This window comes from Hydra vulgaris, chromosome 13 (genome assembly GCF_038396675.1).
Source record: "Hydra vulgaris chromosome 13, alternate assembly HydraT2T_AEP".
NCBI lineage: Eukaryota > Metazoa > Cnidaria > Hydrozoa > Anthoathecata > Hydridae > Hydra > Hydra vulgaris.
The window spans coordinates 18,264,208-18,336,296 of record NC_088932.1 but is presented as its reverse complement, the minus strand read 5'-3'; the positions used below and the strand labels follow the sequence as shown (position 1 = coordinate 18,336,296).

Sequence of the window (72,089 nt, the reverse complement as noted above, 5' to 3'; positions counted from 1 at the left end):
CCAAAGATAAAGCTTTTTCATTGATTGGTTTAGATCTGATCAATGCTGGGTTATTAAGTTCACTGGGCTTAGCTCCGCAAACAATACATGATTGCGAGGACAGAGTGTTAGTGAGAGCATTAACCACTTTACCATCAAACATGGTTAAATCTAGTTTGAACTTAAATGTGATAGTCGTATCCGGTTTGCCTTCCTCAACTTCTAACTTTACTTCAAACTTGACTAGTCTGCTTATTTCTGCTTTTACAAGTTCATATTCATTTCTTATCAATTCTTCCGTTTCTTTTTGATATTGGAGATGGAGGGGTCTACAGTAATGTGTACTAGAGGGCTTTTTATTTAACCATACATTTTTGTTCATGATGGTTAATTTAAGTGGAACAACAGCTGTCTGGAAAAGACTTTGTTCATTAACTTGGGCTTCACCAATATTTGTATCAGTGTATTTTTGTTTATAGACACTTTGACTGGAGGCACCATCAAAACCACCTTTAAAAATGAAGTAGACCTTTAAACCTCCCCCCAATTTCAGCAAACATTCTCATAGAGTCTTGGCATTCCGTAAAAGTTAATATCCTTGTCAGAGTATGATTAAACATACCCTGTAGAGAAGTTGAAGCAGATGTTTCTGTCACAATTAAACCCTCAGTATAACATTTGTGTCTCTCATTCTTAATTTCATGAAGTGAAGGATAAATATCTGCATTATGTATTTTTGATGAATTTCTAATAATTTGATACTGTTCATCAGAAAGGTCGCACTGAATTTTTAAGCTCAAGGCATCTTCGGTTTTCATTTTTATCGGAAAATTTATCTTTTTGATTTTATCTTTTTCAGAGTTTGTAGCACTTTTCACAAGATCAACGAAGTCTTTTTTGCTAGGATCTCTAGTGGCTTTTTTTATTGAAGCTAATGCCAATGCTTCAGCAGGATGTTCAGCCAATTTGGCAACCTTAAACAAGATAATATTTAATATTTAAGCTTGTAAACTATTCTGCTTCTATCACCTAAACCTTCCCAGTTCTTGCACTTTCTACCTGAACCTGATGCAACATTTTTTTTGTTAACAGCAATATCTTTGTTCAACCAAGTTCGCTCGTGTTCTAAAAGTCTAGAGAAGGTTCTTGCATACTTCCGCAACTTTGATCGGAATTTACATTTAAATATTATTAGAGTTTTCTTTAGATTTATCATTTCAGGTTTTTCAATACTTTCATAGTATAGACCCTCCAGTCTACAAAACTCACGTAGAAGAGCCTCGAGTAAGTTATCATGATTAATTCCTAACTCTTGAATTATAGGAACTAAATGTATTCTTTTCATGTTGAATGTAAGCAATGAACTTTTTTAAGTTATTTTATACACAAGTTTTAATTTTAAAACGTGCACTATGCCATCAAACGTTGCGTATATTGGTTTTTGAGGTTTGATAATTAGCACCATCTGCATGATCATGAGTTTTTTTACTAATAGGAACTAAATGTATAATTTGTGTAATGAATGAAAGCAATGAACTAATATTCGCTACTTTATACGGCAAGTTTTAATTAAAAACGAAAAAAAAACAAAAAAAAACGAAGTATTTCAAAGGTCTTATTTTAATTGGGGCAAGTTTGGGCAAATGATTTTTATTTTTTCTGCTTTCATATATACCTATTAATGGGAAAATATTAAAATTACCATGGAATCTAGTGGAATCGTTTAGTTTTTAAACTAAACTCATAATTAAACTAATTTAAAAAAATCAATTTATGACACATTTTTGAGATCTCAGTAATGAAAAACTAAAAACAAAATTTATTGTCAAAAATGTTGTTAGTAGTTGCCAAACATCTTAAACATATGACTTATCATTTCAGGTTTTTCAATACTTTTTACATTTCAGGTTTTTTAATACAATTTAAATTTTGAACTGTTTTTACCCATGTCAATCTTAAAAGGGTGACACAAAAGCTAGATTTTTTTGAACGAGTTTTCCGGTAAATAAAATAAATAAATAAGTCTCGGAAAAAGGCGTATAAATTGGTGAAATCTTCAAAGTTGTTCACAAAAAAGTTAGTTATTGACTTTTAGTGGTATTTAGTAACATTATAACTAAATTAATTAATTTCCAGCAATACTTTTTTTATGGGGGTTTTTTTGCCGTTTTTTATGGATTTTGACTCACTGTGCGGCCCTGTCTTACAGTTAAATTACCTTTTAAAAGTTCAGAGTTTTTTCGAAAAATTTGTATGGCCTCCGCGGATATGAAGGGCAAAGGTGGAAAAATATACTTAGAAACACTTATTTATATGGCTTTGTAAATGGAATACCTTTATAACTTGTAACACTTGTTTTCAAGTTTGCCTTTTTTGATTTTTTTAAATATATTTTTTTTATTTACAGCTTCTTCTATTGTATTCAATGGAGCAAAAGAAACCTCGGTTAATGGAATATTGTTTGACTTTCTAAAATACGCTCCATTTCAAAAAGGTGATGGAAAAGAGAAGAAATTTGTGTAGATTTTTTTCAATTATATGTAGATTATATTCAGTTATTCGTAGATCTTTTTCAATTATATGTAAATATATGTTATATTTAAATATATTTTTCAATAAAACAACTGTTATCTCCTGCTTTAGTAATACTATTCTAACTAAACTAAATTGAAAAATTCTAAATAGTCTAAGTATAGACTATGAGTAGGTTTAATAGCCATAATATACCTTGATAATGTAATAGAGAAGTGCAGCAGCACTCTTGGACATGCATACTACGTTTTGATGGTGATCTCAGTTTTTATCAACAGTTTCTGTGATTACAAAACGTTATTAACAGCCGGTTTAATGTTAATAAATCAACGTTAAAAAAGCTGTCATTCTTAACGTTGTTTCAACGTAAATTCAACGTTATTGTAACGTTTTTTTTGCATCAAATCAACTTTGATATAACGTTTGAACCTAACGTTAATTTACCGTTGATAAATCAACGTTGAAAAAAACTTTCATTCTAAACGTTAAATAAACATAAGTTCAACGTTAGGTTTCAACGTAAGTTCAACGTTATTTCAACGTTGTTTGCCGGCTGGGGGATGCCGTCAGCCTATGTCAAAACGCACGGGTTGAAACTACTATTTACGCCATTGAGATTCGCATTATAAATATAGATTTGGAAGCACTTGTTTATATTTTATAATTGTTTTTGTTTACATTTAGAAAATAATTTTAATTTTGAGTTGATTTGCGCAGCTTTGTGCAGACCTTTGTCTCAACAAAGTTCCGCAAGTCAACTAAAACTATTTATAAAGCAAAATTAAGTTTTTTTGATAGCTCAGTATAAATAATAAAGTAACATTTTACAAACTTTTAATTATTTAAAACAATTTTAAGTAACTGTTTAGAATACATTTAAATGACTCCAACTTTAATTGTGATAGTTACAGTTAGTTTTACAACTATTGTTAAATTGTATTTTTAAAATTAAGTTTTAACTTTATAACTATCATTTAATTTTTGTTATTGATTCACCCTACGATTAGTTATATAATTAATTTTTATGATTGAACCCTTCGGCTAGTTATATAATTGATTTTTGTTGTTGAAGCTTCCACAAAACTTACAACTGACCATTTTTGTATTGCTGAAATATTAATATATAGCTTTATGAATAACATTATTACAGTCTTTAGATAGAAGAGGCTTCGTATAAAATAAAGATTTGTAGCATGATTGATAATATACATATACACACAATATTTTATCTTCAATCTTTCATTTTTCGTCTACTGTTTGATTTTAATATGACGTTTTTTCAGTTGAATCCATCCTTTAACAAGATGTTTGTGGTTAACTCCTTTACAAAGTTCTTTTTCGCAAACTTCAGTAGAATAAGACTATCAAATCTCTTACCATTTATTTTTGTCCTCAGATGTGGTTATACAATATTGAGTTGACTGAAAGAACGCTCGTTTGATGCTACACCATAAGCAGCTGTGATTACAAAAGTGCATTATTTATGGGCCTGTCACAGAATGTTTATTTTCACAAATAAAGTAAAAAATGTCATGGAGCATTTTAGCTGGTTTTCTTGATGATTTAAAATCTTTATCACCTTCTTCTAAACAGATATCTAACAAAATTTCCATCTGACTTTTCAGCACATGAACGTCTAGAATTTCATCCTTGTATCCGGAAAAAGGTTGTTTGTTTTTGTTAAGGTTTCAAAACTCAAGTTGTACTTATTTAAAGAAAAAATAAAGATTAAGTTGATGGGGGCAAATATTTCCTTTAAAGCTCTCGATTTTTTGGTTAAACCCATGGCTAAAGAGTCTTTATCTCTTTGAATTCTTTCCGGCAAAAAGTTTCCATCTCCATTGCTGTTAATCTATAGTGTCGTCCGTAATCGGTTTCTGAATCAATTTGCAATATCCTGGAAAATATCATTGCACTTTCAATTAAATCATTCATAGCATATGTGTCGTTACTTATATTTTGTAGATTCTTATAGCAGTGTTTTCAATTACATTAATACTTTCAATGACATTGAAGTTTTGACATTCTAAAATTCCTGTTAATACTTTTATCTTCTCAATGTTATTTTTCATGAAGAAAAGAGTAACAATGAAATAAGAAGTTTTTTTTTATTTAGAAGTACCATTGCCTTAGGTCTCGTGTTAGTATCAAAACTCTTGATATTTGACATGCTTGGGAGAATGTTAATAACCTTCTCTAAGCACTAATTTATAGCATTGATACACTTTGCTTGTACGGTCAATTTTGTTCAAGACAGGTTTAAAAGCTGTACCGCATTGTCAATGACTTTTAGCTTTTCCTTTAAATGACCTTGAGTATGTAGAGCACATTATGACCTTCCTCTGTTATAAACTTTTGTACTTCCATAACTTGTCCAGATGTTAAAGTGGCGTATTCATAAGACTGAAAGGTCGTCATTAATATGTCAATGCTTTATTTATGTAAAGAAGATAAAGTTTGCTCAGTTTTCACTTTTCCAGTCTCATCAGTGCATTCGACTGATTTCAAAACCCTTTTCCTGAATCTTACCGTTTTCACTGTGGCCGTTCTTACAACTATACTCAATGTGTCCTTGTGTAACATATTAGAAGTAGTGTTGACCATCACAGAAAAAAAATTGGAGCTGTTTAATTCGTGTTGAAATTCATAGTTCAATTATTATTAGGTTTTCTAACTTTGTGTCTTAACTAATTTGTATTTCATCGACCATTGGAATGCTCGTTACGACATCGTTACAAGCATTCCAATAATTGAATTTTTGTTTTTTTGAAGCTAAGGAGACAACAAAAGAATTCTCTGGGGCTCCAACTGTTTGTATATGAACCTTTTTACCACCATAAACGGATCTTTCATGACTGTTTTATAGTCGTTATTAAAACTGTTTTGCATATGAAACTACTTTATATTTATAGCTTTTTATAGTTAGTGCTCTGCAAAACAAACGCAGATTCTACAATTTACCGTAATTTTTATAAAAGTTATCACTCTTAACATAATAGAATAAGTATAACAACCTTATTATATATCCGTATTTATATCAGACCTATTCCTACAAACCTTATTGAAACCATTTTTCCAATTGGGAAATTTTCATTTCATACTCGTGGCAAGGAAACTCCGAATTTTTTTCTTTCCCAAGAAACTTTACGCTGATTTAAATATGTCACCTCAAGAACGATACAAAACTTTTTGAAAAATGTGTCTTTTATTGTACGGACCAATCTCTGCTGCAAACTAAAGTTTGTTCTTTCAGAAAATTAAATAATTTTAGTTTTATTGTACGAGTTGGTATTAAAGAAAACAGTGATCTTTAAAGATCTTTATGAAAGTGTCCAACCCATCAGCATTGTATTAACAAACAATGAACTAGATGTACACTGGTGTCAACAAAGTGATCATATTAAGCATAGTTTGAAATATAGAGGAACATAGTTCCACAACCTGATTACTTTTTTATAAGCATCATTTTGAAAAAATTATTGATCTCCTCTTCACTCATAACATCTGGAATGTATTGAAACCCTAGGGTTTAATGAAGATTCATTGCTCTTTAAATTGTTTTTAACACTTTTAAAACGTTTTTAATTCACTAGTACGGGTAGGGGAAGAATGACCAGATTACCAGTCTGCATATTATTAAGAGACAAGATTTAGTTAATACTTTTATTTTTAGCAAGTTAATACTTGGTTAACTTTTGTGTGGTTTAGTTGCTGAATGCTGTTTTGCGATAAGACTTGATATAGCCTAGAAAAAGAAAATAAGATGAATTTGGTTAATAGATAATTATATGCATCACATAAAATTAAATGTCCATAATTTATTCGCAAAGAAGATTTCATTTGGATGGAAGTTTCACAATAGGTTTCATCTCATATGTTGATAGAGTTCCATCTCGTACCTTGATTGTAAGAAGATCCCAAGAAAATGAATATTTTAGACCTTGAGATAGTTTGTCAAAATAAAGTTTAATACGTTTTATTATAACTAGTGGTCTAAAAGCTCCACTTGTAAATCTATCTTGAGTAAATCTATCTCAAGTCGATCTATTTTGAGTAAATCTATCTTGAGTAAATCTATAACCAAATTGTTTGCTCTTATAACTCCATCTTTAAGACCACATTTTCTGTAGTTCTCTAAAAATGATTTCTTTTACTTAAAAACCTATTGTCATGAGTTCCAAATGTTTTAGTCAAATGGCTTCATTTATTGAACCCATCAGAGACTAATTTTGATTTATCATCAAAAGGTTGACGACAATAACAAAATAAGGAGTTTTTAGTAGCTAAAAAAAATCCGCGGCAAAATATTTACTTTTTGGCAAATTTTCTATTTAAATAAATGCAAGAAAGCTGTCGGCATTGCTATCTTCAGAGTAATTTTTTTTAGTAATTTGAACAGGATCAAGTTTTTTTTCTATTTCTTTTTCAATATACGTTTTATTGCTAATGTTTTAAAAAAAAAAAAAAAAGTTCTGAACAAACTCCGATCGAAAAAACTTCCTATATACATAAATAAACCTGTTATTTCTTCTTTATGCATATATAAACCTGTTGATTAGAAAACATGAAAGTTGAAGTTTTTTATATACTACCAAAAAGTAAACGTAAAAAAAAGTTAGTTACTAATCATGTTTATTATGTTTTATTAGAAATAAAAAAGTTTGCAGAAGTCTAGCAAATGATCAGAAATGCCTATTGCCTAGATTTCAGATTTCTCTGAATTTGAAGTAGTGGACTTCAACTTGGCTTAAATAAGTCCTTTTACGAAGCAGAAATATTGAATAATTGGAAAATTAGAGGGGATACTTTTATTAAGTCCTTTCATTGTGTTTCTAATCATTAATTTACTAAACAATTTTTGAGTAGTAATTATATCGTTTATCATATAACTTTTATTATTATATTGTTATTAAATATCTGCAAATTATATCTTTTATAAGATGAGGGCTCCAGACTGGGGTGCAAGATTTCAATACAGACCGCACATAAACTTTGTAAGCTTTTAAAAAAAGTTGAGAATCGTTAGAAATGAAGGATTTTAAAAGTAAGTAAATACAAGAGTATTCTATGCTTGAAATACGAGAGCAGTGATTAGAGAACTTCGTATCAAAGGACATGGTGATTCCGATATCCTGAATTAAATAAACAATTTCAATGTTGATAACGGACTTTATTGAATAAGGATGAGTAGGTATATTATATCTCCCGTAGCATAAATAAAAACATTTGTTGGTTGCTGTTTTTAATTGCCAACCATTAGACCATGGCAAGATTTTTTTTTAAAGTGTTTTACGAGATCAATATTGTTGCAAACATTTCTCGATTGATACAACTTAATATCATCTGCAAACAGCTTTATGTCACAATCTCCATCAATGAAATAAAATACTTTGTTAATAAATATTAAGAATAATATAGGTCTTAGTAAAGTTCCTTGTGGTATACTACTCTTAACTGGAGTGTATTCAGAATATAAGGTAACAACACACATATTGAAAATAAATAGTTACAAAATTTTTAATCCAATTAAATAGTTCGTATTTAATTCCGTAGTATTGCAATTTGAACATTAGTTCAGGGTTAGTTACCGAGTCAAAAGCTTTTTCAAAATCAATATAGATGATGTCAACTAAATTTATACTTTATTTGTCAACTAACTTATACTATATAATCTTGAATATCTATTATGCTTTGTAATATGTTTAATTTTTATCTTAAAATTGTTTATGTAATTAATTTATTATCTAGTTTCAGAAATTTAATTTATTTAGGAGCTTTAGTTTAAAAATGAACTCAAAAATATTTTATTTGATCTTAAAAGAAAATCATCAAATACCATATTAGAATCAGGCAAATTCCTGAAACTGTAAAAGTGACCCCTCTAAATTGTTTGATCTTATTATATATTGATCAGAATATAGAAAAATCCTGTAAGGAAAAAAAAATCTGAACATTTTTCGTTCACTTGGAATCCGGGCTCAAAGTTTTAAGGCTTATGAGAATTTTGGATAAAAATATTTGAGATTATTTTAAAATTTTTTCAAAAATCGAAGAATTTCAATTTTCGTCACCTTTAAATCCCTTTTTTTAACGTGGAAAGAACATGCACAAAACTTTTGTAGTTGACGTAAAAGCTCTCTCTAAAAAATATAAAAAAATTGCTTGACTCTGTTTAGTGGGCTAGATATCATAGTTCAAAAGTACAAAAACATTCAGCTTTGTCAATTTTTAATGACAGTTATTTCTAATGACAAAGAGTTGGTGAAAATTATTTTTGCAAAATTTTTAGTATTTAAAAGTAGAGTTTAAATATATGATACCTTAAGCCAATCTATATATTAAAACTTGAAACTGAAAAAATATCGTATTCTAATAAAATAGCTCATTGCGGTAGACACCCTAAAATGAACAATAAGTAAAACAAGAAAATTGTAATACTATTTCAATGATGTAATAAATGAAACATTTAAATGAATTTTGATTTAGAAAGTAGTTGTTCATTAAGAAATATTGTCATTTATACACATTAAACAGATTATCTAACACATCACATATATATTTTATTCTGTTGAAGTAAGTTTCTCTAAAAATAGTGAAATGACTGTGTTATTGCGTTTTTTAGATAATGAATAATTCTTATTACAATTGATTAAAAAAGGAGCATCAACTAGGTTAGGTAGTTTAACTCGGGAGTAACTGACCAGTGTAGAGAAAGGAATCAGAAATAAGAAAATGTTTAACAAAATATAGGGAAATTTTTGCTGGTAAATTTTAATTCAAACAAAATTCAGTTTTTGTCTGCTCTTAATTATAATTTACTAAACCAGATCTTAACTTTGGAACGAACTGTATATAAGGTTTCCATTATTGTTCAATACTCGAATAGAATCTGAGAAGACTAGGTATAAGTCTTGCACTTCATCAATAGAAAAATATCAATGACCTTGCGGTGTTGCGATAATTTTTACAACTTGGTTTTGTTTGGATTAAAATTCACCAGTAACTTCAAGCCCCAAGTTGTCTTAGAAAAAAGATCACACTTAAGATCAGTTCAAAGCGATCAAAATTCACATTTTCAAAATTGTATTCATAAAAAATCTTTAATACCAGAGTCTTATACAAAAAGTTGTTTTATTTTGTTTCACCTGTTAAACTTGAATTTGTTTTTGCAGTATAAATGTTGTTCAGCATAAATAATAATAAAGTTTTATTCAGGCATTTTTGTAGAATCAAAACCTAAAAAATTACCTAAAGTTTTATAAAATAAAGGATTATTATACACAGTACAAACTCAATCTATTTGTGTTCATAGTGTTGATCAAATAAGGATCTTTTTCTGCATCTGAATAAAAAACTTAATTTAGTCAACACTATAAATACAATGATATTTAATGACTATAATTTTGTGAATAATATTTAACTTGTCAATAATATTTAATTTTGTCAATAGTATTTAATTTTGTCATTAATTTTTAATTTTGTCAATGATATTTAATTTTGTCAATAATATTCAATTTTGTCGATAATATTTAAATTTGTCAATAATATTTATTGACTGTAGTATCAATAATATTTTTAATTTCAATATTATTTAATGACTGTTTTCCAACTTTTATAGAATATAATATTATATACAGATACATTTTTAAAGGTTGAAATGAGTATAAAAAATCAGACTTTTTTAATTTTAACTTTTAACTTCGTCGGTTTTCACTCTCTCAGTCTAAACTTTTTTTTAAAAATGTATCTATTTAATTTTAAAAAAGACTACCTATTTAGTTTTTTAAGAAAAACATTTTGTTTAATGATATGAAAAAAAAAGTTGTAATGTAAACAATATTCGTCTTTATTTCTAATTCACAGCTCGCTTTATTTCTGCAATTAAATGTTTCTTTGACTTGCTAAAGTTGACTTGGGGAACAAAGTTATTGAAAATAGATCAGTGTAAAAGGTTCAAGGCAGAAAGGTTTGGCGACTGCGTGACGTACTTTATGGCGACCCCTAACCAAACATTAACTAGTTGTGGACAACTCTGTTTTTGTTTAAAGCTACCCTTCGTATCAGTTTCAGCACAATTTGAATCCCAGGCCTAAATTTTTTGACATTTATGCATGCCATTGAAGTTAAACATTTTATCTTCAAAGAGAATTTTAAAGATTGTTTTTTCGTAAAATTGTAACAAGGTAATATGGAAAGGTATTGCATTTAGCTTTTTGAGTATATATAAGGATTGGTTTGACTCTATTTTCATATGGTGTTTATCTAAAATTTTTTAAAGTTCTTTAAATGTTTTTTATGAAATTGTATGAAATTGATTTTAATTTTAAATGGGTACCTATTTGTTTTAAATGGGTGCAAAACCCTTTATTTGATATATCGGATTTTGCATCTAAATAAATGAGTATAATATTAATAAAAATAAATTTAAATGATATTTAATAAATAAATGCATAAAAAAAATCTTTTTTTTTTTGAATACTTTTGGAAATTTAGATTGCGTATGCATTAAATGTTTTGATTGAAAATCACGATTTTCATAAATGAATGTCATAGCTGCTTTCATAAATGTCGTGGTTGTTTTAAATGGATGTCATGTTTGATTTAAATGCTTGCAAAACCCGGCATATCTGTAATAAAATTTTATGTTTTTATTTTAAATCAAGAGTATATTAAGTTTTTAGATATTTTGTGTGGCCGATATCCTAACAACGAAAACAGTGAAATCATGGTATGTTGTAACAAATCTAAAATTCTTTCAACTTTTAGTCGTTTTGATGTTAAATGAATTAAACTTTAATTCATTATGCAATTCTAATAAAAAAATATTATATAAACTAGATGTCTAACTTTCGGGATTTTATTGGATGAAAAATGAAGCAGCTTTTTTTTGTTTATATATAAACAAAGTTTTTTTTTATCCAATAGTTAAATATACATTAGTAAACACCATTAACGGCTTTAGAACACTCTGGAGGGGAACAATGTAATAAAATTGTTGTTTAAAAATTAAGTTTTTGAAACCATAAAAATGTTTATAAATTTTTGACAAAAACCGTTAAAAATTTGCGAAACTGATAAATTGTGTTAACAATTGCAGCCTGTTTATATAAAATGTGTACTGCTTGTCTCACACAGTTTGATTAAAGTCATCTTAAACTAAATAAGACCAATACAACACTAAGATGGAAGATATGCACAATCAAGTTCTATGTTTTGGTTAATCTGGATTTGTACTTTTTTAATTTTTTATTATTACTTTCTTAAAAATATATTTCTGTTTCATTGATATACATACATTTTCTTAAATAAAAAAATAGAAATAAGAAAACTTAAGAGCTTATAATAACATGTATATGTTATTAAAAAAATCTTACAGTTTTCTTAAAGCATAAACTTAAATGTAAATTTAACTACATTAGTATATATATACAAATGTTTATTGATAAACATATATAATATAAATATGATAGAGACATTAAAGTATATGGTATATGTGTGTATATGTATGAAAATGTATTGTATAAGTTATACATTACACAAATATATACATACAATATACTTCAGTTTTTTTAATGTATTTCATACTTATCTGCACATTTAAGTGTGATAAGGTTATGAATAGACTAAAGCTAACATTACATTTTCAAAGCTATTGAACCACTGAAACTACTACTGAACCACTGAAACTACTACTGAACCACTGAAACTACTACTGAACCACTGAAACTACTACTGAACCACTGAAACTACACGATGTAAAGTATTATGTTTCATTTAATCTTAAATGCATAAGTGTTTAACCACTTCTCAAACAAAGACTATAAGCTGAGGAGTAGCACTGAAAGTTTACTTGCGAAACTATGCGTATGTTTATTGTTAAAAATTATTGCGTTCTATGTATGACTACTTATTCTGAACCCTGAACTTGTGCATTTATAATCAAAACATAAACTAGGTTTTAATAATAAGGCTTGATACTTTGCAATATCAGAGGCTCAATAAGCTTCCAAAAAATTCCGATAGCTTTAGTCTATTCATCCTATGTAATCTCATCACACTTAAATGTATAGATAAGTATGACATACATTAAAAACCTTAAGTATACTGTATATGAATATTCGTGTAATGTATAACTTATGCAATACATTTTCATACATGTACATACATAAACAATATACTTAAATCTCAGTCTATATCATACTGATAGTATAAGTATATGTTTATCAATAAACATTTGTATATAAATATATGTATATACAAATGTTTATTGATAAATATATACTTATTAAAAAGGACTTATAAGCCTAATATACTAATGCATAAACTTAATATACTAATGCAAGCATAAACTTAAATGTATATTCAAATACATTAGTATACTAATATATTTGAATATACATTTAAGTTTATGCTTGCAATGAGAAAACTGTAAGATTTTTTAATAACACATACATGATATTATGAAATCTTTTGTTTTCTTAATTCCATATTTTTAATTAGAGTTTAAATCGTTGTTGCAATTGGAGGAGTAATCTTTTGAGTTTTAGATTACCTTATTCAAACTGTGTGAGACAAACAGCGCACCTCGTATATATACAAGCCATAATTATTTACACAATTAATTAATTTTGCGGATTTTTAGTCGTTTTTGTCAATAATTTATTAATTGATTTGACAAATGCTTTGATACTGTTAATCAGCATATTCTATTGCAAAAGATGAAAATCAATTGTAAGACATGTACCAAAAAAAATCTGCGCTTGTTTCTGATGTACTGTTTACGGAAACCGCGCATCATTTTAAAAAGCTAATTGTTTTATAATGTCTTTGTAATAGTGCTATTCAAAATATCAATAATAATTACGAATGATATGATTCCGAGACAGCAGAGTAGAAAAACTTAAAAAAGAAGAAAGGCTATTACTATTTCTTACTGGACTAAAAAAGAAAATGATTCTGAAGTTGTTGATTATTATATGAAAAAATTCCAGCTAGTTGCTGACATTGTATCTGGTGAATTGATGTTTTTCTAATGTGAATATGTGGCCATTATTTTTTGATAATTGGAAATTCATTTTATTATCTTACTACTTGATTTTACTATATATATATATATATATATATATATATATATATATATATATATATATATATATATATATATATATATATATATATATATATATATATATATATATATATATATATATATATATATATATATATGATTATGTATATTAAATGTACAGCGAGTAGTGGAACGTCCAAAAAAAAATGTACAGCGAGTAGTGGAACTTGCAAAAATATAAAGCGAGTAGTGGAACTTGCAATTTTTTTAATAGACGGGTCTGACTTACGTTCATGTCGTGTCTATAGTTAACAATGATTAATATATAGTTTTATTAATGGAATTTAATATCTTAATCATTAACTAAAAGCCAAGACGCAAACTAATTAAAATAATAATGTAATAGGCACTTCAGTCCATTTTATGATCTCGTAATATAATTAAGCAAAAATGTTAGTTTTAATTTTATTGCATTCAAAATGTTAATCTTGTTTTAAAATGGGTTTAACCAATTTTGTAGCACTTCTGGTTGTCAAAGAATTTGCATTTTTTACTACCTAATTAGAAATTTTTTTAGACAAAAAAATGCGTTTTTTTAACTTTTGTTTTAGATTTAGTAACTCTTTCTGATGATCCAGCAATGGTGAAACTTAAAGTAGTTTAAAATTGTGTAGCAAAGAAAGAAAATTCTGTAAAATATCCACTCTCCGTTAATAAAACTTTTTTTAATAAAGTGGGTAGCAAACATTAAAGGAAGAGGTTTCATAAGTATAAAGACTAAATTAAATAGTACCGTCTGTTGGTTTATTTATTTAACCTATTATGAAAATAGCGAAATTTGTTTATGTTTATGAAAAATGGTGAAATGTGTTTATTGCTGTTCTACAAGTTATTTATCATTGAAGAAGTTAAACAATTTTAAAATGAGAAGAAAACACGTTGGATAGAAGGTTTACCTAATGCGAGTTTTAAAACGTCTAGCAACACTTTATTATATGATCTGATAGACATCAAAACTATAAAAAGGTTCAATTAAAATGCACAATTTTCCTCTCAGATCGATTTTTAGTTCATTCTAAAAATGCAAGGAACCTTCTACTACTTTTTTTAATTTGGAAATTTCTAATAGGAAATTACTACTATTATTCTCTGTGACAAGGTGCATGTTACAAAAATGTTATTGTATCAGGAAGTGACTGTTTTTGGAAAATTTAAAGAATCTGCATGAATATCATAAATCTTCCAAAGTTAATGACTCAGCTTTAATTAAAAATTATAATACAGTTTTATTAGGCGATTACCATAGGAATTGTCTAATAAAGTTGTATCAAAGGAACTTTCTACTGCTTTATTTTTTAGCTTCTACTAGGAACTATTGTTCCCTTTGACAAGGTGTATGTTACAAAAATGTTATTGTATCAGGAAGTTGCTGTTTTGGGAAAACCATTGATATAAATTCTCTTTCGAAAAGTATTTTAGATGCTATGATAGATTGTAATACAAGTTATATGTTTGATGGTCCTAAATTTCTTTTGAAAATGTTGTGAAAACCTGTAAACATATAAATTCCTAATTTTTATGTGATCAAATTCGTTTAACTTTAAAACCAGCAAAAAAGTCAAATAGCAAAGCGAAGGCAATTAAATGTGATAAAATCTAACTTTAACATTTAATGAAAAACCTTGGTTAACTACAGATAGAACTCTTTTGTAGTTTGACTTTTGTCCACGTTATCAAAAGCATACAAAATAATGGGCTCAAAAACCAAAACCTTTTTTTTTTGATAATACTTACAATGTTCTTCTTAATCAACGTAAAACTTCTACTATCTCAAGCGTTAACAAGACTGGTAATTTTATTAAACTTGCTTTCACATAATGGAAAACTTTTATTCTAAAAAGTGAGGGCATATATTTTAGGTTCAATAATAATCAAAAAGCTTTCTCAGAGATCTAAATGATAAACAAAAAAAATTTGTTTTGGATTTTGGCGATACAGCATTATGCATGAAAAAAATCAGAAAATAGGCATAAAATATCAACACATGTCACAAGGGATTTTGCAAATTATTCATGTGAAGAAATAATCTAGCTGATTAAAACGCTATTAAGAGAAACACTTTTGTTACAAATATGTTATGTTAGGAAAATTTGTTACAGAACTACTTGAAACAGAATTTAGAAATTTAAGAAAAGTATAGTAAGATATATTTTTTAAGTGTTATTCGAAACCAAAGAAGTCTCTTGTTTACATTAACATGTATTTTGAAATTATGATTTGCTTAACGAATATGAAATTTTGCCAGTATAACGTTTTATTTTTTTAAACTTTGGTAAATATCTAAAATCATTTGAAATAGGTGGATTAAAATGTCCTTTTGACAATACTGTTTAATGGTTTTTTTCAATTTGATTAAAGATAAAGTCTATTTGACTTCCATATTCAATACTTTTATGCTTTAATGCATTACTTAATTGAAATTGAGTATTATCGTCACAATATACTTTCCTATATTCATTTATAAAAAACTGAAATATTTCTACACCCAAATCAAACAAAGAACTATGTTGTTTTAAACAAAGAACGACCATATTAAGTTTGTCTTGTTAGGTTGACATTTATTCATTGACACTTTTGTTTTTATTATTTGTTGACATTTGTTGATTGTATCATTGTTCATAGTAATATGCCTGGAGTTTGCTATTTTGGGATTTTAAAAGCATTCCTTATTTATTTAAAGCAATATTTTTTATTGAAACATTTATTTACTATTTTTTATTTGATTTGAAACCTGTTTCTTTTTTTCATTAATTGACAAAAAGTTTATTGTAATGAAGTAATGAAGTATATTATTAAAAATATGAAAATATTTATAAATTATTTTTATAGATTTATATAAACCGTTAAAGTGTCTATTTTAATTTTCAGATATTTTATAAGGTAAGCCATTAAATAAAGTCTGTGTTTTAAAACAAATTTTGATTAAATAAAAAAATTGAATGTTAAACAAATTTTGATTAAATTTGTCGTTTTCATTTTCAAATATTGACCTCCAATTTTTTTGCAGACCAAAACATTTTAACAGCCACAAATATTTTGTTAATTTAAATATATAGACAAATTTAGATGATAATGTTTTGTGTATTATTTGGCATAAATACATTGACTGGCAATAGGAATACCAAGAACTAAATTTAAATACATCGACTGAGGATAAGGGGTCATTTAGGGTTTTAGTCATAATTAAGAATCATTAAAAAAAAGTAAACTATCATTTCGTTAAAAAGTATTCAGTTTAACAAGGTAGTTTTAACGTTCTTGCTAAAGCATGTCTTTTTTTAATCCCGTATATCGAAGTGTTGTTGGACCATTGATACCAAATTATTTTTTCTTTTCCTTTTTTTTTTCTTTTAATGAATACACTCGATAATTGTAATATGAAAATTCGTTTAAAAGTAAAAGTTGTTATTTTTTATTTGCTTAAAATTAAATGTTATTTACTTTCTCTCCTAGTAAACTGGCAAGCAATATGTTTTTTTTGGTAAGCAATATGTTTTTAAAATATCTTAACCAAAGGTCAACAGTCCAAAATAGGATATGATTCGAAAAAATCAAATCATTTTTTCGAATTAAAGCGATACTTGGCTCTACCATATATACCTATATATCGAAATTTGTTCAAATGCCCCCTATATATATATATATATATATATATATATATATATATATATATATATATATATATATATATATATATATATATATATATATATATATATATATATATATATATATATATATATATATATATATATATATATATATATATATATATATATATATACATATATATATATATATATATATATATATATATATATATATATATATATATATATATATATATATATATATATATATATATATATATATATATATAAACATATATATATAAATATTTATTCATTTTTTCATAATAACTTATCATTGGTTAGTTCGGACAGGTCTCGTCGATGGTCAGGGGTATTTGAACAAATTTCCAGAACTACACCGGAACTGCACCGGAACTTTTTTATTATTTTTTTAATGTGTGGTAAAAGTGTCAAAGATCATTGTTGTCTGTATATTAAAAGATGGATGAAAATAGTATTCTAAATTCGCTTATAAAATCTTACAATAATGCTCATCCGTTCGAGAAAAAAGCCGATAGTCAAAAAAAAGTCCATAAAATATGGAGCGAAATCAAGGAAAAGCAAGATTTGGAGGTTCAAGTAAAGACTTTGACCTAAAAGTATACCTCAATGGTCTTGAAACAAAAAGGTTCTTTAATGCCATTTTAGTGCCATCAAACAACCAAGCAATCTGTTCCTTCCCATGCCAGATCAAGAAATAATTGCTATGAAGAGCAGAAAAAGAAGTGGTTTATAAACCAATGCTGAAGAAGAAACCATTAAAAAGAAAAAGGCCAATGCCCATGAGCTTACGAGTAATCTAATCAAGTTGATTGGCAATAAGAAGTCAAAACGAAAATCAAGGGCTAAAAAATAAACTGTCATGAATCAGGTAATATTTATCGCATCATATAATAATAAGTTACAATATTAATATTGTAGAAAATAAACATTAACTTATTTGAATAGTTCTTTTGGTACTGTAGGTGTTCGCTAACCACTTGGAAGTGAAAAAAGCTCTTAAAGTACGTGACGGAATCAGTTGCCTTACTATTAAGGTAGAACAATCTGAAATATTGCGTGTCATCATTCAACTTGCTGAACATGGATGTGCTGCTCATGAGAAAAGACAATCTGAAGTGTATAGGTTAAGAGTACATATTTAGATAATAAATAATTCTAATGGACTAAATTAGGTCTCAATATAACTTTTCAACCTCTGAACTTATTCACTGATTATTTTTTAATTACTTTTAACGAGCCTCAAATTGTTGGATGGGCTTGGTGCCGAGCTCGAAAAGAGAGGTTACAATCTTAGCAGAAGTGCTTTATATACTTGTTTGCTGCCAAAACGGAGCAATTCCTTTGAAGGAAAGAGACACATCCACACGGTTCCAGTTAAGTTGATGCGGGCTTAAAATGACCTCCATTCAAGTCACGCGGATGGTCCATTTTGTAAAGCAACTAAAAAGAATGTGGAAGAAGTTTGCTCTTTTTTGGGCCCCAAAGATGTGTTATTATATCTGCATTATGACTTATATTTAAAGCACTATAAATTGTACTTTGCCTCCCAAGTCATGTCAACTTTGCTCATTCCAATGTTATTAACTGAATTACTCTTTTGCAAGTCAGGTCTGTTTGCATTGCCGCCAAGCACAAGAGAGTTAATGGCCGTAGTTGCAGTAGAAGAAAACGCAGCCTTTGCTGAATGGTTCGATGAGGACAAAATTGAAACGGAGGGCCTTCATATTCCGAATAGTTCAACTATTTCAAACAAACCGGACTGATCTTTTCCAATCATATCAATTGACGATTACTTAAAAAAGTCTTGGATAGATAATGAGTGAGGCAAGTTCCCATAATACACTTTGATTAAATTTAATATGTCAGATAAGACTAAAGTAATATCAAATAATTTTTTTTTTTAGAAAGGCAAAAGAACAAAACGTGGAAATACCTACTCAGATTCTGAATGATATTTATAAGGGAAGGGAGGCTCAATTTTATGACGTTCTTTTTATAGGGTATAAGGAAAAAGGATAATTGATGACAAAGGGGGAGGGGGTCAAAAAATGCTTAATAAAAGGTGACGTCCTTTATGGACGGCCTAGACCTCCTAGCCACGGTATTTTACTTTCATGGCTGGCTAAAAATAATTCTGACCGGCTTGCTAATGGCATGATAGGCTAGTCTACATTTTTGTGGCTGGCTAGCCGCCTGATTGTTTTATTTATATATATCTACATCTGCATACATAGGTAAACCAAACGTGAAAATTATCAAAATACCACAAAGCCTTCGGCATATGTCGAGGTTAATTTATAACAATGTATATATATATATATATATATATATATATATATATATATATATATATATATATATATATATATATATATATATATATATATATGTGTGTGTGTGCGGCCGTGGCGCAGTGGTTAGAGCGCTTGCTTTCAAAGTAGGAGATCCAGGTTCGAAACGAGCTCTGGACAAATTTTCGCGTCACGGTAAGGAAGGAGGCGTGAACTTCCTGGTTAAATGCACTTCCGCGGTGCTCTGTGATAAGACCGTTAGGACTTCTTTGGGCACCTAAAGAAACAAAATTTAGAAAAAAAAAAAAAAATATATATATATATATATATATATATACATTTAAGGTGCTCTAAGAAGCCCTAATAGTCTTGTCACAGACCAAAGCCACAAGAAGAACAGCATTTAATAAGTTGGTTCACAATTTTCAACCTTACCGATAACGTTTATGTGCTTCGAGCATGGATCATATAGCATAACAATAACATGTATAAACATATATATATATATATATATATATATATGGTACTGCAGACATTAGTCAGCGATATGACGTCACGCTGATTTAGGGATAGGCGAGGGCTTCAGTACATACATCGACTGATTTAGGAAGAACTCGCAAGGGAGTTGATAACACATCGAAGGGTTTGGGTTGGGGCAGGGATCATATTGATCAGGGATTTATTTTCATTATTCTTCCTTTTCCCTTTTCTTTTTCTACTAAATGTTACTAAAAGAAAGGTAGGCAATTTTGTCACGTTTTGCTAACCTATACATGCAGATGTAGATATTATTGTCAATGTATGACGCAGAGAAGTTAATATTTTTATCCGTTCCTGTTTGTGGTAAAATGTTTGAACCAAATAAAGAAGTTTTTATTTTGTCATAGCTTTTTTTAAACAAAATTTCACATTTTTCCTTTGACGAAACAACATCACGAATTGCTGGATCAAAACAACATGCTAGTTCAACTAAATTAGTAACAACTAACCGTTTCTGAATGCATTTTCTAACTAACTTTTTATATTGTTTTATCGCAGAAAAATCTGTGACTTGAACAATGCAACAATTTTTAATTTTAGTTACCATGAGTGGAAGGCAAGACAAATTTGGTGTTCCCTCGCTAACAAGTAGAGTCAGTTCTCAAAATGGAGATAAAAAAATGCGCAATTCTTGCAGAAGTTCTATATCTTCAGGAAGAAAACATAAATCATACTTTCCAATTTTTTTTAACACTGTATCAACATGAGTTTTTAGATCTAAGATAGGTTCAATCATTTCCAAGGTACTATTCTATTTTGTTGCGACACAATTTTTTAAAGAACTGTGCTCATGACTTTTACGTAACTTTGTTTTTGGATAAATTTTTTCATTTTTAGCTTGTATGTCAAAATCTAGAAGTGAATAGTCTTCAGAATACTCTTCAAGTGAACTCTCATCAGCTTGACTAACAGATTTAGTTAGCTGTGTTTGTGAAAGAATGCTTACATTTTCAGTTTCAATTTCAAAATCCAAATTGGATTCTCTTCATCAGCTATTAGCTCGATGGGTTGTAATTCTTTTGAACAACTCCTCGTCTTTCACAGTTTCAATTTCATTCGATAGCATATATCCCTTAAAATGTAAAGCTTTTATTACTTCTTTGCATTTGCTTACTAGTAAAGTTAATTCTGGAACTTTTTTTAAGCTATCCGAGGTTAAAGGCAGATGAATTCCATGTGCGGTGCATGTTACACGTTCATGGCTTAATAGCTTTGATAATTTTTTCATATTAGCTGCACCATCAGTTAGGTTAAAAAATAAAAAATTCTTATCTTGAGGTAAAAATTCTTTTAAAACAGTTTTAACAAATCAATAAAGTTGCTCAGAAGTGTGCGACTCCACTGGCTGAACAACCAATGTGAAAGTTTTAAATCTCCAATCATGCACAACACTTAAACGAATTCCAAAATAAGGTAAACGATTACGCTTGTCAGTCCAACCATCCATCATCAAAGTTCCACTTACACATGATTGTAGAACTTCTAAGACTCTTTGTTTAACTGAAGTATAAACATTTTTTAGGGCAGATCCAGATATACATTCAGATGATGGAGGCTGAAACGCTGTATTTTTTGAACAAAAACTTTTAAACCCAGATCTTTCAACTGAACTAAATGGCTTAAGATCTAATCATATTAACAGACGAAGATCTCTGTTGAATTCAAATTAACTTTGTGCTGGTTTATTATTTTGTACAGTACGTACCCAATTAGTAATTTTAGAACTAACTAATTGCTCAAAATTCTTTCCATGTTTAAAAACAGCATGGTTTAGATGGTTATCAGAAGATGTCATTGTTAAAGTATCATTTACTTTTGATAATCGACCTTCATTGACACGTGATTGCTCTTCCAAACAGTATCTGCAGTACAACTGATTATTAAATATTTAATTTTGATTAATTTGGTTTCTTGAATCTTTCAAGATTAGTTGACCCATGAAGTCCCATGCTTTGGATGTAGCAGCCCTAGATTTGCTGTTGGACACAGGAATCTATCTCAGATCCTTCAGCAATCAAATTGTTCCAGTTTTTTTTTCAATAGAAACAAATTTATTTACTCGTTCACAAACTATATATATATATATATATATATATATATATATATATATATATATATATATATATATATATATATATATATATATATATATATATATATATATATATATATATATATATATATATATATATATATACATATATATATATATTTTTTGTTATTCACCTCCTCAAGGCCGATAAAGCCACTACAGATGAGGAGGTTACTTAATAGTGGTTATAACCCTCTCTCAACTCTATAACTCCGAAACACGAATCTTGACAAACAAGGCTGCTGCACGGAGAAACAAGTATATATATATATATACATATATATATATATATATATATATATATATATATATATATATATATATATATATATATATATATATATACATATATATATATATATATATATTATACAAACAATAATAATTCGGACCTTTAGAATGATTGTTTCTTTTCTTTTTAAAATTTAAATTGCGCAGATGACAACTTTTCTTTTTTTTTACGATAAACAATGACTACTGTTTTCGGACTGCAAGAGACTTTTTTTTATAGCGCAAAAATTAAGGTATTCGAACATACGGTATATTAACACGAGACTCGCGGAATTCTATGGTTAAACCAAAAACTATATTACGAAGCGATTTGTGATAGGTAATATGATAAAATTAAAAGAAAAATTGGACATAAACTAATTTAAAGATTTAAATCAATTAACTAACTATGATTGTAACGGCTGACTATGGCTGCTTATTTTCATTGCTGGCGAAGGCATGTTTTACAACTGGCTAAAAATAAAGCAGTGCTTGGCGACGGCTAATGGCGGCAGCTTGCGGGTCTAGGACGGCCCCTTACTGTACTTAATACAATACAGTCCATCTCATACTGGGTATACTATGCCCACAAAAATAATGTAAATAATTTTGTAACCTGGTATTTTTTTCCAAATTTATAAAATCTTTTTTGATAATTTAGGTAATAACTAATATGGGTTTGTAGTCTGTTTTTCTACGAACAATAATATATACAGACTTTAGTGTCATTTTCAGACATGTCCAAAACAACACTGTCTTCTTTAAAATCAATTAAATTAAGGGCAAACAACATCATTATTGAAGGAAAAATTTGCAAAACATTAACCATCTAATGTAAACAAGATAATATCTAGTTTTTGCTTAGTAACTAGACAGTGCATTAACTTTTTTTAATTTTTATAAGTAATTTATTGTAAATTTGCATAATGATAACACTAAAAACCAAGTTCCAAAAAGATCCCATAAGTTGAATTGGAGTTCCTTAGGAAATGATTTTATTTTATGGATGCAAAAATATACAATAAACTTCCAACTTCAATTCAATCAGTTGAAAACTACTGTTAGTGCAAAAAACTCATTAAAACTTATTAGTAATTATAAACTTTAATTCATTTTTAATACTTTCTTTTTATAAAGTGCATTTCTAATATTGATTATTTTAGTACTTCTATCAAGGCTTTTAACTTTCTTAAATGAATTTTTTTTTCGATATTTTACTTTTTTGTTGTTTTTATTTTACATTGTTGATTTTACCAGGATGTTTATTGAGAGCAGTGTTTAATATTGATCAGTCTATCCTGTGTAAATATTCACGAACATAAATAATATTATTATGCACCTTCATAACTTGAATGATCAAACTGTACTGTTTTTCCAAAAACTCACTATCTAGTACATCAAACTCCACCTTTATTTATTACCATCTATTACATGCTTTTCGCAAAGTACTTTTATCCCTACCTTCATGTAACAAGATCAGTTACTTAGTATCAGCTACTACTAAATTATTCTACAATAACTCATTTCCATTGGATTTATATAATAAAGAGACTGTACATATATATATATATATATATATATATATATATATATATATATATATATATATATATATATATATATATATATATTTATATATAAACATATATATATACATATATATATATATATATATATATATATATATATATATATATATATATATACATATATATATATATATATATATATATATATATATATACATACATATATATATATATATATATGTATATATATATATACATATATATATATATATATATATATATATATATATATACATACATATATATATATATATATATATATATATATATATATACATATATATATATATATATATACATATATATATATATATATATATATATATATATATATATATATATACATATATATATATATATATATATATATATATATATATATATATATATATATATATATATATATATATATATATATATATATATATATATATATATGTATGTATGTATAAAATATGTTTTCAAGAAGTAAAAATTAAAATTAACTCCAAAAAACATAAGAAAATATTCAAAATACAATATATTAAATTCTAAAAAATAAATAAACGAATTCTGTAATTTTGCTGTTATCTAATTTAACAGCAACACAACAGAAAGATTGATGTTTTACAGTAACATTGTAAAAAGAACATAACATATATAACTACATAAATACTGTGTAACTTTAACAACGTAGTTTATTTTGTATCAAAACTTAAGAGAATTAGACTTTTAGTAAGAAAATCTGCAGATAAATTTAATATGTATATGATTTAAAGTTTATACACCCAAAGAACACAGATAGTTCAAAAGTATTGCTGGTGCAAACTGCAGATAGACTAAAATTGTTTTTCGCGGAGATTGCAGATAGACCAAAAATATTTTTTGCGGAGATAGTAGATAGACCGATTTAGCGCGGAGCCATCGATATTTTTATTATATGTAATTTTATAATCGTTTTTATTTAAAAACATGACGCTATATTGAGGAATTAATTTCTAATAATATTACAAATAAAGCACAAAACTGTTTAAATCTCCAATAAAAATGACGTATAGCCATATCCCCGGCTACTTACAAAAAAATTAAAACATATTATTTACAAATAAGTCATACATTTTTTTAATAAAAAATATTTGTTAAAAAAAAAGTACCCTTGCAGGAAAAGTTTTAACTTAAAGCAACAACAACAACAACAACAACAAAAAACTATCGACACCAACTTAACAAAAGTTGCATGTTTTAGGGCAATAGTGTTTCATAATGTCTTTTTTCGACTCGCACCATTTTAAGTCATCTTTCCAAAAAGTACAATAGAAAGATTGTTTGGCACTATCTTTACATTCTTCACCTAAAAACAAAACGATTGTTTTTGTTCGGGTTTTTTTATTTTTTATTATTCGGCTTTATATTACTTTCTACTTTTGTTCTTTTTTCAAAAAAAAATTTCAAAAACATTGAAACAAACCTTGAACTAAACAACTTCAATAGAAACAATAAATAAGAACAAAACTTACTACAAAGATTACAGGTTTTTGGACAATTTTTTCTCATAAACACACCAGGCTCGAGAAGACTGTTACATTCAGCTTTAAACATTTGGCAAGCACTACTGTAAGCGTTTTCACATTCTATAATTTGTTTAAATGAAAAAAGTAAAATGGATAACATTTATTGTAATATAAAGTTTATTAACAAACAAAAAACTTAGTGTTGGCAATATGATCATGAACTGCTGATAAGGTTCATATGATATTTGAAGATATGTCTCGAATTGATACAGAGATTTGAAAGATGCTTTAGATATATGACTTGTCAAAACAAACTTTCCGTAAGTTAAACAACGCCAAGCAAATTAATGGATTCGTCTAAAATATGTTTTAGTTTGTCAATATTGTTGTTTCTACTTCTCAATTTAATATCAATCGTGTGAAACTATTTTGAGTGGTCGTTATCGTAGATTTGAAAGTTTTTTTTTTTAATTTATCTTAAATTATTTCTTCTTAAAGTTTATTACTTCTTAAGTTCTTAAAATTTATTACAAAAAATTACTTCTTACAGTTAAGACTTTAAAAAGATTGATTTGTAAATCTTGCAATTTTCTTCCGTTTTTTTATGGTATTTAAATGCTTCAGTCATTTGATGACAAAAATTGATTGAACATATTTATTTTTTAACTTGTATTTCTGGACTTCGGGACAAACTTAAAAATGACAAAAATATCCTGAATTGCAAATATATTCGGGAAAAAATTATCTCTGCGAATCAGATGCAGGTAATGTTATGATCAATGACTTAATCTGGGAATATTTAGTTAGCAAAACAAAAACTTTATAAATTGTGAATCTCTCTTTAAACTACCTGAATTTGCTGCACATAATGACCAGAGCTGACTTAATTAAATTTCAAAAAACTTAACCATATTGTAAAAACTTTAAACAAAGACAAAAGCTGTTATTTACCAGGGCAGTTTTTTCCCTCGGCATCTAACTTTGTTGTTTCTTTATCCCAGCAGCAACCAAACTCACTTTGTGAACATTTTGGTGGTGCTTCTGCACGACACATTCCACATGTCTTGGGACAAAATTTTGGTACACGAGAATCCTTAAAACAATTCTTTTCTAAAGCTTTACACTGAGCTGAAGGATTATCTTTACATTCAATTTCTTCAACTAAATATTAAAGGGTAATTTAGTCAAAATTCTTAAGAATCTCTATCAAGTCAGTTCAACAATAATATTTGATTATTATATACTTACCAACTGTGGTACCTGCATGACAATAACCACAGAACTTTGGACATCTCTTATATAATATAGGTTTATACTCAGCAGTGTTACAAAACTTTTTATATTGAGTACAGTCAACAACATCTTCACATTTTTGAACTGTTTAACATTGAAAAAAAAAGAGCGTAAACATTATTATAAAATTGAACCATTTTTTAACAAGCTTAATTATTTATATATATAAAATAAATAATAAAAGTTCACAATTGTCTTTCAAACTAAGTACAATATAAGCAAATATTGTGATTAAATCTCAGATACATCAGAACCCTGTCATTATCATCATAATCAATAGTATCTTATTTCTGATAGGATTCAAAACTACTTTAATAATAATTCTGACATAAGCTTTTTTAGGGACTTTTTTTTTATAAAGCTTCAATTTATAACATTTGTATTTACAATATATATATATATATATATATATATATATATATATATATATATATATATATATATATATATATATATATATATATATATATATATATATATATATATATAACAAACCATCAACATTTCGTTTTAGTGTTGAGTCAGCCAATTCTTTGTCCATTAAGGATAAAGTATTTGCCCACATTGCATCTTTTAAAAAAGAGAAAAAGTAAAATCAGAAATATAAAACAAAATTATTAAAATAAAAAATAAAAAATACATAACATATATTTAAACATCAAACAAAAAATATTTAAACATCAAACAAAAATTTAAACATCACTAAAATTTTAAATACCAAAAAAAAAAAATGTTTTTTTTTGTATTGAAGAAGAAGGGGTAAATTATTATACAAACTTTATGTTTAGTATAATATATAATTATTTTACACATATTGCTTGTTTTACATTTTCTACTGCTAGCTGGAAAGCATCTGTAATTTCCATTAAGGAAAAGACTAGACACCAGTCTTCTATTTTATTTCTAATATAAAACTTTTAGTTTTTTAACTATTCTTATTTCTTGACATCATTAAATGTAAAACATTTAATGATGTCAAGAAATAAGAATTAAAAGTAATCTAAAATTTTCATCCCGATGAAATTAAATTTTATCTGTCAACTAATGTGAGCCATATAAGAGTGTGCAAAATGAGTTCAGTAAGAAATAGGCTCTTAACATTGCAAAGGCTTATGTTAAATCTGGCACATCTTCTAAAATCATTTTCACTAGAGATATTTAATAGAAGATAACTATTTAAGATTTTGTATCCAGTACATAAATCTCTCCAATTAATTCTTTAATTACAACTTCAGGACTACCATAATTTACTATCAAATGTTTCTAACTTGAAAAAATGAACACTATGTCAGTTTTTTCAGATTACTTCCATCAGAACAACTAAAACTGGAAAACTAATTACATTTTTATGCTTTTTTTTTTCTACGCAATTGATTTTAAAAGAATTTTTAAGGTTCCAGAGAGAAGCTCTTAGAGAAGAAACAAGCGATTTTTTCACTCAAGAAAACAAAGAACATTACATTAAATATATGAAAGAATTCTTGTTATATTCTATATATAAACAATTCTTGCTATATATACAAACAAGTTTCTTAGTTTTTGTAACAATCATCCAGAAAAAGAGTCACTTCTAGTAATTTAACAATCTTTTTTTTAAGCAAATCATGTTTCAAATCAAATTCACTATCAAGCATGTGTGCACGCACACACATGCATACAAAGAAAATACAATTTAACATGTAGCTTTGTAAATTTGAGATATGGAATGTTCAACTGCTTTATTGCAAAAAAAAAAAAAATGAAAAAATTATCAACTATAAAATAAAAAAATTTGTCACAAAAATACTTAACCCTTGCTCCTCTTTGGTGTTTGATATATGAATGACCCCTTAAATTTAACACCATTAATTGTAAAAAAAAAAATTAATTATAAAATAAAAACATAATAATTATAATATTATAATTATAATAAATATTTTAATTATATTATAATAATAATTATAATAAATTATAAATAAAAAATAAATTAAAATTAAAATAAAATAATGCAGTCCAAAAGAAAACATTTTGAATGCTATTTTTTAAAGTTAGTCAAGCTGATTTACTTAAAATTATAAAGTTTAAGCAACATATTTATGATCATTATTTTTTACTTTGCTTTATAAACATATTAAATCAAATCATTAATTCATAGAGCAAATTAAATTATTATTTCATGTAGCAAATTAAACCGTTTCATAAACACAGACTGTGTTTATGAAAAAGTGGTTTAATTTGCTTTTAATTTGGTTTAATTTAATTTACTGTGTCACAGTAAATCAAATCATTATTTCATAAAGCAATTTAAACTATTGTTTCACAAACAATTATGTAGTGGTGCAGTAGTAAAGTGCTTGCTTCATTAGCAAGAAGTTATAAGTTCAACTCCCCACTTATTGGGTGTGTGCTGAGTATAGAATGGGTTGAGAAAGAGTTAAAAACAAATAATACCATACAACTTGTGTGGTATTTTATTATATTAGTATACATACAACTTGTATGGTATTATATTATATTGTATTAGTATTACTTGTATGATACAAGTACTCTTTTTTTCTTTTCTTTTTTTTTTTAAACTAAATAGTTTACTTTTGATTGGAATGTTTATTGATAATGGGTGTTCAATAAAAATCTATGAAAAGTATTAAACTAAAAATATTTTAACATTGCAATATTTTGTTAAAAACTAGTATTTCTTTCTTTAAATATAACATCTTTTTAAAAAAGTTACACATCTCTAAGAAAATGACATCAATACAAGAAGCGAAACAAAAAACAACTTTACGAACTTTATTTAGTGCATCGATCTTAAAGAAAGAAGTTCACCTTGAACCACCTGGACAACACCAACATTAGTTACCATAAAATGAAAAAGTAAAATCAATATTAATCAAAAACTAATTTAAAATAAAAGCCAGCAAGAAAGAATTCACCAATATCCGATGTAATAGCCTAAATTACTACAAGCCAGCCTATCGAGGGGGCACAAGCAAAATACCTTTATATTATGAACCTATATATAATTATACATACATAACTATAAATAAACAAATATATACAAAATGTATATGTAAAAAAACAGCAATGTATAACTTTATAAATAAAAAAAATACCTTCCAAGCTCTCAGACTTTTTCAAGTCAATATCATCAACATTAATTTTAAAATTATCTTCAATACCTTAATCAAAAGTTTTAGTTAAACATAAAAATAAGTTAGGTAACTATTTCTACACTTATTATATAGTTTAAATTATCATATAATTTTTAAATATTTAACCTGATAATAACAATAACTATATAGCTATTTGTAGCTCAAAATAAAATTATTGCCAAGTATCTCGGAAAACAAGAAAAGTTATTTAGAAAATAAAAGGCGACTACCAGCCACCTGTAGTGATTTTGAAAGAGATCAAAATGTTCCAAAGTGTAAAAAAAAGAAAATAAAGAGTGAAATACTTTTTTTGGTGAACCCTATTTCTTTTTTAAGTTCTTCTACTAATTCGTCTGTGGTCATATCTGAAAAACAAAATATTAAAACTTGTTAAGTAATAACTAACTGTTATACCACTTCACTATCATCAGAAATGAGAAAACATTTTCAAAAGCTCTACTTTAAACAGTAATGAGTTTTAAATAAGTAATAAATAAATAATAATTTTTAAAATAAGCGATTAATAACAAAATTTTAAAATAATACTTTTATAATAATAAATAATTTTTTAAGTATATTTCAATCCTTTTGACTTAAACAAGATATGAAAAACTCAATAATATAACCAACATATAAAACCCTTGAGTATAAAGACATTATATTTAGTTACAATAACTAAACTTGGTATCATTTGTTGTTGAAGCAACTGCACAAACCCAAAAGAGGGTCTAAATAAATGTAGGGGAGACCGGGGCTCATTGGCTCGGTTTTTACTCTATGAGCTCTGTAGCCCTAACAGTACATTTTTTCGAAAATATTAAAGTGTAGTCTTAAAGAGTATGGATTAGGGTATCTTATAAAATTTGCATTCATTTACAAAAAAAAATTCTTGGGGCCTTTCCGGACCCTCAAAAAAAAAAAAAAATTTGCGCCAACTTACCCCACCACCGGGTAATTTGGCGCAAACTATAAAAATGATTATTAATGCACTATTAAGTGCAAAATTAATAGAAATTTTTTTAAAATTAATTTTTGCAACAATTTATCCCAAAATTTAATGTTACTTTTAGCTGGTACCAAATATTAGTCCGTATAAAAGCCAAACAGTAGCCCTCCTTTTATCTGTGGAAAAAAAAACTAAAAAAAAATTTTTTCTAATTTTTTTGTAAGAATAAATATTTTCAATATTGTTAAAAATTAAAAAAATAATAATAATTTTATAAAAATAAATGTTTTTTTCCATAGTAAATGCTATGAGCCAACTTACCCCGTGAAAAACTTGTCAACTTACCCCGAAAGCTTTTTTTTTAATAAACAGTCTATAGATCCTGAAAAACGGCAGCTTCGAAAAAAAAGTCTGACTGGATATAGTAAACCAATTGTGACTGGAACTTTTAAAATAATTTATTTTTCATCCGACTAAATATTTTCTTTGTAAAGTTAAAAGGAAGCGATGTTCTAAAAGTTACGTTTTTGTCCAAAAAACGCATAAATCTCAATATCTCGCATGCGCATGCGCGAATCCTGACAATATTACAGTGAATTATGAAATGGTCAATAAGGAAGTTTCTGAGTAATTTTTGTCACTTTCTGATGAAAGGCTCTAAAGATAAACGCAGTTCGTCAACTTACCCCTGCGTTCGTCAATTTACTCCTGCGGCCAACTAGCCCCGGTCTCCCCTACTATCATTGAAACTAATATTCGCTTTTATCTGAAAAATAGAAATTTGTGACAGAAATGCAAGTTTTGTTCTTAGTAAATTGGCATCTAGCCTTAAACACTTAGTGAGAATTTATTATAAGTTCACACTTTTTTAGAAAAAATGATCAATAAAAAATAAAAAACTTTTTGAATGTACTTCCTTTTTATATATTCTTGTGAAAAGAACTCAAATTTTTTTCTAAATTATTTTTTTCATCTATGGGTTATTTTCTTCACAGGTATTTACTGCTTTACTGCTGATATTAAAAAAACTCGTAGTAATTGCAAAAGTTAATCATTTTTGATTAATGGTTATCTGAAAAGGCTAACAACTTTTTGAATTTTCATGATTAAATAATTAGGCTCTGCGATCTGCCCATGATGTTGGGTTCCGTTTTTGGTGTCATGTCATCACAGCAAGAGTTTTGCTTGATGGCAAGTTGCCTTGTGCATGAAAATATAAAACTTTCGAATTCAAAACTAAATATCCATCTCGCAGAGTTGACAATCTCACCTTGTTGTAAAAGGTGTAAACCAGCACAATCGTTGACAGTGAATGAACCCCGAATTATAATTGATGGACATTGCTAAACAGAAGGTGATATCAGAGATTGAAATTTGTTTGAAAGTCAGCAAACATTGACTTTGCTGCAAACTGTTAAGTTACGCATCATTTTGGAACATGATATGGAGCCACACTTTAATTGTCCAACCCTTGTGTTCTTTGTAAAACAGAAGGAATTAATATTTTTTTGAGAAAGACATGACACTGTCATAAATGGTACTACAAAAACGTACTATAAATGTTTTTGGCTCAAATTTCAATTTCAATACTGAAATTATATTTAAATTTTTTTTTTAATAGTTTAATAGGTAATCTTTCAGCTAATTTTATGGAAAAAGATAATTTTTGAAGCCCTCCTGTTTCATATTTTTGTAAATATTTAATTGAAACTTATTTGCTTCATCACTTAATAGTGTTATTTTCGCAGTCATCCACGCTTCCCCACGCTTTATTTTTATAACTGGTGTTGCATAGGTGTCAATAAAATGATTTTTTTTAAATCAGGTGCGGATACATGAAATTATAGATAAAATGTGATAAATGTCAGAAAACCGCTTTTTATCGTGGTATATCTGCTTATAACAATAGTTTTGCAGGGGTGGATCTAGGATTTTTATTGACTGTAGCAAAAATACCATAAATATTTTTGGATCTAAAAGAAAAAAAAAAAGACCTCGCTATTCACATTAGACGACAGTAATTTGCAGACATAAAGAACTAAAATTCATTGATAGGGGGATCACATACCATTCGTACCAGCCTTAGATGTAAAGTGGCTTATAGTGATACATGAGGTCCCCTACCACTGATTTCTTCTTCCGTCCGTTTAGAGCGAACAATGATATATAAGGCCGGGTGAATAACAATGAGCAATTGCTTTTACTCAGTAATAGGTTTACGTGAATAAACTGTGGCTATTTTGATATAATTTACGTAAATCTGACCAATTACTGAGTGAAAGCAATTGCTCATTTTTATTCACCCGGCCTATTTTATAATTAGATGTTTAATTTCGATCCGAAAAGCGAAGCCGCTTTTTGCCCTTTTTCCAAATGGCAGATTAAATTTGTAAACAAATATTTTTAACTTTTCTATTCTTAAATGAAGTAAATATATTTTAAACATAAATACTACTTACAAAAAAGTGTTAAGCGGAAATTATAATACTTGTCAAATAATAATTTATGATGCATTAATTTATTTTCGATTAAAAAGGAATTAAAGTTTTGAATAGAAAAGTGAAACGCTTTTGAACCATTTTTATGAATTAAAATATATTTTAATAAACATAGACTTATAAAAAACTTATAAGGATTTTATGATTATTAAAGTTTGTTATTGAATTGTCTTTAATTTAATGGAAATTTTTGACTTGTATTTTTAACTTTTATTCCACACTTCTGCTTCAGCTTTTGCCCTTTTTACAAATGGCAGACTATTGTTGTTAACAAAAAAATAGCGTTTTTATTTTTGTCCAATATAATTCCGCAAGTCAGACATCTAGTTATATAATATATCAGTGAGAGCGAAAAAACGTTACTTGATTTACGCGACGTTAAAACCATCTATTTAAACTGAATACTTTCTAAAGAAAACATAGTTTACTTGTCTTTTATGAATTTTAATCATGAGTAAAACCATTACCGAACCCTTATCCTCAGCCGATGGATTTACTTTTAGTTCTTGGTATTCCTATAGCCAGGCTATGTAATTATGCCAAATAATACAAAAAACATTCACATAGATTTATCTATATAATTCAATCAACAAGTATTTATGGTTGTTAAAATGTTTTGGTTTGCAAAAAATTTGGGGATAGATATTTGAAAATGAAAACAACAAATCTAATTTAAATTTGTTTAAAATTTAATTTTTTAATTAAAATTTGTTTTAAAACACTTATTTAATGACTTACTTTATAAAATATCTTAAAATTAAATTAGACACTGCAACGATTTATATAAATTTATAAAAACAATTTATAAATATTTTCATATTTTTAATAACAAACTTCATTACTTTATTACAATAAACTTTTTGTAAAATAATAAAAACAAGAAACAGGTTTCAAATCAAATAAAAAAAGAACTAAAGTAATCAAACTTTTTCAATAAAAGTATATTGCTTCAAATAACTAAGGAATGTTTTAAAATCCTAAAACAGCAAACTTCAGGCATTTTTGCTTTTTTAACATTAACAACGATACAATTAACAAATCTCAGCAAATAATAAAACAAAAGTGTCAATAAATAAATGTTAATCTAACTTAATATGGTCGTTCTTTGTTTAAAACAACTTTTTTTTTTTTTGCTTTTTGTTTGATTGTAGTGTAGAAAACTTCTTTGGTTTTTTATAAATAATATAGGAAAGTATACTGTGATGATAATTCTCAATTTCACTTTAGTAATGCTTTAATGCATACAAGTATTGAATAAGGAAGTCAAACAAACTTCATCTTTAATCATATTGAAGAAAAGCCATTGAGTAGTATTGTCAAAGCGACTTTTTAATCCACCTATTTCAAATGATTTTGGATATTGACCAAAGTTTAAAAAAATAAAACATTATAGTTCTAAAATTTCATATTCGTTAAGCAAATCATAATTTCAAAATACATGTTAATGTAAACAAGAAACTTCTTTGGTTTCAAAAAACAGTTAAAATATATGCCTAAAGATGCATTTCTTAAATTTATAAATTCTGTTTTAATTAGTTTTGTAACAAATTTTCTTAACATAACATATTTATAACAAATGTATTTCTCTCAACAGTGTCTTAACCAATAAGCTATTTCTTCACGTGTATATTTTGTGAAATGCCTCGTGACATGTGTTGATATTTTATGCCCATTTTCTGATTGTTTTTCATGCATAATGCTGTATTGCAAAAATGCAAAATAAAATTTCTTTGTTTATCATTTTGATCTATAAGAAAGCTTTTTGATCATTATTGAACCTAAAATATAGGCCTACACTTTTTAGATTAAAAGTTTTCCATTATTTTAGATAATGTGGACAAAAGTTACACAACGAAAGAGTTCCGTCTGTAGTTAACCAAGGTTTTTCATTAAATGTCAGAAGTAGATTTTTATTACAAATAATTGCCTTTGCTTTTCTATTTGACTCTCTAACTGATTCTAAAGATAATTGAATTTGATCACATAAATATTAGGAATTTATTTGTTAACAGGTTTTAACAACATTTTCAAAAGAAATTTAGGACTACCAAACAAATAACTTGTATTACAAGTTTTCATAACATCTAAAACACTTTTCGAAAGAGAATTTACATCATTAGTTTTCCAAAAACAGGAACTTCCTGATACAATAACATTTTTGTAACATACACCTTGTCACAAAGAATAATAGTTCCTAGTAGAAATAAAAAAAAAAAAAAAAACAATAGTTGAAAGTTTCTTGCAACTTTAGAATATGCTAAAAGTCTCTCTTAGGGGATGATTGTTCAAAATGTTAATTTAGTTTAATCTTTTTGAAGTTTTGATGACAATCAGATCATATAATAAAGTGTTGCTAGACGTTTTAAAACTCGCATTAGGTAAACATTTTATCAAACGTGTTTTCTTCTCTTTGTCTCTGGGCAATCTATAATTTTTTAAAACGCTTTTAAATCGTTGACTTCTTCAATGATAAACATTTCGTAAAACAGCAATAAGCAAAATTCCCCATTTTTCATAAACATAAACAAATTTCATCATTTTCAAAATAGACTAGATAAAGAAGCCAGCAGACGGTGCTATTTAGTTTAGTCTTTATAATTAAAAAAACCTTTTCATTAAATGATTGTTAACCACCTCATTAAAAAATGTTTTATAAACGGAAAGTAGATATTTAAAAGAATTTCTGTTTTTGCTACACAATTATTTTTTTTGCTACAGGCTCTCGCTTGATGAATTCTAGTCACTACGTAAGACCTCTTTGTTAATAAAAAGATTGCCGCTAAGTAGGCTTCATATTTAATGAATATCGGGGTATGTATAGAGTTGTTTCAAAACATAGCAAACTGACTTTTGCTACAGTTGCCTACAGCCAATTTGCCCTTTTATTAAACTCATGGTTCAATTTAAGTTGATACGCTGCAATATGTCTGACATTCTTTCAAAAATTTATGGGGCATGTGATACAAAACCAGTTAGAAACACGGGTTTTTCAGTGAAGCATTTTATTTTTTTTGAGTGAAATATTTCCGTATCATAGTCAAGTTGACTCAGCTACGATTTTAAATAAATTTTTGAAGCGCGACTTTTTTTTTTTTTTCAATTTATTTAACCTTATCAATAAAAAATTACAAATGTTCATCGTAAATTAGTAGAGTTTGGTTAGGTGTCACTGTTATAGTTACAATCTAGTCAATGAAGTGACACAAAATGTAGTAATAATAACACAATAATAGATAAATATAAAAAAAAAAAAAAAAATAAAGCAAAAACCAAACCACTTGTTTGTTAAAGAAATTACATATCGATATCAAGAAATTATATATCATATCAATTTTGACTACTTGTAACCTCTATATCTTATATAAACTATTTCTTTCTTTTGAATGTTAAAAAAAATGTATGTAAAAATAAAAAAATAAAAACTGAGCTGACTGTAGCAATTGCTACACTTGCTACATCCTGGATCCGCTCCAGTTTTGCCTAAGTTTTTTTGTTCATTTTTTATTAGGAATTAGTTTTAAAATTTTCTATTGGGGTTGTTTTGTCCGACTCATACTTTATGTGCATTTATCTTTTAATCATTTTAATGGTTTCATAATTATTAATAAATTCAGTTTTGTATATGAACTTTATTTTTTTAACTTTTTATTTTTTACACAAAACAAAATTGAAGTTGAACACTCGGTTACGTTAATAAAATACATCAGTTATTTGAGTTAATTCATATTTTTAAAGACGCCAAAGCATTTTTTGAATTAAGTAGGTTTTTATCATTTCTATTAATGCGTTGCAACTAGTTATTAATTTAAATTTATAGTCTAGTATTTATTTTATTTTTTGTCCTACTGTTTTTATAAATTTTAAACAATTATTTATTTTATAAAAAATTTAACGCAATAGTTATTTGAATACTTATAGAACCAGTATTTTTTATTGCACTATTCTTGATTATATATTTATTTGTATATAGTTTATATAAGTATATAGGGGAAAACGGGGCAAGATGGCAAACGTTTTGAAAGCCCTAAGTTATTGAAAAACTATCAGTCATGAAGCAGTAATGCTTTGTCAGTATGCTCATTTTATCATAATGATTCATTGCCTGCATGAATTTTTAGTTTAAAAGTAGAAAAACTTGAAATAAAAATTAAAATAAAAAGTTCATAAATATGTCATCTAGTCACATTTTTTTTTTTTTTTTTTATACATGTTTTATTTTACAACTACAAAGTAATTACAAGTTACCAATCACTGATTGGCAGTAAAGATATACAAATTTAAATCATAAATATAAAGTTCAAAATATACGAGGTAAATAAAAATATAGTTGCTTACAACTCCGAGACATGAATAAAATAAATACCAATTACAGCAAGATAATAACGTGTAAGTAAAAATAATCCGAGAAATATACCTCTATACTACTCCAATTAAAATAAAAAATGCAATAAATAAAAATAATCTGCTGATTTTTTGGAGGAGAGTTTAGATGTTTCACTATAAATTAATTTACCACATTTCAAGATAATGTTAGTGTATAAATATGATAAAAACAAAATTTGTGTAAGATTGATAAGAAGAAATAATTATTTGTAGTCATAGGAAGCTCGCAGAAGACTTAAGTCAGTCTTGTCATCGAGTACCTATTTCTTAGACGTGTAATACACATAAAAAATCAGTTGCATACGTGGTATATATGTACGTGTTACATATATACCTTATTATTAACATTATTTTTATTATCGATTTGTATTAAAAGTTAAGTTACATTTATTTATTCAAATTTAAAAAAATTCCTTACAGTTGTTTAATTTAATTATTGTAGATTTTAGCTTTTTTTTCAGAGAGTGTTCGTTGTTTAAGTTTAATAGTGATTCGTTTCTGGAAACTAATTTGTTAAATAAATAGGGACCACGATATTTAAGTGAGAATTTTGAGAGTCTTGTTGTTTCAAAAGGTATCTTAAAGTTGCCTGTTGCTCTTGTATTGTATTTATTTATATTATTTTTAAAAAAGTGTGCTGTAAAATGCTCTGGACTTAGTTTATACTTAAACATGAAAAGTATATTTTGAAAAATATTTATTTGGAATATACTTAGTGCGTTCATTTGTTCCAGTAAGGTTTGAGCATAAGTAAATTTGCTTTTATTGTATACTAGTCTTGAAGCGTGTTTTTGACGTAAGTAAAGTGGTTGTAATTTAGACATGACGGGGGAAGATGACTTATTATGCAAATTCTGACTCCAACTTTATAAAAATTTAAAAATCACTAACTAATCTAACTAAAGAAGCATAAAATAAACACGCATCGAAAAAAAATGTTTTTAAAAATATTACATTCAAAGGACACCATTCGTTATGAATAACCGAAAGCGAAGTATTTTTTTTGAAGCGAAAAAAGTAAACTTTTGCGTATAAAATTGCATTATTAGTATTTAAAAAAGCCATTTGACGTTTTAAATTACAAATTGTAATTATAGTTTCATTTTCACCCATTTTTAAGTTTTTTTGTTGAGTTGCTATATGAAAAGCCATCTTACCCCATTCGCCATCTTGCCCCGTTTTCCCCTACCATAATTTGAATTGTTACGTAACGTTTGTTTTCGCGCTAAAAATTAAAATTATTTATAAAATTATTCCCAGAAAAAGTTTGAAAAGATTTACATTAGGGATTACATCAATTGTAAGGATGGCACTTTTACTTATTTTGATGTAAAAACGCGAATTACTTTTAAGCGTAAATTACTTTACATAACTCATATAAAAATATATAATTTACCTTCATTGAAAAGTAATTCGTTTTTTTTTACATAAATTATTCAGGTCAACAAAAAAATTTTTTTTTCTGGTGCCGAGCAAACAATGTGTTTTTTGTATAGCATTTCTCATTTTGATTTCAAATATGCAACTCTTTTTTTACCATCACGTCAAGTTGTAAAGATATTTAGGTTCAAATCTTAAGTATTTAGGGTAAAGTCCCTAATATTGTCGAAAACAAAGTTATTCAAAAGTATGTCAACCTGGGTCACAAAAGAAGCGTATTTTCATAGAGATTTTAGAAAACATAAATATTTTTCTTTAAAATTTATTGACAAAAAAATTATCTAAAAAAATGCTAAAGACTCTTAAAAAAATTTCAACAAAATGTTATTCAATTGTTACTTATTTTTATTACAAATGAATAACATTTTTAAAATCTTTATGAAAATACGCTTCTTTTGAGACCTAAATACTTAAGATTTGAACCTAAATAACTTTACAACTTGACGTGATGGTAAAAAAAGAGTTGCATATTTGAAATCAAAATGAGAAATGCTATACAAAAAACAAATTGTTTGCTCGGTACCAGAAAAAAAAAAATTTTTTGTTGACCTGTGTTATATAACCTGAAAAACTTAATTACTTAGTTACGTTTTTTAAATGAGTAACTGTTACTTGAAAAAGAAATTTACTTTTACAAGTAAAAGTTATTGGCATTTTTACTTATACTTGTAAATGTTTATTTTTTGTAAATGTTTAATTTTTTTAAATTTTTTAACTTTTGTAAATGTTTAATTTTTATTTATACTTGTAAATTACTTTTAATGGTTATTGTGTAAAGTGAATTTTTTGGAAAAGTATTTTTGGTTATAATTATGTCAAAAATTTCATCGAAATATAATTTACTTTTTAAATGTGAAAAAGTTATTTATGAAGTAAACTTACGTAAGTATAATATTTAAAAAACATAACACTTACTTACAAAGTAAAAAAAAAAAACTACATCATAACAGCAAATTGCTTTTACGTGTAAAAATAACAAATTAGCAAAAACAGCTTAGATAAAAGTAATTTGAAAAAACTTGTTACTTAGGTTTACAATCGAAAAGTAATTTTTTTCTTTGAAATTTTATACTTTTATTTGTGAGTAAGTAAAATGTAAGTTATATTATTTACTTTCTCAAAGAACTGCCATTTCTTGTTGATTTAGCATTAATTTTGAGAAAGGTAGCGTATTTAAATCCATAGCCTGTTGGAGGGAACTTCTGGGTAATACTTCAGGTAATACTTTGATGTATGTGGGCAGTGTTTGTGGTGGGGCATCAGAAAAGGATTTTTTTTCACGTATATCATAAAGGGCAGTTTTATTATAATTAGGGGCAAATATAGTCCACATGCGGGTATACCAGTAGCGCAGAGACGGGCTACTTGCCGCATGAGTGCTAATAGGGGCTGCTAAATAATCATTGATTTTTTAATATTTTTTTTTGTTGTTGAGCAGAAATAAGTTAGTGACCATAATAAAACTTTGGAGAGGGGGGGGGGAAAGGGGCATAATTTCTAAGCTATGGGTAATTCATGCATGTGTAAACCTTGACTACGTAAAGGTTTGTTAGAGCGCGCTTTTTCTCCAGTTTTTTTCTTTGTATTTGCCTTTTCAATCAAGTATTTCGGATAGTAATATGACGCAATAAAAAATATTTGGAGTCCGCAAGGACTTCGACTGCAAAACTATCTGATATTATGTATATGATTAAAGGAGTGTTTATCAGATATTATCATTTATTACGCTTTATCATATATAATCTATTTGAAAAAAGATGGCAAGGAAAGCTGTTCAATCTTCTATTATAGGTTGTGACCACCCTAATAACCTCCTTTTTGTTGCGTTGGTGCCCAACCCGAAGAAGGATATTTAGAAAAATAAAATCTTATTCAATTAAAATAGTGCTTCAAAATAAACTTTTAATTTTTTTCAAACGTTAGTTTGACTTCACAAGATGTTTGTCAGCTATCAGTTGTCCCGGAATCTTGAGATTAATTTTTCACAACCTTCCAGATTAGCCAGAGCTCTGAAACTCCCAGTATTTGAGTAAATACAATAAAAGTACATATTATAATTGTTTTCAGAGCCAACTGGAGAAACCCACTTTTTTGAATCTTTTTTTGTTGTTGTTGATTTTACTTGATCTTTTAGACTTTACTTTGATTTTACTTTATCTTGACAGCATTTCTGTAGTCCCGATAAAAATGCATGTTAAATTTGTGTCCTGGTAAAGGGGGTCGTACCCTTATTTTTTTTCTCAAATATTTTGTTTTTCTTTAAAGTTTATAACTTTTTTGAAAGAAAAGTTTCTTGCAAAAATTTTTTTGTTTTTATAAAAAGACCAATTTAGAGTGAAGATATTTGCTTAAGGAATATAGATTTTTTTTTTTTTTTTAAATTTTATTTAACACATCGAACCGTTATTGTTTAAATAAACTTTTTTGTTATTATTTTAATTTTTTTAAAAAAGGAAAAATAAAGAAAATCATTTCACTATAAATACATAAAAATCAAATATTTAAGTGTTCGATTCCAACCAAATGCCGCTCTCTTGAAATTGGAACTCATGATATTTAAGAAGTATAAAGGTTGTTTAATACTATTATTTAAAATCAGCTGCGACAAGTTATAATTTAAACTTAAAATCAATTTTGAAAATTTAAGATTTTAGACTAATTTAATTCTTACTTAACAATGCATTGTGGCGTGAAAAAATTTATTTGTCTGGAAATTTGAAGTTTATATGATATTATATGATTATATGAAGCCTAATTAGTTGATAATTGCAGCGATTTGGTTGCAATTATGTTCTGAAAGTAATAAAATTATTTATATATATTTACACTAAATTATAGATATTTAAATTTTCTCTTGAAGTAGCATTATCAATACTCTCATCGATTTAAATGTTTCTTGTTTAAATGAAGAGTCATTTGGGAGACCATGTCAGAAATACGAAGATATGTCCTACCAAAGTAAACGTCGGCACGCATCCGTATTGTTAGTAAATCACGACCATGATAAAATCTTACAAGCAGCAGATATGGGGTTAAAAAAGAAAAAGTGATATAGTTTGATGTACGTAAAAGAATGTTTATCAAATACAGATTCTGCAAATGAAATAAAATGTTTTATTCAGGACAAAAGACAAGCTAATTGTACCAAATACGCCACTAAAGGGATTAGCATTAACGACAGCTATGAATCTATCGAAGACGCAATATCAAGTTATGCGAAATAACTCAATTAAGTTTAATGCAAATATATATCCTACATATAACAACATTTGCAACGAAAAAAAAAAGTTTTATCCTGATGGTATTTATATATCTGAAAATGGAATAAAAGGCGAAGCTCCACTGAAAGAGTTGTTACACCATACTGTTCATCGAATGCTGCAACTAACTTCTGTTAAAAATAAAATATCTCAACTTGATTCCATTGAATCCTGTATAGGAATGGGGCTTCGACGGTGCAAGTAGCCAAAAGCAGTATAAATAAAGATTTTCCGTCGAAAAAAACAACAATGATAAATGTAATGATTTTATGTCTGATCAAAGTTTGTTTTCTACTTGCCTAATGCCACTTAAGTTATTGTATGGTGTTATGACAATTTTTGAAAATCAAGTGCCTTCTTAAACGTGATTCTACCGCCCACTAAGAATTCATTATATTGCTGAAAAGCTTTAGTTTTGAGAGAAGAAAAAAAATACTTTGACAAGCAAATCAGTTTGCTTGAGGAAAGTACAATGATTATTGATGTAGAAATAATGGAACCAGAAGCTAAAAAGAAGCTTGTAATTGAAGTAAGCTTCGATGTTAAGCTTACAATGATCGATGGAAAAGCAGTTAACGCAATTTGTGACAACAAATCGACTCAAATTTGTAATACTTGCAAATTTACTCCAAGATCAATAAACAACTTAGATAAAGCTCTGCTCTGTTCAACAGATTCGCAAAGCTTAGAGCTTGGGTTATCGTCATTACATGCATGGATTCGATGTTTCGAGTGTATTCTACATATAAGATATATACTTGATATTAAAGAGTGGCAAATACGTGGACCTGGAAATATAAAATTAGCAGCTGTAAAAAAATAGTTTGTTCAGCGTGAGTTTGCAAAAATTGGCCTACAGGTTATACATTATACTATCAGTCATTAATTTGAATAAAGAAATTAACATAGCCAAATATAAAACATATTGTTTGGAAACAGCAAATATATTTGTTCGAGAGTACTCATGGTTTTACATGCCAGCCTCAGTATACAAACTATTCATTCATAGTAGCCTGACAATATCTAGATTTGTGCTACCGATTGGAATGTACTCTGAAGAAGCAATTGAAGCTTGGAATAAAGATTAAAAAAATATTCGCTTATAACACACTAGTAAATTTGATCGAAAAGCTACAATGACGGACCAATTCAATTATTTAATGCTTTTGAGTGACCCAATTCTTTCATCTCTAAGCTATGCAAGATCAAAATGTAAACATAAAAAAATGAATCTAGAAGGAGATGCAGTTGATCTTCTTTTTCAAGTAAATGAAAAGGAAAATACAAAAGATGCTAATGATGATATATTTACGTATGAAGAATATAATAAGTTGGATGAGGATAATGATTTTGATGATAAAAGTAAGGAACTTAAAAAACCAATATACATAAATGAAATAAGAAATTTAAATGAGCACAATGACATTATCGGATCATCTAAAAATGGAAACAATGAATTGCCATTTTATTACTATGCTGACTTTGAATTTAATGACTAAAATTTTATTTATATTTATTTTACCTTTTAATTCGAATGAAATTATTATGTGCACTTATTTGTAAAATAGAAATTAATTTTTAACCTTGAGCTATAAAAAATAAATTCTCACTTTTCAATGTTTATTTATTATTTTTATGTTTATTTATTATGTTTATTTATTATTTTCAATATAAAATATAGTTAGTGTAGTTCACTAAAAGTCTATATGCAGGATGTTAGTGACTAATAGGTTACCTATTTTTTAACATTTATAGTATATGCAAGTATCTAACTTCAATTTTCTTATAGTGTCTAAGCTAATTTATTATGCTTAAGGCTTTTTTAAGTTTTTAACGTTACAATTTTTTAATCAAATCACTGCAATTATCAACTAATTAGGCTTCATATAATCATTTAATATCATATAAACTTCAAATTTCCAGACAAATAAATTTTTTCACGTCACAATGCATTGTTAAGTAAGAATTAAATTAGTCTAAAATCTTAAATTTTCAAAATTGATTTTAAGTTTAAATTATAACTAGTCGCAGCTGATTTTAATTAACAGTATTAAACAACCTTTATACTTTCTAAATATCATTAATTACAATTTTAAGAGAGCGGCATTTGGTTGGAATCGAACACTTAATTATTTGATTTTTATGTATTTATAGTGAAATGATTTTCTTTTTTTTCCTTTTTTAAAAAAATTAAAATAATAACAAAAAAGTTTATTTAAACAATAACTGTTCGATGTGTTAAATAAAATTAAAAAAAAAAAAAACTATATTCCTTAAGCAAATATATTCACTTTAAACTGGTCTTTTTATAAAAGCAAAAAAAGTTGTCGATTTTGAACTAAAAAATATATCATAAAGAATACGTGGTCGCAGCTGGGTTTTTATTTGAACAATAACTGCCGTTTAGTAAATGCAAAAATCAAACAATCAAACAATCTTCGAGTGGCATTTAGAAAAAGGAAGATGAGGAAATTTAGAAAAACACCTTTAAAATACGAACAATTCTAAGACATATTATGAATAAATTAAATACAAGTATATAACTAAAACATATACTTTTTATAAGCACTAAGTTAATATGTTTGTTTAAAATAAAAATAGTCCAAAGCTTTTTTAATTGAAAAAGGTATGTAGATTTTGAGGATAAGTATTTTTGAAAAAAAAAAAAATTTGACAATTTTAAAGCCATTATGAATGGTTCTAGCAAGCTTGCCTTCATCTCAACTAATTAAACGAATACAATTTTGAGTAGAGTACAGCACCTATGTTTCAATAATAAAGTAAAAACAAAGTTTAGAAGATTTGACTTTTTTGGGACTTTTGGCCACGGAAAAAAAATTCTGGCCCACTGTGCACCGGCTGAAGAGCGGCAAAACGCTTGGTTGTCAAAGCATTTTTAAAATGGCATTGGTAAGTAAGTCGCAGTACGCTGAGTTTTATTAACACAAAGCCAGAGCTTGCATACGCCGTGGTTCAAAACAAACGCCGTGGTTCAAAACAAGTGTTTATAAGCTTCGCAAATACAATGATCTATTTAAGGTCCATACAGTGTATAGTATTAATACACTGGAAAATAAAGTAATTGTTTTGTAACCAAGTTTTATAGTTATAAATGAACGGATATTAGATATTAAATATTTTAAAAGCACCAAATGATACAAATTCTTACTAGATTTTATTTAAAATTAATGCTTAAAGTTATAATTTTGTGGTTGTTAAAAACATATGATTATTGTGGCATAAATTTAAATGTTTGTTTCAAATAAAATATTATAATGTATATGACTTGAAGTATTATTTAAGTATTAACTAAAAATAATAACATAAAGTACTCTGTGATGTTGCTAAATGAAAACAATTACTTGTTTCTCGGTATATTTATTAGATACATATTTTTTTATAATTTAACTCTATATTAATGTATATATATATATATATATATATATATATATATATATATATATATATATATATATATATATATATATATATATATATATATATATATATATATATATATATATATATATATATATATACACATGCGGATCATCTTACAAATTAATTAGGCAATGTTTTCATCACATAATTATTATACTAAGAGTGTGTGTGTCTTGCCCCTATGTAAAAAGTAATGATTTTAAATTAAATTATGAAAGGTTTCAAACAATATCAGGCCATAATTCTTCAATTTGGTATATTGGCAGGGTTTATAATTTTTAACACATATCTGATCTTTTTACTTAGAAGATAAGTTTTTTTTGTGCTGAGTAGTTAACAACTATTCTTTGCAACTGTTTTTTAATTCATTTTTTTCTATTTGAGTTGTTATTTTGCTTCATCCAATTCATATAACCTGATCTTTTGTTTAGCTTTGATTCTTAGGAGCTTTTTAATGAAATCCTGCAGTACTAAAATCTTTTTTTTTCTGCAACTTTTTGTATAAAATATTTAGTTTAATAAATATTAGGTTATTGATCAGAATGTTGAGTATATGATGAATGAGGTGTTTTAGTGTTTTGAAGCTTTATTGTTGAGTTTGTTGTTGTTGTTGTTGTTGTTGTTGTTGTTGACTCAAGCATCTGCACTTTATTCTTAAGTTATGTAATAGTCATTGATACCTGTTTAAAAAGCCATAATTCTTCTTTTTCATTCATTTTTAACTAATACATAATAATACATAACTTATGTATTATGATGTATGACAGCTGATGTAATAATGCTTAATTTTTTGAAATAAAAAGAAATAATTTGATGCTCAACTTCTAAAGCAGATGAGTGGAAATCTAAGGAAATTCAGCTACAAATTGGCCTTTTTTTCTTTTATAAATAATTTTCGTAAACCTCATAAAAACTCGGTATGTTTGTGATTTAATATTATGCTTCTGATTACTATTATCTTTTTTAAGTTTGGTTTTTTTCTTATTCTGATGTGCACATATTATATACGCTTATGCCACCTCAAGGGTTATGTTTACCATGGTTAAAAAACTGCTTGGATGGCAACCGGGTACTGAATAAACTTTTTCAAATACTATTTATCTTTTCATTATATGATAGCAGATTTTATTTTCAAAATAGGTTTATTAGTTTTACATGGAAAAAAAAAGGTTGATCTTATTTAAAATCCTCAACCATATTGGAAAATAGAGAATCAGTATGTCAGGTAGTCTTTTTTAAGGTCATTTAAACCATCCTAATTTAACCGTTTTTTTTAAGGTAAATTAAACCATCATTTTAAGCGTCTTATTATGTGGAATAACAGTTTCATTTTTTATAAAAATAACATGTTTGATATTACAGTTAGTTAGGAATGATGGTCTAGTGTTTTACTTTTAAAAATGAAGTTGTCAGGTAATACGTGTATTACTTTACTTTTGTATTGTTTTTTTAAAGATATTTCCACAGCTTTTTAATTAACTATGCTTTTGTTTTTTTAAAACAAGGTATTAACTTTAATATTATATTGGTTTTATTACGTTTTATTGAATGCAGATACACTCATGCCGTGGAGTTCCTTGCAATCAACTCGCTATTTGATATAAGCCCTTCAAAATGTCTTTACAGACTGAAAAGTTAGTTTATTATGTTTATTCTAGTATCTCTTAACTGGTTGATTTCTATATTTCGATTATTATATGAGTGTTTTCTTTCAGGGCTACATTAAAAGTCTGCAGACCGCTACGTGAAAAGATTTTCGTTTAACGTATTTGTTTTTCTACAGTATGTAGTATTCGAATGAAGTATGAAATGTTTCTTTTTATATTGAAAAGATTTTAAAAAAAGAGTCGTCAAACGCAATTTAAACATTAATTTATCGAGATTATACATAATGTTTTACATTATATTTTATTATGATTGTAATATGTAAATTCTACTTGTAAATCTGAATCTTAAATTAATTTTTATTGTTATTTTAGATTGTACTTTATTCATATTTGTTACCCGGGTATAAGGTTAAAACGTCAAGATTTAGGCTAATTGATTTACCATAAGTGTTTGAGCTAGTAATGTTATTTAATAAATTCGAAAAAGTTTAATATGTGTCATCTATGCATTGTTTTGGATATGGTCAAGTAATAAAAATAATAAACATCTTTGGTAAAGATAATTGTCTAAGTTTAAAGAAAAGTACAAAACCAATAATAGATAGGTTTATTCCTCGAAATTGAAGCGCAAATTACAGAAGGTCCTATATCAAAACGCTTTGGCTTACCGCCAACCGACGACTGTTGAAAATTTAGCGTTTTGCCGCCATTTGTCCGCTTTTGAATTGCTACTAACGGTCCAACGTAAATACGATGTGCAAGCCAACGCGGCAACACAGCGAGCATAAGTGCTGACAGCGGTTCATTGTCGGTCTGACTACTTAATGTTTGCTGGGTTAGTATTAATTATTTTGTCGGGAGAAAATAAGTTAGTGGCCCTGGTAAAAAGTTTTTAAATAACTGATGTAAATAACATCAAAATTAATTAAAAAAAAAAAAGTAAAGTTAAAAAAATAAAAGTAATTAACTTGTTTAATGAAATTAAAGTAATTAACTGTTAAATGAAATTAAAGTAATTAACTTGTTTAATAAAAAAATGTTTATAACTTTCCCACAAAAACTATGACCATATAAATTTTGAGTAACCTACCCAATCATTTAGGGAGTTTAAAACATTATCTTTAACTAAGTTATAAGTTCGTCTGACAATCAAATTCTGTTCCTCATTCTAAAGATCGGAGCAAAAGTTAATTTAACTCTTTTTTCGTGAAAAAGTAATCGAATGACGCGGACTTGAAGTTTTTCGAAGAATAACGAAGAAAATTAAATTTTTATAAGTGACTTTAGTGTACAAAACTATTTGTATTTTTAAAAAAATTATATAGTCATCTTCAAATTATTATTCTTTTTTATTATTAATTTGATAATTTTCAGAATTAAATTTTTTTTCAAATTTAATTTCGTCATTGATTTTTTTTTTTTTATTACGGAAAGACATTCCTTAATTAATTCCTTCAAATTATTATTTTTTTTATTATAAATTTGATAATTTTAAGATTAACTTTTTTTCCAAATTTAAATTCGTCATTGATTTTTTTTTTATTACAGAAAGACATTCCTCATGAAGTGATTGATCTTTAATTTTTATCATTTTTAATTTTTCTAAATTTGCCGTTACAAATTATGTATTTTCGTCTTTTAAAATATAAAAACGGTAGGGACAAGAAGACGTCAAAAATAGTCTTATTGGCAAGCTACTAAATATCGGTAGATAATAAAGTCATTAAAAACTTATCAATAAAAATTGATGATCATGTGTTTTTTTGAAGTTTGAGTTTAATAAGTTTTATTTTTTTTTGTATATATATCAGGGCCGTAGGAGCAAAATTTATATTGGGGGGGGGGGAGGGGGGGGGAAAGGGGCAGTACTACCCGAAATAGTTTTAAGGACCTTTTTTTGTCATTTTTTCTGTCAAAATTATTTATTTGAAAAATTATTGGGGGGGGGGGGGCAAATTCCTCTGCTGCCCACCCGGTTGCTACGGGCTTGTATATCTAAAAAATTAATATATATGTTGCTGAAATACCGAATTTTCCTGTTTTAGAAAAAGATGAATCTAAAAGATCATTCTAAAACAAAAGAAATATTGCATAAATAATAGAAGTTTTGTATAATTTTATTTTTTTAACATATAAACAAAATGGTTTAAAAAAATGTTATCCATGAAAATGTAAATTAAATAAAATACAAGATTTAACTTTAAATTGATTTAAATACAAGTATTGCGTGGTATTATACCATTTTAAAAGCGATGTAAAAAGGTTTCATAATTTGAAAAATTATGAAACCTTTTTACATCTTTTTTGAAATGGTATTTTTTGAAATGGTAAAATTTGCGTCGATTCCTTTTATCAACAAACCGATTAGAATTACTTAATCGACAGCATCTTTAAGTATTATTAATAGTTACGTACAAATAAGGTCTTTTAATGTGTTGTTAAAAACCATATTAAACTCATCTAAAGACTTTATGGTAACCAATAATATGATGATGTCTACTTGCGTAAATTCTGAGATGTAATATTAATATAATTATGAAAAACCAATGATTTTGGTTAATAAATATACTTTTGGTAAGTAAAACATACTTAAGTCCCAAACTTTAGTATGTTTTTGTTTTATCACTTTAGAATGTTTAGGAAAATGTTGAAACAACCACCTAATTTGGTTTGGGTATAAACTTTATATAACCATAACCTTTGAATTGTGAATTTTAAAACTATTCAACTTAAATTTAGTGTAAGAAAATAAAAAATAAAAGTTAAAAATTTGTTGCCCTCACATTTAGGGTAAAGATAGAAAGATAATGTTTTAGGGTAAAGATATAAAGTAAATGTTTTAGGGTACTTTTGTATCCAGGCTCTAATCACACAATGTTTCTTTCTTTATTTACTTATAAATTGTTTCTACGCTACAGCTTAGATTATATGTGTATTACACGGTGGCGTATTTTTTTGTATTTTGCAGAAACTTCCAGAGGAAACTGAACTTATTTCTGATGCAAATTTATATATTTTTTCTTTACTACCGATCAGAATAGTTGATGAGATAACTGGCGCAGTTGTTTGGCAAAATCCGGCTCCTTCATCTATACGTTTTTGTCAACCTGTATACATAGAATTTTGCAAAGAGACTCCTTAGAAAACTAAAAGTTTTTGTAAATGAAATAAAAAGTCAAATATACTCTTTACTTGAATTCCTTGTACAACTTTTGTTAATTACAGCTATCTATAATTAACAAAAGTTGTACAAGGAATTCAAGTGAAGCATGAACTTTTTTTAACAATGATAGAGGGAAAAGTGGCTCAGGTATTGACAGATACGCCTTTTGCGTCTACATGTACAAAATGTGGAGCTACTCCACGACAAATAAACGATTTAAAGTGTCTGCTAGGCCTGGTAATGAAAGTTTGTATCAATACGGACTGTCATGCTTGGATTCAGTGTATGGAAATGATATTACATATTTCCTACAAACTGTCTTTCCAAACATAGTCAGCTAAAAGTAAAGGAAAAAAACGATAAAAGAAATAGAAAAAGATCTTGGTACTGAAACGTTTCCGTGAGCAACTAGGGTTATTCGCCTAAAAATAAAACAGTTAAGTGGTAATACAATGATGGTAACACTGCTAGGAGATTCTTTTACAATGCAAGCTGCTCTTCTGAAATCATGGGAGTATATGAAAATTTGATTAGGCAACTTTACATAATTCTACAAGCACTCTCCTCAGGTGTTATGATAGATGCTGAATGTTTTGGTACATATGCTATAGAAACTCCCACATTTATGCGAGTAATTATAACTGTTGCTATATGCCGTCTTTAGTACACAAAATTTTACTTCACGGAGAAAATATTACAAAACACTTTGCAATACTGCCTATCTGTCAACTTATATGCGTATAGAAAGATACGCAAGAACCCCGTAATAAAGATTATAAAAAGTTCCGCGTTCATCATGCCAGGAAATAAGATTAGCTGCAAATGAGGACGTATTTCATACTCTTCTGTACACTTCTGATCCCTACATCACCAGCATTACAAACCTGTACAGCAAAAATGTCCAAGAACTTGATGAAGATACTTTGCAGCAACAATTAAAAAATCAAAATAATAAAGCAATTAAGCCTAATAAGGAAATTGTTTGTTAAAAAGTTTAAAAAGTACGTGTTTGTTTTTTGTGTAGAGTTTAGCCGAAAGCTCATATAAATGTTTTTTTTATATACATAAATTTAAAATCAACATATTTTCCAATTAGATAAGTTTTATGTACTTTTTGCTGTTTCGAATAATATTTTCCAATTAAATAAGTTTTATGTATTTTTTGAATTTATGTATTTTTTGCTGTTTCGAAAACTTTTTTCATATAATTAAAAAGAACGTGTTTTACTTGAAAATAAAAAAAATGACAATTTTGAAATTTTTGATTTTTATTTACAAATTTTATATTTAAATTTTTTTTATATGAAAAATATTTTCTTAGAAGCATCATATACTACTTTACATTTGTGCAAAATTTCACTTAATCTTTAGTAACAAAAAATTTATCTATTTTTGATTCAAAACAGACCTTTATTTTCCACAGTGCATGGGTCTAATGCAGCAAGTACAATCAAATAATAATATTTTTGGTATTCAAACTAGGAAGCAGTTAAGTAAGTCAAGTAATTGTGAACTTGTAATATGTATGTCCTCTACAGTCAAACAATAAATTATATTGTCAGATTTTATAGTAGAAATTTTTGTCATCCACAAGATTTTTGTGTATTGATGTCATTTGTTGATTTTATGCGCTGAATAATATCATGAACAATCATCTTTGTTAATTTATAAGAAAAAACAAAAAATTGCAGCACAATAATAAAAATTAAAATAAATAAAAAAATAAATAATAAAATAAAAACATTACCCTTGAGTGATTTTTTAGCTGCCTCTTTTAGGTTCACATTTTTCAATTCTAAAAATTGGTAAATTTTATATTAATTTTTTTCTAAAAAATGTTTAAATCAGGTTTATAATTCTATGCAATAAATAATAAAATGTAACTCTTTTTTAAACTTTTTCAATTGTTTAAATGAATTTAAATTCAGTTTATAATTCAAAGATTATTTGACACACATTGACAAGTATTACTGGAATACTTAGAAAAGTTCATGTAACTGATTAATTTATTTGTAAAATCACAACTTGTAGAATATTGATTTACAAAAAGCCATTCAAACCCTGATAATAATATTTTATTGCAATTTCAAGATATTTTTTTTTCCTATTAGATCTTATTGTTGTAATTATTACAAACAATATTATTCCCATAATTAACATTATTGCCTTAGTTTCTTGTTGTTCTTATTACTACAATTAATACTATTACCATTGTTTGTTTTGCTTTATTTTCTTTTTATTATTATTTGCTAATTATGTTTTTTATGTTTACTTTTGATGTATATGCTTGTATAAGTAATATTAAAAAGTATATATTAAAACATGTTTTAATACTTTTAATAGATGCAATTTAATATATTTAAAATATTTAAAAAAGTTCAGATATTTCCAGTCTCTGCATAAATTTACTCTACTAACCTGTGTTTTTATATTTATATATATTTTTTATTTAATTATACTGATATAAATATATTGATATTCACTAAACTTTTTTTTTAAATTTGCTATTTATTTTAACAAAATTTATTTCAGAAGCAAAGTTTATTAAAAACAATTATTTTTAAAAAAGTATATAAAAAATCTCTGATATAACCCTAAGGAACACAATTCATATATAAAAATACAATTATTATATATGAATACAAGTTACCATTGTTGGTAAACGTCATATATGGTACAATATGAACCATTGAAATAAAAATGAAATAGATTTTTATTACCAGACAAATAAATACATGCTCATGTGATAACATCTTATTTTAGAGTTTACACGCTATGCAATGATGGAAAGGTTTAACTAAGAAACTGAAAACAAATTTTCATCAAATCATACAAAAACAGACAACAAATGTAGAGTAATTATTATTGGTGATTTGCATTTATCTCTCCCTAAAATCCGCCACTGTAATTATCTCAGCACAAGATTCCACTTCTTCACATAGATAATAGTTTAGCAAAACTCAGCTATAATTCTTCGACAGAAAATACGAAAGTATTATGAGTTTGGACAAAAATACAAAGGTGGAATAACTGATGTATTACGTTTTTAGCCAGGTTTTTACAATTTATATATTATTTACAAATAACATTGAACTTAAGCGTCAGCGTGGCACTAATTCCAATCGGCTTTCGAAATACCGTTGGTTACAAAAATACCTCCTGGCAATACGCTGCGTCCATTTTATACAGACGCATGTAGAATTTAGCGGATTTACAGTGTTACAGTGGTAATAAAATTGTTCTAACTGTACATTTGAATAAGCGTATGTAAGAAAACAATGATCCATTATGCATCTGATTATTAATTATCTTGATTGTATTAAAATAATTAAATTTTTAATATTCACGTGGCAATTTTCTATAGACGCACTAAAGTTTTGACGAGTTTTTACGAGCAACTTTCTATAGACGCACTAAAATTTTTACGAGTTTTGTCGCAAATTTCTTATATTCTGTAGTATTTTTTATTTTATAAGTCGAAATTAAGTTGAACTTAACCAAAAGCCGAAAGGAAAGGTCCTTACCGATATTGAAAAAGGTCAAATATTGGCTTATCATTGAGAAAAAGTTCCAAATCGAGAAAGTGCTAGAGGATTGAAGAGATCAGATCACGTTGTCCGTAATTTCTTGAAAAATCCAACAGATTATGCAACAATCAGGAGGAAACCAAAGAAATCTAAAGTTTCTGGCCTTGAATAACGCAGAATTGTTCAACTCACATCAAATTCATCAAAAAGTTTGAAAACATTGGATTTAAATATTTGCAAGGAGCCAATTAGGAAAGTTCTTAAAGACAGCCACACATTGTACGATCAAAAATGAATAAAGCACCAAATTTGAAGCCCGATCACAAACAGAAACGGATGAAATTCGCCCGCGAAAACATGGCACGCGATTGGGAACGAGTAAGAAATTTTACATTAAATTCTCATGAATACGCAATACATCTAAATAGCTGAATATTTTTGTTTTCATTACCAGGTGATTTTTTCGGACGAGAAAAAGTTTAATCTTGATGGGCCTGATGGTTTTAGTGGCTGCTGGCGTGATTTAAGGAGAGAACCTAATTATTTTTCGACAAGGAATTTCGGTGGTGGATCTTTGATGGTTTGGCTTGGGTCTTGTGCAACAGGTAAGTTAAATTTAGCATTTACATCTTTTAAAATGAAAAGTTCTGAATACATTGATGTGCTAAAATTATGCTTGATTCCATTTAAAAACAAATATCGACACAAAAAGTTTATTTTTCAACAAGACAACGCCAGCATTTACACCAGTAACGAGACTAAAGCTTGGTTTGAAGCTAATAAAATTGAGCAAATGTGGTGACCTGCTCTCAGTCCAGATTTGAATCCTGTTAAAAACATTTGGGGAATCATAGTATGACGTATCTATGCTGACCAGAAGCAATATAACTTTGTGGCAGAGCCAATAGTAGCGGTACCATGATGCTGGGAGGATATGGAGCCAAAGGTTCTGGAAAACTTGGTGGGAAGTATGCCAAAACGAATTTATCAAGTAATTGAGCGCAAAGGAGGTTCAATCGAGTAATAAAAATGTGTAAAAACATTTTTTTTGATAGCTTTGTTACAAAATGTGAACTGCGTCTATAGAAAATAGTCAGCTATCTTTTGAATTTAATTCTTTTATGATTGGCCTCTTTTCAAATTTGATATTATTTTTTGATAAATTTCAAATTTTTTTTAAGACTTTACTTATAATTTATTGAAATACACTATAAAAATAAAGTTAAATACGTTTTTATATAAAGTTATTTACGTTTTTACGTGTATCTCATTTAAAAATTTAGAAATATAAAATACATTTGGAAAAATCACAAGGCTGCCCATTTACAGATGCAGATGTCAATAAATATAATGAAAAAGAGAAAAATCTGTTAAATGTCAAAAACGAATCAAGAATGGAATGTTTGTTTTTGTAATAATCAAAAAATAGTAGATCAATGCAGCAAAGATCCATTTTATTTAAAATCATAAGTGTTGATAAAAGACAAAAAAACACCGTCATATCATACGCCGTCATATCATTTGCCGTCATGTCAAATGCCGTCATATGACGGTGTGATAATATTTAAGTATATTACAACAAAAATTTTTGTAACCAACGGTATTTCCGAAGCCGATTGCAATGAGTGCCACACTGACGCCTAAGTTCAATGTTAGTTGTAATTGTTTTATGAATTGAAAAATCATCATTGTATCTTTTTCCAAACCCATAATACTTTTTAATTTCTAACGAAGAAATATAGCTAAATTTTGCTGAACTATTTTCAAAGATAATACAATCCAGATTTTTTGATGCGTACATACGAACAGCTTCTACGACTACTGAATAGTCTAACTCTTTCTATTAAATCTTGATTAATGAAAATTTCAAAAAGATATTTTATTGTTGAATTTATTAAAGACAAATACAAAAACAAACCTGAATAAAGACAACTTTGTATTATAAAATTCGTCAAATACTAAAAAATTCTTATGAGTTTCTAACGAATAATAAATTTCTAAAGAATATAGTAATTTTGATTTATTTGTTTACTAGTTATTTATTTATTTATTTATTTGTTTATTACTTCTTGTTGCAATATTTTTTATTGTAATCGGTATCTAAAAGTTAATAGCAAAGTATTTTCCAGTGAAGTAAATTAAAGCAAATTTTTACTCAAGATTAGACTTATTTTTGTTTAAACTCAACTTTCATTCATTTTAAGTCAAAGTTATCCAATCAAAATTTAAATTGCACAAATTTTAACGTAAAGTTACTATTAGGCTGGCGAAGATGTACATCTGTATTACATTGTTTCCTGCCAAGGATGATGAATCTTGACTCATCTCATATGCTTTTGATAGTGCCTCCTTGATAGTGGCTATGCAAATTTTCCTGTAATCTCCTAATGAGGGTAAAGCTCTAAAACTCAGTTTAATGGTTCTTAGACACACAGGTAGTAAGATTTCCCGAACTCTGTGGTAGCTCTCAGAGACGCTGATTTCATCAACAGCTGAAAAATATCAGATAATATCGTGTTGCACATGAATGGTATTACAGGTAGTGTTTTTGGTGCGCATTGTTGAGGCCAGATAAGAAGCCCTATGTTACGACTTAGGGTTATTTAACAGGACAGAGAAAATTGCATAGCTCATTGCTTATGGAACCGGGCTTCTATCTATAAATGAGTCAAGTTCTCTTTAAACTTAAATCATGCCAATAGTAACAAAAGTATTAGAAATAAAAACCATCCCCTCCACCAAACTGTTTTAATATATCTTTTACTAATATTTGTGGTCTGCGAATAAACATTCCATCAGTTGAATCTTGCCTCTTGCAAAATTCACCAGATTTGCTTGATTTTAGTAAGGCTAATTTTAATTCTGCTATTACTTCTACTAATGTTAGTGTTTAAGGGTAGTATCATTTGATTCGCAAAAACTCCAATAATCATATGCTTGGCTTGTGGGTATACATACGCATCAATTCACCTATTTGTCGTGAAATCAGGTTCAAATCCTTTGACCATTCTTATATGTGCTTCCGCTAAGCACCTCTTCGCTTTATCATCTTTTCCTTGGTTCTTTATTGATCTCCATCATTCCATGACTGCACTTTTTTAGATGTAATTTCTAATCAATTGATCATGTTTTCTCTCTTTACCCCTCTGCCAATATTGTTGTCATTGGGACTTTATTATTCATCACTCTGAATGGGTTGGCTCTAACGCCACCAACCTTGCTGACACTAAAGCCTATAACTTCTTCATTTCCCAATCTCTTGCTAAAAGACCTATAAGTTTTTAAGCGCTGAGAACTAGGAAAATTTGTATAATATTTTGGGTTATAAATTTATTACATAAAATTTGTTACCCTAATCTTTACCCTAACCCCAACCCTAGCACAACAAAGCACAACAAAAAATATTTGACGTTTGACAAAAAATATGTAACATTTAAAAGTCACATGTTTTTTATCAAACGTCAAATATATTTCGTTACCCTTTAGGAATTGCTAGTTTAGATTATATACTACTCGCAATGATTTTGATGACTTTTGGGATAAGGCTACTAGATGTAAATATATTGACTGATTTAAGGATATGCGCAGTCAGGTGTACATTCATCGACTGAGGTTTTTGGTTTTAAGGGGTAGTCTGCTGCTCCACAATTAAGTTACTTGGCAAACTACTAGTATTGCAAAATCATTAGGCAGAAGGTTGTATGGCTTAAAATAAGGTTTTGATTATTCAAAAAATAATGCAGACCAGATATCATTTTGAATTATTGCTACTACATATAACTTATACGCAAAACCTCAGTCAATATAGCAGCACTCCCTTGCACGATCTCCCTAAATCAGTCAATGCAGGAGAACTCATCTGACAAGTTCTCCATAAATCCGTATGATATCGGATTTGGGAAGAGCTTGTCAATCAAAACCTAATTTTGAGCCAAACACGGTTAGCCTTAACTATTTAGGTTTTTTGAATTTTGCCCAGGTCAAGGTCAATAGTTTCTGAAAGATTATAGTTTACTTATCACTATGTATATAGTCCACCAAATCAAAAAACTCCTATTAAGTAATTATAGTAGTTTTAAGATTTTTTCGCGCCTATTTTTCGTGCATTTTTGAACTTTTACAACAATCTTTATTCCGACATGTTTTCTGCCACAAGTTTAATTGCAAAAGACAATCATAGAACAAACTTTGTTTTTAAAAGTGTTAGGCATCGGAAAATTTCATCCTCAGACTATTTTAAATCATCAAAAGAACAGCGAAAAAGCATGCCTTTTCTGTGGTTGCAAATGTCAGATGAAAATAATATCCAAAGCCACATAATTTCTAAATATCAAAGTTGTTTTTCAAATTATAAAATTGCTGATAACCGATATCCTACTGTATTTTGTCCAAGGTTGGTACACTCAATGATTTTTAACTAAATAAATATATATAAATGTATATATGTCATACACGTAAAACCATTCACATAAATGAAAAATTAACAAATAGCAATACAAAATCTAATAATTTCATTGAAAATTTCACACTAGAGTTACTTTTGCATAAGCTACCATAAAATGGTATAACTTTGGCTCAACTTTTAAACGTGTAAGGCCTAAAAAATGTATGGTTGAAAGAACAGATGTGGTTGACCTCAGGCATAAAATTAGGTTTTACATTGACTGGTTAAAGATGACTATTCCAGCTAAAACACGAAATGGGTAAAATGTTATCTTATTTTTACATCTGTTGTTAAGAAATATAAAATTATAAATATTTTTATTATCTCAGGGAACTAAAAACTTGCAACCGTGAAATATGCGAAATTTCAAGAAAATAGAGAGGAATACCCAATAAAAAAGTCTGATATTAAGAGTTCTAAAAGTTATTACAGTTATTAGTCCGCGGTGTATTTCTTGCCTGAGTAAAATTAAAAGAGGATTGCATCATAAATACAATCCAACAACGCTTAGGTAGCATGTATTTTCAACTTTGAATATTTGGCTGTGAAAATTTTTATCACATGCTCTAGAGAAAATAAGTTTTATGTAAATTTTTTTAGAAGTAACATATCAGCTGTATCAGAGTATCAAGGTATTAGAAAAGCCTTATTATTTTGCGTCACTGATAGAGAGATGAGAAAAAGAAATGTAAAAGGCTTACCCTTCCTAATAAATCTTAAAATGAAGATTTTAATTTAAAAAAACCTTTGTAACTTTTTGAACCAGCAATCTTTTTAACAAAGTAAAGTTGTCGAAAACGTTTTTCCATCAGTCTCCATAGTTTTTTAACTTGTTTAGATGTCAAGAAACAAATGACTTCTCACGTTATGTTATGTAGTAAAAGTGGTGACACCATTTTGTTGAAGATAAAAGGTAGTAAATTAAAATTACCAATTGGATCTGGGAATACTACAAAAACAATCAATTTTACTCACAAAAAGCTTCTTTGTATTCAGAATTTTCTTTCCTTAAGTAATCATCAAATGATAAAACTTGCTAATATGATATGGTAAAATCACAATACTAATACAAACTTAATTCTGCACAATGAAATAATTCAATTTTGAAAGCAAAATTTATAATTTAAAAAAATAAATAATTACAGAGTTGTTGAAAAAAGACGAAATGCTGTAGAACCTGGACTGAAAGACTGATTTGGATAGTTATCTTTACCCACTATTTACCAAAGAAAATCTTTTATTTGAGTTTAAAAACAAAGATAAAACTTTGGAATATAAAAATATTACAGTTGTGTACTGCAATGATATGACTCTTTTTGTTAAAATACTCCTGGATCATGAATGTGAAAATTATAAAAAACAATTGTTTAAAAATGCTGTTGACGGGGGAAGTGGTTTTATTAAATTATGCCTAAATATAGTTGATTTCAATGAAATTTTTGAAAATTACCGAAAAGTTGATGTTGATTATCTAAAAACAAAACCCGCAACAGCTTGCAGATCGTCATATTAAGATGGTGTAATAAAAATTCGAAGATTCGTCAGTAAATGCTTCATTTCGACTACTCGTAGCTTCGGAGATCCCAGAAAGATATTTCAACATTAAAATATATTTTGAAAAACTGAATCTTGAAAAAGTTGAGCACATTGGGGTATCCGACATAAAACTTAGTCAAATTTTGACAGTAATATCTCCAAGTAGAAGTTTAATTCAATCCTGTTATGTATGTGAGTGGAATAGATGAGAAACCTGGACTAATTCACCATACAAAACATTCGAGAGCTGTCAAGAAAACCATGTAATTGATATCATGGAGCACATTTGGTCGGAAATGAATATGAATGAGATTATTGAACAGTTGCTAATTATTAAGACTGGTCATCATGGTGGAAAATTTAATAGAAATTCTTCTTGAAAAATTCTAAAAAAGTGGGAAGTGTTTAATGATAAACTACTAATTAAAATAAAATCTTGTAAAGAATGCTTAAGGTTGTTAAATTTAGTTGCTTGAGTCTTGCTTTGAATCCGGACATGAAGAAAGCTTTCAAAGTAAATTCGAAAATTTAAATGCCAGCTATAAAAAGTTGATGCTAGAACATGGTATTACTTTAATACCAAAATTTCCTATTCTGTTTAACCATGTATCTGAACTATGTACAACAATAAAAATGGGCTTTGGAGCCAGGAGAAAGTGTTCCCTACCTCTTCAACACTGCTACTTGGTACCGCTACAAGGTGTCCGCCAATAATTGTAAATAATTTAGTTAGGGCATTAAGTTCTTGTTTCTCTTGGTAATGCTGATCTAAATGTTGATATTTTTTAGTTATTCAAATCATGAATAAATTGTTTTTAATTATATTTTTGTAAATATATGTTCATTTGATATATGTTCATTTAATGATTTAAAACACGTGATTATCCACTCTTTAACAATATAATAAAACAAAATACCTTCTGTATTATTCATTTCCAATAAACTGTCTGTTGCTTAAATTTTGAATAAAAACATGGCGGAGCAAAAAAAGACGCAAAACACTTGCAATTAATGGCGCTAAAAAAAGGCGCCAAAATATGTTAAAAATGCTATAATTACTTAATAGGAGTTTTTTTGATTTTGTGGACTATACACATAGTGATAAGTAAACTATATTCTTTCAGAAACCATCGACCTTGACTTAGACAACTAAAAAAATGTAAATTGAGTTAAAGCTAACCGTGCAAATCTTCTGCTTACTAAAATAATTGTGATAGGGATATGATCTAGGCACAATCATTAAAACGGTTTCAAAAAAGAGAAATTAAAATTAAAATTGGTTAATGCTCCTGTGCATATTGATTAATTTGTAACTTGCGGCTTCTCAAAGACAAAGCCAAATAAGAGAGGTATTAAGAAGAGCGTCCTAAAGAATTAAAGGATTATATGATTTTCCTTATAAACAAATATTGTCGGCGCTAAATGTGACAAGAGTAAAATACTGACTAATTTGTGGAGATCTAATTAACGTTGTAAAAATGAAATGCATATTTTAAGTTTACATTTGATCACATTTTCTTTTTTAAACTATTGTGCTGGTCTCATAGATTGTCTTTAAAATAATATTTTGAATAATAAATCAAGGTGAAAAAACATTCCATACCATTAGAAAAACTAAAAAGAAAAAAACAGATACAACAGATTAAAACAGCAAGATAAAATGGCCATAAGGTCAAGTCTAAATACATGGTCTTCAAATATACGTAGTTGCATGATCTCGGGATCTAATGATTTTGTTTTTAAAATTAAAATACCTTGATGGCAAAGATTTCAAAAGATGATTGATTTCGATGAATTCATTGACTAATAAGGCGAAAAAAAGAAAAGTTTAAAGAAGGTCACAAATTCAGAATAAATAGAAACTCCCAGCTCATAAAAACAGGTGTGAACTTTACCTGCACTAGATTTAAATGTTTTGAAGTAATAAATGAAGAAAACAGAGCTTATTTATGAAAATAACTCATTTCAGTAGCAAGTAAAGAAATGCAAGATTCATTTCTAGCTAGACTTATAACGGTAACTAATATAAACAGAAGAAGATGACGTAAATATAAGCCAAGCAGAAAATTAATAGTTTTAGCTGTCAAAATATACTTTTTGTTAGTAATGGTTAATTTTTAATTAATTTGAGTGTGTTTTGAAGCCTTGAACATTTTAGATCATAAAAGGATCCACTAACTCATGATTGCTTGAAAGTAATCATGAGTTAGTGGTGAGTAGCAGAGCGCTTTCCTCATAAGCAAGAAGTTCCGAGTTCCGATGCATGCGTTATCCAAATTGGGTTGCAGTTCTCTCTTTTGGTTAATTCCAAACAACTTCTTTTATTTTTCAAAAGATGTTAGATACATGGATACATTTCTGAAAAATTGTGTTATTCTCAAAAGGTTTGTTTTGAAAGCGTCACTAAAAATACTTCTAAAAATCTCTACCCTACTTGTAATGGCCTTATGGAGTTTTCAAAGTCATTCTTGCCTGCAAGTCATAAGTATGTTCTTCTAGGAGCATTTATAACTGATTCTTTTAAGAAGCAGTTTAAAAAACAAAAAGCAAAAATCAGGCGGCACATATTCTAATACTGTGCAATAAATAGTAGAAAAAGGATATTATGAAGTCAAAACTACTTTTAGAATTAGTCAAGAATTGTGTTAGTTTTATTACATACAGACCAACAGAAATGCAATTTAAATTAGCATATTCAAATGATTTTAGTATTTCTTTCAAGAGAACAATTCTAACAATTTAAATTGTCTCCCAGAGTCAGATTTCTCTGCTGCAGTTGCCATTGACTTAGTTAATTGATTAACTGAGTCAATGGCAACTGCAGCAGAGGATAGAGTAATACAAGAGTTTTTAAATTTCATTAAGATTTATTGTTATAACTCAGTGTTCTTGCAAGACATCCCACAATGCTTTACGGCTAAAACTTTACATAAGTTTTTAGGGAGATGACACGCATTGGCTAGGACGTACGCGGTTTTATCGTCTTTCTTGTAAATTTTTCAAAAAACTTTATTTCACTTTTTTTTATTTTTACAAAATTATTTTTCTTCGTCAAATTAGCAAAAAAATTTTGTTTTACTGCTTTAATGCTTCGAATTTTTACAGAAGGTAGGCCTCCATTTTGTGATGAATAATGGGTACCTACACTGCGTACGTACACAGTGGGAATAGTTCAATGAAAATATACAGATGCAAAAAGAGATGGGGTGGGGTCCCAACTCAATAGTTTTACACCGTGTGTACATTATGGTTGCCCCTTTACTGATGTTTTAATATTTATGTTTTTATTATGAAATATTTATGAAAGCTTACTAAAATGTGTTGTTGGAAGTTTTGTATCGTCCCCCCGTCATAGTAACAGCTATAAACTTTGAACAATAAAAAACAATTATATAAGACAATTTAAACTGTAATTGTTTAGATAAAAAAAAAGTTTGATTTAAAGGACGCCTTTAAATTTTAGCTTCGAATGAATCAATGTAATAATAAATTAATAAAGTAAATAGAATATCAAAGTACACATCAACGCTAATCGGTCTTCCGTTTAAAAACATTCAATTAAACATTGTTTTACAAGTCATTTATCTTTTGGTTCTAAGTGATTATGATGTAATTAGAATAAAAAAATTATATCACTTGCCGTCGTAATTACCATAGCTGCGGGAGGTTTTTTATACACTGCCTTCTTGATAGAAACTATAATTTCCCGCTGCTACAGTATTTATATTACTATTATTTTTTTTGTTTTTTTTTGTTTTTGTATATATTTCGCCCTTTAAATATTGCTACAATACAAAAATGAATAAACAAATATTATATATCTTGGGCAAAAGAAGACAATAGTAATCTAATTGCTAAACCTCGTAGTTTACGTCGTATTTTTACATTGCAAACAGTAACTTAGTAAGATATCATTTTTATTTAATATTGTTAAAAATTACTTGAAAACAAATTAAATTTTAAATTATCAAAAGCAAAAACAAAAAAGTATGACGCATATTATGTATTTAGGAAACTGTATAAAAAAATTATATAATGCACGTGAACAGGAGCACTATTTTACTTTTTATCAAATAGCGCAAATAATGAATGGGGCGAAATAAAGGATACTTTATAACTTTTTCTTGCTAAACATGCGTCATTATTCATTTTACAATTTTATTTTAGAACCTCGCCTTCTATCTAATCAACCATTTATTATACACGTAAAATCAATCATTTATTGTAAGAATAAATCTATGTCAATCTGAATAATATCTAAAGAGTTTGAAAATTTGAATCTAATAAGATCTGAGGGCGTATAATCATACTGAATAAATAACGTTGTAATAATTTACATTAAAACCTTTTCTTACTGGTTGGTTTAAATAAGTTTAAAACTCACTTTAACCTAGGAAATCGCATCAAATAATATATTTATTAATATTTATAATATACAAGTAAAACAATATTAAATTAAAGTCAAAACTATATGTTCATATTTTCCGCATTTTGATGAAGCCAATGAAAAAGAATAAGCTATTGACATTTTTGATATCATTAAAACAGAATTCAAAAAAAAAAAGGTCCAAATGTATTTTTAAACAAGTTTTCATACAGTCGACATTAAAAATACCACAATATCGTTGACCATTTCTAAAGTACAGCTTTAAACCACGAACAAGTTTCTTTTATAAAGGAGTAACTTTTATAGAATAGACTACCACTCTCTGTTCGACAGAGTAAAGAGCAACATTCCTACCACTCTCTGTTCGATAGAGTACAGAGCCACATGCCTACCACTCTTTGTTTGACAGAGTACAGAGCAGCATGATTTAAACCAAATAAGTAATCGTATTTTTTAGACTATATTTTTTGTTATAAAAGTTACGGCAATGATATTTTCAACTTTCTTGTAATAAATTTATTTGTATTTTAAAATATCAGATCAAAATACGATAAATAAATAAACAAAGATAACAGCTCAATTTATTTTCGTAAAGTAGCTTTAGATGTATAAAGAGTTTAAATAAATTTAAAAAAATAAAAACTTGGCATAAATCAAAAACTATTCAAAGAATTAAATAAATTATGTTATGCAGATTAAATCTAAGGTAACTGAGGTAAACTCAGACAAATGTTTTAAAATTCTGAAAAATGCGCAGGTATTAAAAGAATTCGCAAATTACAGTGGCATTTTAGCCACGCCTGTTAATTCTATTATATTTGATTATCTTTGTTTTATTAATTGATGCATATTTGTAATAGTCAAACAGTTCAAATTTAATACTAACTGTTATAATTAAAACATTTTCATGGAATTTTTATTTTTGTAGTCCTAGAACTTCTGTTTGGGATTACCCTAAAAGTTGAATTTTGTAACTTACGCAAAATAAAACGCTGTAACCTATAACGACCAGAATTTTTATTACACCTACCAAGGCGTTCAACAATGGCGCTCAACCAAAACACAAACCTTAATTAAACACTTATTTGCAAAGGATTTAATTTCTTTTTTAGGAATTGCTAAAATTATTTTTATTGTAATAACACAAAGGCGGATCCAGATATTTTAGAAATGTGAGTACAGTAACTTCTAGGCATTTCATAAACTTTTTGTTGTTTATGCTTATTAAAAAAGCTACAAATTTTCTCTCCAATAATTTTAATGAGATTATTGAGATTTAAAAAAAGTAAATATTTTTTTATTCTTTATCTTATTTAACAATTTAGTCTGAAAAAGTCTGGAAGTAGCAGAGTTTGTTGTTCGAATAATTTACACTCAATTCCTGTTCAATAATACAAGTAAATCAATACACAACTACAGAGCAGAATTGAAATTTTAAAGTGTATTTTAGTCTGTAAACTCTTAACTATGAAAACGACTCAATCTTTTTTTCGTTATAATTAAATAACTTTTTCAAAGAGCCATTTTTGGTACAATTACTAACTTGTAGTCAATTGAATTTAGCGTTTCCTAATAATAATAAAAAAACTTTTTAAAAAAAATATTTACTTATCTTTACCATCTAACTATGCTAAAAAATTTGTTCACTTAACATGTTAAATAAAATTATTATCTATAATTCTTGAGCCACTATTACTCATATATTTTTGTTTGAGAATGCAAACGAAATATTGAAACAAAAAAAATTTAAGCTTAGAAAAGAGAATTTTGTAATACAATTATAAGTAGGCTGGGAGAATATTAGTGTAATATAATATTAAAACATGGGGAATCATATGCATATCGTAATCTTTTATAAAAAACATTTACATGATTACAATTTCAAAAAAAATGGTAATTGTTTTCTTAATTTTGTAAAAGTTCCTTTTGTACAGTGTAAAAGTTTTGTATAGCGTAAAAGTTCCTTTTGTGTAGCAATTTGCATCTTTTGTGCAGCAATTTGCATCTTTTGTGTAGCAATTTGCATCTTTTGTGTAGCAATTTGCATCTTTTAAAAACGTCCTTCCGGAAGTTTTTTAATTTTATAATCTTAATTTGACAATTTTGATTACAAATTACAAATTTTATTCATTTTGGTATTTATATTGGTGAGCGATTTTTGAAAAATAAAGCATTTCTACGCTGATTGGAGAAAATATTGATTATAACAATCAATATTTTCTATGCCAATCAGCGTAGAAATGCTATGGGTGCTTTAATTAAGCTTAGTTTTAAAAGTATGTGCGACGTTTCCAACAATCAATCAGCTTTTTTTTGGACCACTTTAGTCCATCTGAGAGTTTTTATTCTAAGTTCGTTTGAGAATTTTATTTGATGATAAATAAAAAAAAACAGCATTTTTTTTAGTATCCAGAATAAAAAAATATATTAGTTTTAAATATATTATATAAAAAATATTTAAGTTTTTTTAAAAAATAAAATTAAAACAAACAAAGATTTCTCAAACAATGTTTTATTACCTTGTTCTAGTTTCTCCATATCTTCCTTCATAAAAGAAAAATTTTCTGACTTGGCATGGCAAATAACCACAAAAGTTGCAAACAAAAATTTCCACATGTTATATATCGCTATTATTATCCACCAACGTTGTTAGTACATCAAAAATTTAAACCAAGTTTATATTGTTTTCTTAAAACTGTCGTGAAATAAATCCTTTTATTCTGTTTGAATTATATGAACTAAAATCCCTATATGGAAATGTAAATATGATACGAAACTACATGGTTTGTTAGTGTTTTTTTTATCACAACAAAATGCATTTAATATCAGTTTATAAAAATAGCAGAAAGTTTGCGTAAGTGTGAACAAGCAGTAGGGTATTTGAATTGAAACTATTTAAATATTAAAATTCTATGCATAACAATCTCATACTATTTTAATTGTTTTATTGTGTCATTGATAATACTCTAAAAAATACCCTTCCATTGTTTGCTATTTTTCAAATAAAAAAATAAAAAAATTAAATGTTTAATTTCGACTAATGATATACAATCCAAACAAAATACTTATAAAAAAATAATGGTTGTACTTTTGTAAAATTTTTGTTTTGATGTCAGAGTTAAACTGGAGTAGAAAATAATATACTAAAGAGACATATATAATAGAATATTTAATGTCTAGGCAATTAATTCTCGTGAATAAATCATCTTTCAAAAATGTGGTTAGAAGAGAGATTATAATAGATTAGAAGAGAGATTAAATGAAACTATTTTTACTTTAAAGTATTAAAGTCAAATGAGTTTTGTTGTCATACAAAAAAGATTCAAGAAATTTAATTAAAAATAACTTGACATCAAGTTTAAACTTTGAAGTCTTTTATTAAAAAAAACATTTTTGATTATTTATAAAAAAATTTTAAACTTTTTAAATTATTTATAAAAGCCTAAAAAAGACGATACTAAGGCTTTTTTCTAAAAATAAATGTAAATATCAGAAACTGTTTCTTGATTAAGTTTTGAATTCACGCAAAAACATCATTACTCGGAAATATTTATTGCAACCTTAAATGATTTTTACCTTTAAAGACTATAAAAGTTAAAAGAAAAGGTTTTTAGATAAATTTTAATTAGTATTTTAAATTTTTTACAAGATGCTATAAAACGTAATTTCATTTTAACAGAGTAAAAAAGTAAAATGGGCTTGAAAGACATAAACAATAAAAAGTATTTATATCTTTGTAAGAATAATTAATTTTGACTTCAAAAATTTAAGTTTTTACATCGAAAACAAAGTTTTAAAAAAACCGAAAAAAATGAGCACTAATGATTCTTAGTACAACTAACGATCATACAATCACATGATTAGACTGATATGATTAATGATTATGACAATATTATCATAAAAGTGATCAAATATTTACATTAACAATTTGCATAGTGCTAATATAACTACGTAAACACTTAAGTAAACAGTAACTACGATTAACAGTAAGTATTTCTAGTAACTATAATGTTTCCTATTCATGTATAAAATATATAAATATGTATTTTCTAGTCATGTATAACAGCTGCATTAATGATACCCAGTGATACTGTTTTCGTTACTCGCAGTAACAATGATGATTTAATATAACTTCTATTATCAATCACCAATTTTCTCAGTTCATCATCCTGAAATACTTAGTTTAAAAAAAAAAATTTTATAATGATATCTATAAGTTATTTGATAAAATTAAATATACATTAGGTGTATATATTGATCTCAGTAAGACTTTAAACACTATCGATCATTACATTTTAGTAACAAAATCAGAAAACTATGGTATTATACATATAAATGTTGCAAAGTACAAAAGCTATTTATCAAATAGGAAGCAATACATTTCTTATAATGAAGGTAAAACGAAAAATATGAACATTTGTATTTCCAATCAAGACATAAAAAGAGAAATCGCGTTGAAATTTCTCAGCTTACTTCTTGACAAAAATATGACGTGGAGAGATCACAACATTATTTCGAAAGTAAATTCTCAAAGAACATTTGCCTACTTTGTGGAACAAAAAATTTTTTTAAGATAACTTGCTTAAAACTTTCTTATTTCTCGTTCATTCATTGTCGTCTTAATGACGCAAATATTGCTTCGCGCAGAACAAATAAAAAAAACATCTTGATAAACAAAAGAATGCAGTCGGAATCATTTCCAATGAAGGCCGTTTTACTCATTCCCAAGCTTAATTTGTTAAGTCAAATATAATGAATGTCTACCAAATAAATATCTATCACCTTCTTATATTTATGTTCAAAATTAATAAAAATATTTCTCCTAAAATATTTTTCTCGCTTATCAAAATAAATCAAAACAGATATCTTACCAAATTCTCAAATAAAAGTTACATTCAACCGAATAATTATTTTGCGACGACTGAATTTTTGATATCTACCAGATGACCAAATTTGTGGAATAAAATATTAACTAATGAACTTAAAACAATTGCATCACTCAATAAGTTTAAACCCAAATTAAGGCAAAAACTATTGGTGTACGACGTTGCGCTCAGCTTTGTCTGAAATATTAATGGTTGCTATTGATAAACTTACCCAACTATTGGAGATTTTTCATTATCAGCTTGGCAATCTTGTAAAAGATCATGTCATTTGTTATTGCTTCAATTTTTATTTTTTTAATAAAAACTGAAGATTTATAGAAACTCTCCAGATATTTCAAGGTATATGCTGTTGGGACAGGAAAGCTTAAGAAATATTGATACTTTGCCTGCATGCATTTTACTAATATAGTTTTCATTATACTAAATATTTTATATTTGCGTTTAAAATTTTTCTTAAGCAATTCAAAAAGAAAAAGTTAAAATAGGACATAAAATCATTTTTAAATGCTATTTTAAACATGAAATTATACTGACCTATTTTTATTGCTCTTGTCAATCAAAATCAAGAAGAAAAACTTGTCTGGATGATTTTTATTTAAAAAGTCTTTATAAAAACCTTTTATATTATATACCGCAACGGTTTTTTAATTTGTGTTATTTTACATTTACGGTATAGATTAAGGGGCTTAGTGATAAGACAAATTATGTTCCGTAACTTTGGGTAACTTTGCACAACCGTGGGTAACATTGCACAAATTAAGTCAAAGATATTTTATTCTCTAGCAGTTAAAAATTTTAACTACAATTGCAAAGCACTTTTGAAGTCAGCTGTTTATTCTAGTTTTAATACGAAAATAGTGTAAAAAAGTCATTTAACGAGATTTCTTTCTCCACAAGTAATTTTACTTAAACATAGAAAAAAGTCACGCAAATAATTTCTTGCAACTTTTATCCGTTAAGCAGATCAGAATTAGACCCTAAGGTAAGTAAAGAAAAACATGCTCGTCATAATATTAATTTAAATTAATTTATGTTTTAATGCGGTTGTCAGTATAGATAAAGAATAATTTCTAAATTTTGTAAATAAATTACTATTTTGGGCTGAACTGGGATAACTTTGCACAATGTGCAAAATAACCACAACTGTCTTTAATCATCTAAAAACAATATCTTTTAAAACTTGAAGTAAATTTTTTATATAAGCATAGTTATTACATATATTTTTATTAATTTTATTAACTTTTTTTCCTTACTCAAAAATAACATTCTTGTTTTTTCCAGATTTCAAGTTGTTACAAGGCCAGAAAATATAAAGGCTATACAAATAATGAACTATCCAAATGTCTTGAAGAGATAAAAAGCAAAAAGCTGACACAAAAGTAACCTGCTGCTAAATAAGTAATTAGTCGAAGAACGATTTGTTACAAATTAAAAGGAAAACACAACTTAAAACCTGGTAAACCATACTTCGTTTCCAAATTCGAGGAGGCTGATTTTGAAAAGTATACCAATCAATTGAGTGATTTTGAATTTTCAATCGGTAAAGAAGATTTACATCATATAATAAATAATTATCTAATTAGTTCACGAAAAAAAGTAAAAGAGTCTAAAATCTTTCCTGGGCCTGATTTAGTTAACTCATTTACTCATTACGACTCCTTACGAAAAATAAAATAAACTAGCTTTAATATAAAACTAAAAAAATTCGAAGTTAATATTACTTGTTGTTACGTTTCTAGTTGCATTTGAAAAAAATTACTTTTAAAACGTTGAATTAAAGGTACGCAAAATGCTTTTATAAGTAGAGATGTTCGGACAGATTGACGTTTTTCTGTTTGCCCGTGTTCGTACGGTCCGAACCACCGAACCGGTCGAACACGAGCAACAATAATTTTGTCAAACAACCCGAACAACTCGGACACCCCAAACACTGGACAGAAAAACTAATGTCGAACCGAACACCGATCGATCACCGATCGATCACCGAACAGTCATTGAACTAAAAATCTCGAACGCGGTCGGACGTCGAACATGCAAAAAAATAAAAAATAAAAAATGACACAAGAATTGGACAATTTTTTGTTGTTGTTGTAATTCTTCATATTTATTGGTATTTCATGTTTACAGGTTCGTAGTAATTTCGAGTACAAATTTAAGTGAAGTGTATACCGGTAGTAAATTTAAAAAAATAGTTGAGTAAGTTTTCAATAAGTTTTCTTAGCGTTTGTCCTTGGTATTGAAATGGAAATTTTGCAATTCCTTGTCCATTCGAAGTAGCATCAAGGCTTCAATTGTTTCTGCTGCAAGATTGGCTCTCCTGTCATTAGTAATCAGCTTTGCAATGAAATTCATTCGTTCACTTGGGGCTGAGGTAGCAGGAATGGCAAGAACAAAGCTAGATACAATGAATAATATTGGAAATGTCTCTTTATTTTTTCCCCACCAATTTAGTGCTTTATTCCCAAAAATTTTTAAATCTTGAACATTTGGTGCCACAACTTCAGTTCTACTATATTGCTTAATTTTGCATTCACATTTCCACTCTTCACGAATGTAACAACTTGATAACAATTGTGAAGAAGATCATGCAAAGATAAGCAG

General features: G+C 27.3%; 1 protein-coding gene across 1 annotated transcript; it reads right to left on the bottom strand.

Moving 5' to 3' along the window:
• Positions 1-25,014: 25,014 nt before the first annotated feature.
• Positions 25,015-67,494, bottom strand: LOC100208799 (uncharacterized protein ZK643.6). Its single transcript, XM_065816487.1, has 9 exons — positions 67,122-67,494; positions 52,456-52,503; positions 30,276-30,335; positions 29,932-29,997; positions 27,335-27,409; positions 26,795-26,923; positions 26,498-26,707; positions 25,553-25,666; positions 25,015-25,386 (listed from the first exon to the last, which is right to left on the bottom strand). Exons 1-9 carry the CDS (start codon positions 67,216-67,218, stop codon positions 25,259-25,261), a joined length of 927 nt encoding a protein of 308 aa, XP_065672559.1. The 5' UTR covers positions 67,219-67,494; the 3' UTR covers positions 25,015-25,258.
• Between the last annotated feature and the right edge of the window lie 4,595 nt (positions 67,495-72,089).

Coding starts and splice junctions, on each gene's coding strand:
- LOC100208799 (XM_065816487.1), bottom strand. CDS start 67,218: ATGTGGAAATTTTTGTTTGCAACTTTTGTGGTTATTTGCCATGCCAAG. Junction 26,924..27,334: donor ACTAAAACGAAATGTTGATG/GTTTGTTATATA, acceptor AATGTTAAACAG/TTCAAAAATGTGAAGATGTT. Junction 26,708..26,794: donor TCATGCAGGTACCACAGTTG/GTAAGTATATAA, acceptor TTTAATATTTAG/TTGAAGAAATTGAATGTAAA.